At 36.8% G+C, this 72089-nt stretch overlaps 2 protein-coding genes, 1 long non-coding RNA gene, 1 other non-coding gene and 1 pseudogene across 7 annotated transcripts; 1 reads left to right on the top strand and 4 right to left on the bottom strand.

Moving 5' to 3' along the window:
* The first annotated feature begins 11907 nt into the window (after positions 1–11907).
* Positions 11908–24771, top strand: LOC132063099 (uncharacterized). Of its 3 annotated transcripts, none has more exons than XM_059455525.1 (11): positions 11908–12871; positions 13937–14213; positions 14403–14588; positions 16247–16399; positions 16486–16944; positions 17104–19590; positions 20167–20360; positions 20446–20601; positions 21724–21958; positions 23411–23721; positions 24102–24771. In XM_059455525.1, exons 1-11 carry the CDS (start codon positions 12087–12089, stop codon positions 24403–24405), a joined length of 5547 nt encoding a protein of 1848 aa, XP_059311508.1. In that variant the 5' UTR covers positions 11908–12086; the 3' UTR covers positions 24406–24771. The 3 variants fall into 3 exon arrangements, with proteins under 3 accessions (XP_059311508.1, XP_059311509.1, XP_059311510.1); XM_059455526.1 differs by having other exon boundaries at positions 12733–12871; positions 13975–14213; XM_059455527.1 differs by lacking the exon at positions 11908–12871 and having other exon boundaries at positions 14073–14213; positions 14393–14588.
* Positions 24772–34674: 9903 nt separating this feature from the next.
* LOC132063072 (uncharacterized) lies at positions 34675–36817 on the bottom strand. The gene is made up of 7 exons (XM_059455503.1): positions 36716–36817; positions 36119–36490; positions 35951–36022; positions 35731–35856; positions 35508–35648; positions 34989–35057; positions 34675–34836 (listed from the first exon to the last, which is right to left on the bottom strand). The coding sequence occupies exons 1-7, from the start codon at positions 36815–36817 to the stop codon at positions 34675–34677; spliced, it is 1044 nt and encodes a 347-aa protein (XP_059311486.1).
* A 977-nt stretch (positions 36818–37794) lies between these two features.
* On the bottom strand, positions 37795–39863 carry LOC132062460 (uncharacterized). 2 transcript variants are annotated; one of them, XR_009416182.1, is made up of 4 exons: positions 39760–39863; positions 39299–39412; positions 38286–38333; positions 37795–38216 (listed from the first exon to the last, which is right to left on the bottom strand). It is a non-coding gene; the product is annotated as an uncharacterized LOC132062460 (long non-coding RNA). The 2 variants fall into 2 exon arrangements; XR_009416181.1 differs by having other exon boundaries at positions 39299–39856.
* Positions 39864–43459: 3596 nt separating this feature from the next.
* LOC132065861 (small nucleolar RNA R71) lies at positions 43460–43564 on the bottom strand. The gene has a single exon (XR_009416830.1). It is a non-coding gene; the product is annotated as a small nucleolar RNA R71 (small nucleolar RNA).
* A 9311-nt stretch (positions 43565–52875) lies between these two features.
* LOC132062461 (BI1-like protein) lies at positions 52876–54987 on the bottom strand (annotated as a pseudogene).
* Positions 54988–72089: the final 17102 nt, after the last annotated feature.

Below are 72089 nucleotides of genomic sequence, written 5' to 3' on the forward strand. Positions count from 1 at the left end.
ACTTAATGTTGATTCAGTGGTAGTGTGATAAAGTCGTTTAGCGGCATGCGATGAGCCGAATGATGCCCCGTTGTCTTCGGAGACTTAATGATGATCCCTCTTCGGGTTGTCTTCGGAGACTTAATGTTGATTCCTGCAAAATTCAAGGTAAAGTGGTTAAAGTAGGTAAAGTGAATGATAAAGTAGAGAGTAAAGTTATAGTGTAGCCGTCTGGCTTATGCATGTGAGGCTGTGTAGCCGAATGATGCCCCCGGTTGTCTTCGGAGACTTGATGATGATCCCTCCGGTTGTCTTCGGAGACTTCATGTTGATTCCTGCAAAATTCAAGGTAAAAGTGGTTAAAGTAGGTAAAGTGAATGATAAGAATGTAGATTCTGTAAAAGAGGGGGAAAGTGATAATATAGCCGTTTGGCTGATGATGTTGACGGTATCGTGATAAGCCAAACAGCGACACGTAATCCTGATTTAATTCATCTTCAATCTCGGTAACCTACAAAACAGGTATAATTGTTAATAAAGTCATGAAGTCATTGTAATAAAGAATGAAAGTAGAGATGAAGTTGGAAGTAAAGCCGTTTGGCTTTTAAGGCGAGGCCTCTCGGCCATGTTTGATGGACTTGACTGTTGATCTCGCGATTTTAGGTTCCTGCACTCAAAGAAAAATTCTTAGTTTGGGAGGGGGAAGTTGATTCGTGTTGACTCGAAGCTTGACGTTGTTGGCACTCCATTCGTCTTGTTTGTTTGGATCTTGTGATCTCCGTTCAAGCCTCGGTAGATGAACAATAGTGAAACAATTGAAAGAAAGTATTTCATTTGAAAGGTAGGTATGTAAGTATATGTATAAGGAAATGTAACTATATGTATATAAGTTGTAAAATACATATATGCAAATGGATGTATGTAAGGAAGATATATATGTAAATATATGTATATAAGTTGTAAAATATTTCTGCCAACCTCGGATCGTGACACAATTAATAAGTCATTTGTCTATACTATTTCCGTCTCGGGTAGCCTTAATCTTGTCGATGTCTAACTCTCGTTCTTGTCTAATCTTTCAAAATATGCCCCGCTTTTGGCTCGGAAAAGGGTGTACTAAACTTATGTTGTGGTGTGACCGAACCTTATATAGGTTGCCTACGTATCCCGCCAAAGGAATCGAGTCGAACGTAGTTCGTAGGACACGTGGAAATGGTTTGAAATTTTCTAATAAAGGGACCGAACCCGATGTGGATTGCCTACGTATCCCACCAAGGGAATCAGGTCGGCGTAGTTCTGTTACGTAAATGGCTAAAGGTTTGTTGGATTTTATCTAAATGTGACTGACTCGTCTATTGATAGTCTACGAATCCCACCGAGGGAATCGGGCCATGTATAGTTATTCTTAGGTAATAAGGATTTTTGGATCTTTTGTTGTAATGCAACCGAACCCTATGTGGGCTGCCTACGTATCCCACCACGGGAATCAGGTCAGCGTAGTTCGTACAGTGTATTAAGGAAAGGTTGCAAACTAGGTTGTCTAACCTAATGTCGTATTTTGATTTCTTCTAGAATTGCTAGCTTTGAGGTTTATGACATCACCTATCGGCTATTTCATTTTTTTTTTCAAATGGAATCTTGTCTTGTCCTCTAATTTCTTTGTTACTCTCTCGGGGTGTATGTTGTCTATTTGTTTATGTCACAATCATAGAGTTGGCAGATTTGATAAATAAAGTAGAAAATAATAATAGATGATTAAGGAAAATCGAAAATGCATTCATAGTTTTTGCAATTTAAGCTTCCAAAAGATGAGGCAAAACAACAAAAGTTTTAGGGCACAATTTAAGCCTCAATTTTAAAATTGTGCTATCTCAAAAGTTCACTACATGTTCAAATCTACCAAGACTCCCGGCGAACCAAGGACGGAGTACAAGTCCACTTCTTCAGAGTCTCTCTGGTTCGACACCGGATGGTCGGTGTCTCGGTGTTGTGAGTAGTTGTAGCAACAATCTTCACCGGTGCAACAAAGTTGGAGACATGCCCCTCTCCATCTTTCCAATTGGCGCATGGCCTCTTTCAAATTCTTGACTTCTTCGATAGTTATCATGTTCACGTTGGCGTTTTCGTGAGTAGGCGAAGGGATTGTTGTTCACATTGGGCCGAGCTCCGGTGAGCCGGATTGCTCCTTCCTTAATCAAGGCTTCAATCTTGTTTTTGAGCCCATAGCAATCTTCGGTGTCGTGTCCACGACTCCAGAGTGGTAAGCACAGCGTTTGGAACCATCAAACCATTTTGGAATAGGATCGGGAATCTTCCCTCCAATAGGTTGTACCACGCCTGCCGCTTTCAGTCTTTCAAATAATTGAGCCAAAGGTTCAGCGAATCGAGTGTAATTTCGGGTATTTTTGATGTCCGGGTTTGGACGGGCTTTATGTGTGGTATGTGGTCGATTTTGGTAAATGGGAGCTTGAACAGGTTGGTATGGACGTGGGTTTTGATAGTGAGGTGCTCGGGATTGGTAGTAATTTGCTTGGGTATTGTAGACAGGGTAAGGAGTTAGTGGAGCTTGGTAGAGTTCAGTGTAGTGGTAAGGGTAGAAGGGTTGTTGTGGATAGTTATAGTATGTAATGGCTCGGTTTGGTGGGTTTAGAGGAGTAGTTGTAGGTGGTGGATTAGTGTTGGTGGGTAAAGGAATGTAAGGAGTATGAACTTGTGATTGATTTGGTGGGTTGACAAGTGGTGGATTTGCAAGGGTGATTGAAGGAAAGTTGTTGTTGGCAGATGCGTTATTTCGGGGAGGAGAATATTCTGGAACTGGAAAATGATGCGGGTTTGGTGCGACGCTCATAGGTTCAGGAGGTGGACTTTGGAGTGTAACGGATAAGTTGGTCATGTTTTTAACTCGATTTAGTTCTCCACGTAGATCCTCGATCTCTTGAGTCAGGCGGGCGATATGTTCATCTGTTGAATGGTAGTGCTATGTTCGGAAGTCCCAAGGGGATCACTAGAGACCACGATGTTTTCGAATCGGTTGAAATAGACGCGGCCGGATCGGACATAGTAATTTCCTTTCTTGAACCATCCAACCATCTGCGTTGAGGTAACGAAGACGTCTTTGACCTTGTGCGGTAGGGATGGTCGGCCAGCTCGAGTGTCAACACGAATCAACTTTTGGGAATAAAAATAAGGAAACATAAACAATGCAAATGATATTAGTTTTGTGATCACATAAAATCAAGCAAGTTATGTAGCAAATAAGTCTTCAAATAAAGTCAAACAAGTTGTCGCACAAATATATCAAACAATAACGCGTCCTAATTATGCATGTGACCTCTTTGTGCCGCAGGTAGGCCTAACGTTTGTTTGAAGGGTAAAGTGTGCCATAATACGTCATTCCATTGCTTTTGATTAATTAAACAAATTCTATTTCCCAAAATAAAGTACAAAATATAATATTTATTACATATTAAATGAATACAACATAAAGTTTTCCTAATCTAAGTAAATGTAATTTCCTATTATCTAAACGTAAAGCTCAATTTGTGATGTCTTCGATCTTCGTGATTTGTTGCGCTCCAATGCGGATCCATACCCGCCATAGAAATGTTAGTTGTTCCCTCCTCCTAAAGTTTAATTAATTAAAGCAAATAGTCAATATTTAGGCACAATTACCCTTCAAACATGCACATAAAGTATGATTTAGTGTCACTTGGGGTCGTGGACCCACTTGGACGTTTGGGTAAAGTCATCTAATGGATTTAATACGCCAAGGGTATTAAACCTCCTAGGTCATGAGATGTATGCTCTTAATAAAGGGTGTTGGTTTAGCTCTATCCTAGGTTGACTAAGAGTTGGCTGCCTACGACACAAGGTTCCCCCAAGCGGACAACTTGGGAGTGGAAAGTCTACGCGGTCACCGATTCGCACACCCGATCGACTAAATCCACAAGATCAATCCGACTAAAAAGGTTTTTTAGTAGTGCAATTTGCGGGTGCGCAAAACACACCCGCGTGTGTGTGAAAATGTGTGAATTTTCCGGGAGTGGAGAAAATGATACGGAATGACAATTTATATCAAAACGGTAACAATTAAACGATATCAAAGCGGTAACACGTTTATATCAAACAAGCAGTTAATAGCACGTAAAAACAGTCAATCAACAAATAAAGCAACAAGCAAACACACAAAGCCTAATTAAAACTAAGTCTGTTATGGTTAGAACCTAAGTAAATCCCCAGTGGAGTCGCCAAGTTGTCATACCCTATTTTAACCAGGGTCAAAATAGTTTACAACATCCGGATAATTCCGGGGTTATTTAAAGTTAAGGAGTCGCCACCTAATTAATTATGGTGAATTAGGGCACCTAAAATTATTAAAGTGATTATCTAAAGTTAATTTGTTTTAAAGTCTACGAAAACAAAAGATTCTAGGTAAGGGTTCAACTAACCTAGAGGGAAGGTATTAGGCATCCTCTAAGTTCCATTAACGATGGTTAATCCGACCGGACTTAGGGTTAATTAGGCTAAGTGTAAATATAGTATTTTTAATATTTAAGAAAATATCTGGAAAATATTGCTAAAGTCATATATAGAAGTAGAATGCTATTTTAATTAAAACTTGTAGGAAAGTAGTGATTGCATAAAAGAGTTTATATGTATTTGGAAAATGAGTCATACCTACCAACGTTTTTAAAAGAGTTATCGCGGGATTAATATGGATGTTTTAACAAAATGTATTTCAAGTATTCTAAGATAGTAAGAGTAAATCCGATTCTCTTATCTCAAAATTTAAATTTACGTCGTTGAAAATCAATTGTTCTAAAAGTAGATATTATAGGTATTATAAATGACTTCAATGTGAGAAGAAAAATAAAACTTGTAGAGTTGATTATTGATTTAACTATCCATTACTAAAACTCTTTATGTCACTAAGGTTTATCTAAACTAGCAAGCAAACACTAAAAATGTTAGTCATATAATACACATTAAATGCACGCAAACATAAAAATAGCGAAGTGGATAAGTTAAATGGGCTCGGTCAAACTTTCTTGAACTTCTTTATGATCTCTTTCTTAATCACAAATGGGCTTCGGCCCCGATTTTCCCTTTGTATTGACATATGAAACGGATTTGGACGGAGGGAGGAGTCATGTTTCGTTGGGCCTTAGCCCAACGTTGAATGAGGAAGAGGACGAGTCCCGAATTGGGATTCCATTTTCTCCGATGTGTACATGTAAATAAAAAAAAGATAAAGATTAGAAAAGGAAAATATATGCAGTCAACTAACAAGATTGGACTCGTGTGTAAATTAAAATGAACATAGAACTGAGAAGAAAAGGGATCAATTTCATGCTCTACACATATAGCATGAAAAAGGAGGCTAGACAATGTGAAGTCAAATAGTCTACAACTACTCGCATGAACAAAGCCGAGACAAATCTCGGCAAAGAACAAAGAAGGAGAACGAAATAATGAATACTCAAACATCACTAAGACTAAGCCCATCTTCATGATATTGGAAATATAACGAAAAGGAAAAAAAAAAAATCCAAACTTGGTAAAAAAAAAAGCTTTGAAACAAGCCGCCTTCGACTTCTCATCTACACGATTCGATGTAACAAAATTTAATAAACACTAACGGGATCAAAACACGAACATATACCCAAACCAAAACACGGAATCAGTTTATTTTTAAAGGAACGAACTCCCTCGACAACAAACAACGGTTAGTCTCTTATTATTCAAAACCAGAAACAATGGCTTTTTAGCAGGGAACCAATTAACTTGTTTATAGCTGGAAGAAACTTGACCTCTAGCACTAGCATCTACTTCCGTTTTAAAAGAAGTGAAACTCAGTTATGTAACAAGAATACATCCACTTTTAAACTAAAATGGTTCCAAACCTGGTTCACACAGTCCCGAATTAATTCTAACCGAGGCAGATTTCAGACCAAACGATAGATTGAAGACGTCCTAAAACAGTAGCTATAGACAGGCCAAAGCTCTAATCTTAAAACAAATTCAAACTAAACGAGAGGGCCTTTACTTTGTCACACGGCTCAGAAAATAGAAACCATGTGTTTCTAAGTTAAATTCTCGAACTACGACGACGACATGTGTAAGGAAGAGAGACAATGCCCAAACAGTTTAGGACGAAGAGAGTAATATACGAAACAGGTTCAGATACACATAGCATACAACCTTGATTAATCAAATACAACAGAATTGCTTAAGGAAAAGACCTCTGTAAATGAAGTATGCTAAACTTCACGATTCGCGAAAGAGAAAGAAAAAAAGAATTTGGGCGAACCGGCGCTTGACTATATATTACGAACTGATTTATTCAAAACCAACATATAATCACAGAACCAAACAAAGACTGAAGCAAGAAGAGTGAATAAAGGGAAAGGATTGGAATCGACACAGGGTAACACATAACATTCGTTAAAGTCGACTATCTTGCGGACAAATCGCATATTCACATTAATAACTGAACTATCAAACTGAACATGAAAAACCAAACTAAACAAGACATAAGTCTTTGCGCTAAACAAATGATAGAATTAAGCCATACTAAGCATGATCACCAAACAAAACGAAAAATAACTATCACCCTAAACATGACAACTAAGTCAAACAGGCCATAAAAACAGACGTAGCAAAACCAGGTTAAACAGATAAAAACCCCAAAATACACATGGGAGTGTAAAAAAAATGCGATAAGATAAAATAGAATGGAGGATTGCTGACCTGTTTTGTGTACAGTGAAATGGGGCGTCGGTGGTCTCGAATCTACTCTCGTATTGACAGATTTGAAACCCGAGTCGAAATTAAAGTATTTCTGTCGCAACTAAAGTATTTGTGCCGAACAGCGACGAAAAATTGATTGAATCACGAAAGCTTAATTTCCGCCACAAATTTTATAACAGAGAGTATTCTCTAATTTGAAACAAAGTTCAAGACCCGATTTTTGAAAATGAAAGAAAAACTCCAGATTTTTAGAAAATATCTGTATATCCCCCCAAAAATCTCAATCCGTCTTCTCCCCCTCGGCTGAATGTTTAGCTATGTATTTATAGGCGAAGTCTAGGGTTTTGTTTTGCTCGGATTTTGGGCGGGGTTTTGAAAGTTGAAAAGATTCGAAAAAGGAGTCAACTTTTCAAATCCGAACGTTAGTGCAAACTTGTATGAGAATGGTAAGGCAAAATCTGCCATGACCGAAAACAAGAATGGCTGCGTGTTTGGAAGAGGAAAGAGGACAGGATTACACTAAAATGAAAGGGTAAAGACCTGCCAAGGTGAAAGTGGGTTAAAGTTTTGCTAAAAATGGAGGAGAGAGAGGAGGAGAAACGAGAGAGATGAGAGAAAGCAAGAGAGAGGCGGCTGAAGCTTGTTAGGTTTTTTTTTTTTTTTTTTTTGTTCCAAAGAGGCTGATGAAGATGTGGATGTTGGGCCGGGTCGGTTGATGTATTGTTGGGCTAGTCGGGTAGGAGTGGTAATGGGCCAAATGGACAAGGTAAGAAAATGAAAATTTGGGCCGATGGTTTGGTCCGAAAACATGGATCCTTTCTCCTCCATTTTAAATCACTTTTGGGCTTCTATTTAATAACCAGTACAATATATACTAGGTGGATAGTAAAGGATTTAATAAAGTAAAAAAATTATTTTAACGAGTACGAAATCCGAAAAGAAAACGATGACGAATCGTTTAAAATTTGCGATAAAGTAATGAAAGTAATGTTGATATAAAATAGTGAAGATGAAAGTAATGATATTAATAGCAGTAAAAATAGTAGCGAAAATATTTAGATTTAATTAATTTAAAATCCCAAGGAAATAAAATGTGAATAAAGGAGGGACGAAATTGGGTGTCAACACACCCTTGAAGACAACTCCAGAGCCCATGCTTAAAACGACCAACACTTTTAAATTTCAACGTATAGAACTACCGGGTGTAACAGATACCATGTTAACAAGATAAATCCATGGTGGAAATCAGAAAATATAGTCAGTGTTTATTCAACATTGAGATAGAGAGAGGATTGAGAAGAGAGAGAATTTTATTATTTTAGAATCAGAGAAAAAATGAATAACTGTCTTTTACAAATGAATGGGCCTTTTACTTATATTGACCCAACTCCTTCTCAGAACAATAATACAAAAATGGGCCTAGCCCAATACAAATAAATCAGTACAAAGTAAAAATGAAATGGCCTATAGCTAACTCAAGTAATTCCACATAGTTTTTGGAAGAAATTCAAGTTTTATTAGACAAGGATTTCATTTGACTTTGTAATATCCTGGAGAAATTCTACCACAAACTCATGTAATAAAATATTGAAGGCTTAAATTCCTTAAAGAAAGAGACTACTCTATCAAAGAGGCAAAACCTTCCCTTTTCAGATATCGCGATAGTGGACGACGTTCCCCCCACCATCTCTGAACGTATTGAAGCGTGTGGTTCGTCTACACCACCAGTACTGATGGCTAGAGTAAAACGCGATTCACAATTTGGTGAAGACATGGTAGAGATGGTGAAGATAATATAAAAAAGAAAAAGGTTTTCCATAACTGGCGAAGGCTGGAAAGGAAATAAGAAGATGAAGAGAGGAAACTAGAACGATGATGAGCAAATAATGAATTGACGAATACCGAAGGGTTATTTATAGGTGGAAAGAGTCATCATTGCATTGAAAAAAGATTGACGTCCCTCCAGCACGAAATCCCCCTGCGTCTCTAATACAATCTTGAAAAGGCGCCATTGGTTTAAAACTCAGATTGCGCTGATAGCTATCCGCTCAGTATGAAGTGAGACAGATGATCTTTTCTCACCTGGACGCTTCTACATCCTGGGCTTGCTCGAAGCTCGTCCGAAAAGTGTGGGGATTATATATATTGGTGAAAATATCCCAATAGAAAAGATTAGACACATGGAGAGGAGATGAATAATGCTTTAATATTCACAATGTCTGTTGATCATGGTTCCGTAAATGTTATGATCTTGCCACCTGATACGACTTTCGCGATTACATACGTCAAGGTGGTTTATCCAGGAGGGTATGGTGAAAAAAAGGTGTGCATAACGATGAAACTCTAAGGCTTAAGGATTCCGCTCTATCATATCAGGAGCCACGATCTCCACGCTAGTAACGGCTAAGTCTTGCGCAGAGTTAGGAAAAGTAGTTCGTAGAGTCAGTCCTTTATTTACCCCATGATCCCTTAATTGTACCCTATCTAATTTTTTTTGCCTGAATACGATATTACGCTCTACTGTTTTCTACAAACACATGATTGTTCAAGCATTTATTCATCAATCAAGCAATTTTCATTAGTATTTCAGGAGATCGATTAAGGATTTTCTTTTCTTTTATTATTCAGTTCGTTAATTATTATCAAATGTTTCGTCTAGTAATTCGATTGTTATTTTCTGCTTCAATCACTGAATCAAAGGTTTTCTAATATTTTGATTACGTTGCTAAAGACCTCTTCCAAACAAATTTAACAGGTTTTTCTAATAAATGAATTTTAGGTTAAACAGTTCTTATGAAAGACGTTAGATTAAAAGAAAGGCTCAATACATATATAGTTTACCACTCATCTTATAGTCAAATCCGTATTACACACCTCTCGTTCACGGCATTCATTTTACACACCAAATATTTCCCCAAACGTATTGTTACACACCAAAAATAAGCGTGTAATCTACGAAAAATACTCCTTGCCCTTTAAATCCATCGTCCTCGCCTCTAGGTCCCCCCCCCCCCCCCCCCCCCAAAAAAAAAAAAAAAAACCATTTGATGAGAAGTAGGAAACCAAAATAAAAAATAAAAAATCAAAGGTAAACTAAAAAATGTTTTGCAGAGTCACCCAATCAACTAGGATTTAATTGGTTCAACAATTGTGTTAATTTATATCCCTATGCATATGTTCACTAGTTGGGTTATTTTCAAGGAATAGTTACTTCGCGTAGCTACCTCTAAGAGGTAATTATTGATAATAACTACCTTGTAATTTATTTATATTTAGTAGTTACAGTGAAATCACCATTCATAGCTATATCAAAATACATCAAGTGGTTGTGGCTGGAGTGGTTATTGGGTGTGAGCTCTGTCCCTGCCTGCCCAGGTTCGAATCCAGCCAGCCATATTATTTTTTTTTTTTGCATATTTTTCCTAGCTTCTTCTCCTTGTACTTTGAGTGTATTTGGCTCATATTGTATCTCATATATTTTTATTTTTCCTAGCTTCTTATCCTTGTACTTTGAGTGTATTTCGTGTATTTGGCTCATATTATATCTCATATGTATTTGGCCTGAATGTATTTGGCTTATATTGTATCTCACATGTATTTGGCTTCTTGTCTTGTATCTGAATGTATATGAAGCCAAATACATTCAGATACAAGATAAGAAGCAAAAATACATTCAGATACAAGACAAGAAGCAAAAATACATTCAGATACAAGACAAGAAGCTCAAATATATATGAGATACAAGACATATGAGCCAAATACATATGCGATACATTCAAATACAGTGAATAGTCAAATACATGTGACATCAGATAAGGTTGGATACGACTAAACAGTGTATTCAAATACACTGAAATACATCAAATACAACGAAAATACCTAATGTAGCTACAAATTGTAAATATGAAAATTGTTATGGATGATTAATTGCTCCTAAAAGGTATTTATGTAAGTTGCCCTATTTTCAATTGTTGGCGTCTTCTCTTTCTCTTTTTGTGATGTGCTTCTCTATTTTGATTCGCTATGTTGAGCTTGTTATGGAGGAATCACTGCAAAATGAAATTTGTGTGAAGGTTAAGAGGCGGTGGTTAACATGAGTCGCGATCTTATTGGTATGTTAGGTAACAGACACATACTTAAGATCTGGTCAAGCACAAAAATGGTGTGCTGTGTGCTTTAAATTCATTAGAAAAATGTTTGGTGTGCAAAGTAATTCCAGTAAAAGATGGGTGTGTAATAGAATTAAGATCTGGTCAAGCACAAAAATGGTGTGCTGTGTGCTTTAAATTCATTAGAAAAATGTTTGGTGTGCAAAGTAATTCCAGTAAAAGATGGGTGTGTAATAGAAATTTGACTACAAGCTGAGAAACAAAATTTTAATACTACTAGTTTTAATCATGTATCCAAAGAAAGAAGGCAAGTTGGAAACAATGGATGAATTATTTTATTGAAAAAGAAAGAGGAGGTGGAAGGATAAAAACATTATTTTTCTTGCATAAACTTAAAAAGGCTTATTTTTTAAAAATATTGTGAGACGGAAATATTAATGAACGGTCCCATAAGAGGACAACCCACCCAATATTCTGGAAAAGGGCATACGAATTTTCCGACACGGAGTCCCACATTACGACGGAATATAGAAAGCTCAGTTGAAAGTGCACAACCTAGCAACGGCATGCTTTTCCGCCACGTAAGGATCCTTCGCGCTCACTTTTGTGAAAATAGGACCCACCAACTCCGTTTTCAACCATAATCAAACTCTCAAATCTCGCCCCACGAGTCCTCTTAAAATTACGCTCTATGTCTGTGGAAGGGAAATATTTACGCTATATAGCTCATATTTTGTGTTTATTATCTGGTTTAACTCATATTATGTATAAATATTTTATGTGTATTATTATTCATATTTATATAAGGTAAATAAATTATGTATAATGCTTTTTTCCAGATATGATGTTACATACTCCTCTCATTTTAATTTATGTAACACTACTTAATTTGTTACAGTGTTTATAAGAAAGGAATATTTTCAAAATTTATAATTCAAAATAAGTATTTATGTGTACATAAATATTTCATAAAATTAAATTATTTTTAAATATACACGTAAAAACATAAAATAATATTGTATATTTGGCTACTTCCGGAATATTTATGGTCTGCATATTTTTGAAAATTTCCCGTTTCACTTTCCATTCTGTTGTTCTCCACCGTTAGATTTCTCCTTCTCGAAAGAACTTTTATTAGCCTTTCTACTTCTCCATCCATCACTATAATTCCACCATCAACACCATCAATCTCAATTTCAATTCAATAGGTCCTTTTTTTTTTTTTCGTGTATATGCTACTTTAATTCAATGAGTTTTTCCTGTAATAATATCAGTTATTTTCAGTTTCCTTCAACATTTCAAACAAATCTCAGTATTCGCAGTAGAAGAGCACTTCATCGCCGATGGAAGTATCGGCGATTAAAATATCATCATCATCATCATCATCATCATCATACAGTTTTAGCAATTCATAATTTAAATTTAAATCCTATACCATTAGAAAATCTATTTCAAAACATATTTTCTCAATTTCCTTCTGTAAATTCACTCGAGTTAATTGCTCCAGCCCTAGGTTTTATATCCGGTTTCGCTCTCCACGTGTCTCAATCACAAACATCAACAAAACTTCTAGAAACTTCTGGAAAATTCGGAGAATGGATCTTATTCACTAGTCCAACGCCTTTTAATAGATTCGTGGTGCTACGTTGTCCATCAATTTCGTTTCAGGATAATAGTGAACTTATCGGTGATGTCAATGAGAAGCTTGTGAAGGAAGACAGGCATTTTGTGAGGTTAAATAGTGGGAAAATCAGGGATTATAGTGAGAGTAACTGTGATGATGAGAAGTTGGTGTATCAGAGAGTATGTTTGAGTACGGAGGATGGTGGAGTGGTGTCGTTAGATTGGCCGGTGAATTTGGATATGGAAGAAGAGTATGGATTGGATTCGACGTTGGTGATTGTTCCCGGAACAACTGAGGGAAGTAATGATAAGGATATTCGAGCGTTTGTTGTTGAGAGTTTGAGGAGAGGGTGTTTTCCTGTTGTTATGAATCCTAGAGGTTGTGCTGGTTCACCATTGACAACTGCCCGGTGAGAAATGCAATAGTATCATTTTACTGCTCCATCCTCCGTTTTAATTTGTTTGTCTGGTTTTGACTTGGCACAGAGTTTAAGAAAGTAAAGAAGACTTTTGAATCTTAAAATATGTCACGTGGAAAGTTGAATTTAAAGAGTTTCCAAAAAAGGAAAGAGGCATACTTTTTTCAAATGGACTAAAGTAAGACAAACAAATTGAATCAGAGGGAGTATCATTCTACTACTAATCATGTGTTGTACTTGTATTGTTCCGCATTTGTTTCATTTAAATGCAACATGGTATTCATGCCGTCCCAATTTAAATGTTTTAGCTTGATTGGGCACGGAGTTTAAGGAATAAAAAGAGACTTTTGAATCTTGTGGTCTTAAATTAAAGATGTGTGGAATGTCCTAAATTGTCCTTTGAATCTTGTGGTTTTTAAACTTGTCATGTAGGATGTTTGAATTGTTAAATTAACTAAATATAGAACGAGGCACTCAATTTGGGACAAAGCAAAAAGGAAAGTAAGACTTAAATTGAGATGGAGGGAGTATAGATTTTGCATTACCATCCTGTTATGAACTGAAGGCAACACTACTACTGTTTGTTCTTGATAATCCTAAGAAATAAGCCTTGATGCAGATATAATAATTTAGGTTTTAGTTTCTTTTCCCAGTGACTAGTTAGTCATTATTTAGTTTTAGTGCTTCAATCTGGTGATTGCAGCATCCTATTTTGTTTTCTGGCATCCGAACTAACTAGGTGCTGTCACAGATAATTTACGTTTTAAGAATTATTTGTTATCAAAATAAGAAAGGAGTATTGTCGGTTTTACTTAGCACTCTTCATAGCCTTTTCCTACTTAATTTTATGTGCAAAACTTATTAGTTTAGGAAGGAGATTATTTTCTGCTTCTTCTTTTTTTTTTTTTTTTTTTTCATGGAACAGATCACTTTTTTAAATGAAAATCATGTGGTTTGGCTTCTGGATAGTTTAAAAATTGTTGCTTCCTGTTGTGGACATTCACCATGTCTCTTGTAATAAGAATGGAAGAACAGATGACTGCTTTATTATTGTAGGTTATTTACAGCTGCTGACAGCGATGATATCTCCACAGTTGTCAAATTTATCAACAAGAAAAGGCCGCGGACAACAATAATGAGTGTGGGCTGGGGTTATGGCGCCAACATGTTGACAAAGTATCTGGCTGAAGTTGGAGAAAAAACACCTCTTACAGCTGCTACTTGCATAAACAATCCTTTTGACCTAGAGGAGGCAACAAGAGCCACTCCTTATCACATTGCTTTGGACCAAAAGCTCACAGGTGGCTTAGTAGACATATTGCAATCTAACAAGGTAAAGAACTATGCCTTTACATAAAGCTACCAGTGTACGATTAACGCTTGGAGTTTTCGTTTGACGCATGCTTCATGGCCTTTCGATTTTCAGTTTGTTGTATGAGGCGGTGGTCTAAATGTTGTTGCCCTATGTTTAAGAATTCCATAAAATCTTGACACCTCTTTAACATCTCGAAGATGTATGCAGGTACTATTTCAAGGTCGTGGAAAAGGCTTTGATGTTGAAAATGCTCTTTTGGCGACATCTGTTAGGGACTTTGAGAAAGCAATATCAATGGTGTCTTGTGGATTTAATTCTATTGAAGATTTCTATGCAAAATCCAGCACAAGGGATGTAGTTGGCAAAGTAAAGATTCCTCTTCTTTTTATACAGGTAACGTTTTGAAAACCATGTTGCTTATTAGAGGAAATGACCAAAAGTGTTCCTTTTTCTTTTTGGTGGAATTGTCCCACTGTCCCTTCAGTATATGGTGAGTTTAAATTTGTCCCTCTAATATTAACATTGAACATAAAAAATCCTCTAACTTTGTAAAATAGGGACACTTTTTGTATCCAAACTGATTTTGTCGAGGTTTAACAGAATACCCTTCCCTTCCCTTCCCGCCACCTTTTGCTTCTTTAGTTGTTCGCAGAGACGACCACTATTTTCGTTCTTACCAAGACCTTCTCTCTGCAGCACCGTCAACATTTGTCAGTAATTGAGCGAACTTCCGTAGATTCAGTGCACAGCATGAAAAATAATAAGCAGGAAATAGTTCCAAATTCTGCTATGCCTAGTTATTCGTCCCAATCCGATTTCTTGTCCTGAGCCTGTAATCTAAAAAAAAAAAAAACTAACTGTTTTCTTTGGAGAGAAATACAAGGAGAAGAGCTGTAGAGTCTTCTCCTTTTCAGCTCAATTAGCTAACGATATGATATACCTGGATGGCATGAGGAGTTTCAGTCTCCTGTGAGCAAGAATTTGAATTCCAAAGCTCAGAAGCTATTCATGTTTAAAGCACCTCCTTGTTATTTTTATTTTATTTGGTCAGTGTCAAAGCACCTCTTGTTCCCTTGATGTTAAAGAGACACTGGTAGTGACTCTGAAGGTCATAAGGCATAATGTGAGTTGCAGAAAGTGAAAGAACAACCAAGGATTTTGAGGGGCAGCAGCAAGGCAAAAAAATCTTATGGAGAACAGCACCATGACAGACACTAATAGTGCAAACTTCTAAGGCAACCATGAGAGTTCGCCAAATAACACTAAACCAATAACCAGATAAAATACTTTAGAAAGATTTTGACAGAAGAAAACTCCTTAGGGTTAAACAGAAAGCACTGTAAAAATTTGGAAGATACACAGTAAGATGGAGAAGAATTCTATTGGAAAAAAAGGTGATGGGTGGGAAAGGGTCAGTTCATCCTGTTAACACTTGACAGAATCAGGTTGGATGGCCTAAAAGTGTCCCTGTTTTGTGAACTAAGAGGACTTTTTATGTTCAGAATAATATTAGAAGGACAAGGTTGAACCGAGCCCATATATGTAAGGGATGAATATGGTCATTTTTCGCTCGTTTTTTAATTTCATCCAGGCAAGAGATGTCGGATGCTGTTCAAAAATAATATAATTGGACATCTGTCTAAAATATAGGACATAAGGTATGACTTGCCACAGGGATTTGTTACCCCAATATTCTTTTGACTTGGCCCTATAGTTTATAAAAGCTATGAAGCATGGAAATGGAAATAATTTTCCTTGGAGGCTGCAAACTTTTGTGGTCCTTTCAGGATAATTTAGAGCCTTCATTATCTGGTGTCAATTAAAAAAAAAAAAAAAGAAGAAGAAGACGTTGTTACTTCACTTTGTCTAGAGAGCACCTGCAGGCTTGAAATTTGTTAACGACTGCAATCAGGAAGAGTACAATTAAATTTCTGTGTCCAGAACTTATATGCAAGTTTCAACACGGTTGATTCTATGTGCAATGTCCTGAAAATTGATTATAAGGTGGGACAAATAGTGTATTGAACTTCGTGGTTTCCTTGATTTTTCAGAGCGATGAAGGGTCAGTCCCCTTGTTCTCTGTTCCGCGCAGTTCAATAGCAGAAAACCCGTACACAAGCCTACTCTTGTGCTCTTATTCTCCACATAATGAAACGACAAATAGCAGATCAACTCTATCTTGGTGCCAGCATCTTACAATTGAGGTGATCATTGTTTATCAACCGTCATGGTTCAATTTTGCTCCTCCATTCTCCCTATTTATTTTGATTCCCAAAATTCTTGTCTGCAGTGGCTCACAGCTGTGGAGCTTGGACTTTTGAAAGGTCGTCATCCTCTTCTGGAAGATGTTGATGTTACCATCAATCCGTCCAAGGGTCTTCCTCTAGTGGGTGGACCATCTGATAGAAGTCTTAGATCAAACAAGCTCTTGAATTATCCTACCTCAGGTGCTTTATATGGTCGCTCCCAAGATCCTTCACTGGAAATATTTGAAGGAGGAGATAGTGCAGCAACAATTCATTCAAGATTTGAAAGAGATCCAGGAAAAGATCTTCGAAGCACTGGACAGCTACAAGAAACCTATAGCACCTTACAAAATGGTAGCGCTGATGATGCAGAATCAGGAGAAGAGCAGACTGGAAGTCCTGTTGATGGTGAAAGAGGCCAAATGCTACAAACTGCAGAATTAGTTATGAATATGCTTGATGTGACAATGCCTGACACACTAACAGAAGAACAGAAGAAGAAGGTACCTATTATCTGTTACCTTATGACTTATTGTAATTTGTTGAAAACAATTTGTTTTTGCTTTGGAGGTAAACTGAGCCGACTCTACTCATTGGATAGGCTAGATAACTTTGGTAATACTATTATTTGTTCAAGACTTTACCTGTTTAAACCGTGGCAGGTCCTGACGGCTGTCGGCCAAGGAGAGACAATAATGAAAGCTTTGCAAGATGCTGTTCCTGATGATGTTCGCGGAAAGCTTACAACTGCTGTATCTGGAATTTTGCACAATCAGGGTTCAAATCTCAAAATTGATGGACTATTAAGTCTTGGACGTATTCCAAACGTGACGTCTAGCCTTATGCCAAAGATGGAAAAGGATGGAGGAGTTTCAAGTGCAGAAGGTGGAAGTGAAACTTCTCAGTTATCAGATGCGAAGAGGAGGACTAATGATATTTCAGATGAACTTAATACTAATGGCTCAAGCACAGACAAGCATTCTCAAGACCTTGTTTCAGAACCTAAGGCGGTGGAGAACGTGCAAAAATCTGTAGATACAGGTCAGTCTCAGGCAATGAGTAGCCATGATATTGAAGTTCCTGCTTTAGACAAGAAGGAGACAAATGATGTGGAGAATAATAATCAAAGTGCAGATCTTGCTCTAGAAAAAACTGCCCTAACTTCTGATTACAGGGAAAACGAGTCAAAAGTTGGAGATAAACTTGAGAGTTCAAGTCCACCTGAAGCGGATGGTGGCACTGACAAAGTGATTGCTGAGCAATCCAAAGAACAGCATGATGGTGGCACTGACAGAGTGATTGCTGAGCAATCCAAAGAACAGCATGATGGTGGCAGTGACAGAGTGATTGCTGAGCAATCCAAAGAACAGCATGATGGTGGCACTGACAGAGTGATTGCTGAGCAATCCAAAGAACAGCGTGATGGTGGGAAATATCAGACGGACTTGAAAGAAGAGATCTCTACCCAACAAAAGGAAGAAAAAACTCCTGATATTAGTAGTGATCAGAACAAGTCAACATCTTCGCCCCCAACAGAGGATAAAACATCACTTGTGACATCCCCTTCTGAGACCAACGTAATAAAAAATGAAGGTTCTGATAATGTCAAAAGAGAAGAAAGAAGTAAGCAGACCAGTTCAAATCAAATTATTCCTAATGCACCAAGCTTTGATGTTTCTCAAGCATTTGATGCCCTGACTGGAATTGATGATACAACTCAGGTAGCAGTTAATAGTGTATTTCATGTACTTGAAGATATGATTAATCAGTTGGATGGGGTAAAAGACACAGAAAGTGAAATCAAGAATGGAGACGATAAAGATGGACTTAAGAAAAGTGGAATCAAGAATGGGGACAATGAAGATGGACTTAAGGACAAAGACAAGGTTCTTGATCAAAATACTAGCTCCGTCTCAAACAATCACCGTACGGTTGATAACCACGATTTAGATGATGTTGAGAAGAGCGAGAGCAAAGTTTGCTCACATTCCCAAGAAAAATCCGAAACAGATGCCACTTCACTTGGTGAAGTTGAAATTGATACCGTCAATTTTCAGGAAAGTGATGGAGAAAGCCACGCAGAAAGTGATCAGAAGAGACAAAACATTGTCAATGGAGAGCCTTCTGCAGGGGATTCACTTAAGTCTTTGAATTACATTCAAAAAGCTGGTCCTGTCTACATGAATACCAATTTCTCTGGAGACCCACTTTACAAAGAATACGTTAGAAGCTATTTAAGTTCAAAGGCTGTCATAACGAAACCGCTAGATTTAGATACCACAACAGCTTTGTTTCTCGACTACTTCCCAGAAGAAGGACAATGGAAACTTTTGGAGCAGACTGGAAATAACAGTGATATATCTGATGATGTTGCAGCAGATGGAAAGGTTCATGTGGAGATGCAGCATAATTCTCCTCTGAAAACAGATAATATGGATAATGTTATTGAACCATCTTATGTAATATTTGACCATGAAAACCAGAATCCTGATGAAGGTATGACTTCATATAACTCTAATGAGAATGATGAAGTTGATAATGAAACCGCACATGGGTCTGCTTTATTTTTAAGAGAGATTATAGTTGACGCTTTAAAGGTCGAAGTTGGCAGAAAAGTAAGTACTGAAGACTTGGAGGAAATGCAGTCCAAACTCTCCAATGAACTGGAACATGTTGCAAATGCTATCTCTCAGGCTGTTGGGCATGAAGAGGAGCTTGGTTCATTTATCAAGAGTAAGGACCGTACTTCAGAGAAAGTGGGTACACTTCATGCAGAACATGTTGTGCATGCTATTTCATCAGCAGTTCAGGGAACTAATTATTTGAGAAGGGTATTGCCTGTTGGAGTTATTGTAGGATGCAGCTTGGCTGCTTTGAGAAATTTTTTTGATGTATATGCAATAGAAGGTAATGGCCAAAGCAAAGAGTTGATCCTTGATGAAATAAGTGACCTAGAGAAAATAAATTCTATCCCGACAGCTAATAAGAAGATTGATGAAATGCATCCTAATGGAAAAGTGTATGGACTGAAGAGTTCAGTTCGCCAAGTTGAGGGAGCAGCTGATTCAGAAAATGCAGGCAGAAAATCTATTATGGTTGGAGCTGTTACGGCAGCCCTCGGAGCATCAGCACTCCTTGTCCATCAACAGGTAAAAATCAACATAAAGGATGTCTGGTTGAGTAATATTGAGCGGGTTGCAACAGCTGGACAACCTTCCTTATTATTCAGCAACATGAGTTGATCACCTTCCTTGCATTATCCATCTAGGGTAGTTCTTGGCATGTTCTAATCTCTCATGCATTTTTGAAATCTAAAAAGTATTTTTCCTCCATTTTGCTGTAGAGATTGACTAGAGCTCTCAATTGAATTTCTTTGACAAAGAAGATAAGTGTTTCTTCATGTTTCACATTCTTTACCCCGGGAATGGAGTGGGAGGGCATTAACCATAGCCTCTATATAGTGGAGTGAACTCGTAAATTGGGGTCATATTTCATATTTTTGACCTTTAAAAACTGCTTTTTCATATTTGTTAATGGCCTAAAGAGACCAGAGTCTATCTTCTCCTTGAGCAGAATGCATTGGATAGTTTGGGCAAAATTTCATTGGAATTTTATGTTGTACTGGCTTCTTAGCTGCCTTTTTGGGGGTAAACCATTGGTTGTAAAGCTAAGATTTTATACTGCCTATTTCTTAGTTGATCTGTGCCATATGTATGTGCTTAAAGGATGCTCAAAATTTTGAGACTTCGTCCAAGCCCTTTCAAGATGAGAAAAATCAAAGCAAAGAAGATAGCAACCTTGATGAGGAAACAGTTGATAAAACTCACAATAACATAGTCACAAGCCTTGCTGAGAAAGCCATGTCTGTAGCTGGTCCTGTGGTGCCTATGAAAGAAGATGGTGGAGTGGATCACGAAAGGTCTTATAATCTCAACAGCATGCTTTTCTTTTTTAACTTCAAATTATACCCAAAATCCAATTGATATCCTCTTTTTCTATAATAGGCTGGTGTCAATGTTGGCGGACTTGGGACAGAAGGGTGGCATTCTGAAATTGGTTGCAAAAGTTGCGTTGCTTTGGGGTGGTATACGAGGTGCTATTAGTCTAACTGACAAACTCATCTCATTTCTTCGCATTGCTGAACGTCCTTTGTTCCAGAGGTAAGATATTGCATCATTTTACTATAAAAAGAAGTATTGAGTCATTTATCTATGTTCTAGGTGCGGGATGAAAGAATTAACTACAAATGTTCACAGAGTCTTCTTTTTTAAAGTAAAATTCATCTCTCAACGATTTTGTTTCGCAGTGTATTAGTTTTGTGATTAGAAGAAACAATTTTAATCTATCGAGTGAGAGGAAATAATTTGAATCTTTTACTGCATTAACTAAAGGAAAGTTTCAGGATTAAGCGACATCTTTTCCAAGAAATAATATGTCCACTGTTTGTTTCTTCTTCTTACTCTTCTACATGGTTAGATGCTGAGACTGATGCGATAATAGGCAAGCCCGTAAGTATTGGCGTTAGTGGGTGAATTTAATCTGCATTGAATAGATACCTCTATTTGCATTAATGACTGAATTACTTTGGGGATTACCATTCATGGCTTCTGTCATACTTCTACCTCTTTCTTTGGTCTGGTGAAAATATAAGTGAAGAAACTCCCAGCATTCACCTTCAGAGTGATTTTTTTTTTTTTTTTTTTTTAACAAACAGCCATCTGCATCAAATTGGTTCTTCTTCATGACTGCACCTTTGTCTTAGGAATGCGAGGATCTCGGGACTGGTTGTTAAGTACTTTACCTTCTGGACATCCGTCTGTTATATGTTCATTTGACCTCCCTAATGAGCAGCAGCTCTCTGATGATCTTTTTCATTGTTTCTTTTTCGTTATTGTTACTAATAGCTTATACATTTAAAAACCACTACTCTTAAAATGTAAAACAAAGCAGCACCAATGCATTTAAAACAAGGTGAGAGGTCACCTAAAGTCATCTAAAGAGATGCTGTTTACTTCACGCCCTCTTTCAAGCACGCATTTGCTATTAGGCAAGCTTCATATCCTCTTTAGATGCCCCTAGAATTTAAAATTACAAGGTCTCAGTTTCTTTTCAACAGTGTGAGGTCACTGACATGTTACTCTCATGAGTAGGGTCAGTGGTAAAGTCATTCATTAAGCAGATTTGCTATGTGTCAACAAGTTTATAGACTTAGCACTCTGTTATTTTCAGTCTAGTTGACATTTTATTTTACTGATGTTGCTTGACTCTGGAACTTGCACCAGGATTCTTGCATTTGTTGGTATGGTGCTTGTTTTATGGTCACCCGTGATCATTCCGCTGCTGCCCACACTTGTGCAAAGTTGGACAACACAGAAGCCATCCACGACTGCTGAGCTCATTTGCATTATTGGCCTCTACGTGTCTATTTTCTTACTAGTTACTCTATGGGGCAAAAGGATACGTGGCTATGAGAACCCGCTTGACCAGTATGGGCTAGATATAACTTCAATGCTGAAGGTAAAAGTTCTCTTTTTTCAAAAGTTAACTAATGCTTTAAAGTTTGCAAATTAGCAACTTCTTGAGGAAGCACCTTACTGGACAATCAGTAGCCGGGTCTGTCTTTGTTTCGAGAATGTCTGATATTACCAATACAGTAACACTTTAATGGACCTGCGCTATACCCATTTAGTTTATACGTCATTTTCTTCAAGTTGTTAAGTAAACCAGCATGTTTCCTGGACAGAAGGGTTGGGATGGACATAGTGGTGACAAATGGGTGGGTTGAGCTGAATTTCAGCTGGTCAAATTGGTTGAATCAATAAATGGGTGAGTCATTAACCTGTCTAAAGGTCACTTTGGCTGAGATGAGTTGGGTCAAGATGAGCTAAACAAAGAGTCATAGCCCAACCCATCCAACTCTAATTAAGTTTTAGTTTCTTCTAATTTGTTTAAATACCAAAAAAAAAACTAATAAAAGTTTTTTTCTTTATTATGTCAACATATCAAACAAAAATATCAGTAAAAATTATTTTGACGAGTTTCTTATGGGTCAGTTTGGGCTAACTATTAGACAGGCTAGGTTGTGCCCACATTGGCCTGCCATGGAAATATGCCTCGCCCAAGTCTGGCAAGTTGTGCGGAGCATATTTTCATGGGATAATTTTGCAACCTCTAGATGGCCGCAAGATCCAATTCCTCTTTCCTTTTTTTTTTTTTTTTTTTTTTTTTTTGAGGGGGCGGGGGGTGGGGGGCGGTGGGGGATGCAATTAAGTAAATCAATCTAGGAAAGTATTTGGAACAGATATTAGCTGTCATGTGATAAGATATTATACTTTCATGGTTTTTGTTACAAATGGAGATGAGAGACTAAGTTCATGCTGTCGCAGTTTAACCATTTCAGTTTTAGCACTTATTTTCATTTTAACCCATGTAATTAGGTGTGGATGCTAGCTGTAGACCTTTATATGTTGTTGGAGTAAGCAGTGTCAGACATGTTGAATGAAAACCTAATTCTCCGTATCATTTCCTTCTTTAGTTTCTGCCATTTTCTTCTTTCCAAGCTTTCTTTCTTTCTTCTTTGTCACGAAAATGCATTGTTGATTGAGCACAATCCAGCTCATTTGCAACAGTTCTCATCATATTCGGTGAAGAAATCATCTCTTTAGCAATAACTTTTCTATAAAGACATTTCTTTTTCTTAACTTTTCTATAAAGACATTTCTTTTTCTTTCTTTTCCCTTTTGTGTCAATGGTAACGGGGATTGAATGAGGGAGAGTTTCTCCTTGTCCCTCAGTTTCTGTCGCTAGCTTTAACCTTGGGACTACAATATGAGCTATACTGACATTCTTCAAGTATCAGTTCATGATTTTGGCCTTGAATATTTATATTTCTCTGAGTTACATTTCGAAGCTTTGAAGGAAAATCTGTTGTAACTTGCATTACTCAGATGCTGCCTGCCTTTCTTGCAGGTCCGGAGTTTTCTGAAAGGTTTATTTGGGGGAACCATCCTTGTTTTGCTATTACATTCAGTGAACTCCTTAATTGGCTGTGTCGATTTCTGTTTGCCCATGGCTCCTCCAACCTCATCAGCAGCTTTAACCTGGCTAAAGGTGTATGGTCGGATGTTTTTTCTAATTGTTCGAGGACTTGCAACTGCAACAGGCATTGCCACTGTGGAGGAGTTTCTTTTCAGGTCATGGTTGCCTGATGAAATTGCTGCTGACCTGGGATATTATCGTGGAATCATAATTTCTGGACTTGCGTTTGCTTTGTTTCAAAGGTATGCCCTCATTCTTGATTTTGCAGTGTGTTCAGGCTTTTGAGATGGATCTATGTAGCCTGAGTTTTTAGGTTACTTGTCCTTCAAGCCGCCAATTTCTCTATCTTTTTGAAACTTATGAAATAATTGAAAGATTGAATTAGGGTTTCCTGAGAATCATTCCCCTGTATTTGCTTAGTTCTACTTTGTGCTCTTTTGTCTTGCATACATGCACCTCCTGTCAAGCTTGCCTCTTTGGATGTAGCCTTCTTCGCCCACTCCAAAAACATTTGTTCTGCATGATTGATTGCTTTTCTTAATGCTACTAGCCTTTTTCTTCCGCTATATGCAAATGAAATTCCAGCGAAGTGATTTTGTTTCATACTCTAATTTCTTTTCAGGTCACCTTGGGCAGTGCCCAGTTTGTGGCTATTGTCACTGGCTCTCGCGGGTGTTCGACAAAGAACCCAAAGTCTCTACCTTCCAATTGGCCTGCGTTCAGGGATACTGGCTACTAGCTACATCTTACACACTGGGGGTTTTTTGACTTATCGACAAAAATTCCCTCCATGGTTCGCGGGGTCTAATTCAGCTCAACCATTTAGTGGAGTAGTTGGCCTTGTCTTCGCTTTGTCATTGGCAGTACTTCTGTACCCCGGGGAGCCTCGTCATAGGAAGAAAATAGTGAGGAAAATCAAGGAATAAAACATGCATGTAACCTTGTATGGGCAAGAGTTGGTTAACATGTGGCCAAAATACAACCTGCATCTTTAAGGAAGCTGAAATTGCTGGTTGTTTTTGCCACTTGTTTGGTACATGCTCTAGCTTGCTTATATTGGTAAGCAACTGAGATCATTGTACTTGAAGCAAAAACTGTGGCAGTGGATATTACCAGGAAGGAAGATCTCCCTTAAGTAAAGTTGTTTATAAGTGTACAAATGAGGCAAATTTTGTAGCTAAGTGAAGGTGTAAATGGGAATTTCAAGGAACATCTTTATTCTACCTTATACCTGTATATGTAAGTTGTCCGTTCGACTGCAAGGAAATAAGCAGAAATCATTTACCACTGAAGTTCTATAATCTGGAAGAGCACGATGTGCGCTCTCTGTAAGTATCTTCCATCTCCTGCAAACGCTTTCTTTTAACTTATTGATTCAGGGTGTGTTTGTTATCCTGAAAAATATTTTTTATGGAACATAAATGATTTTTTTTTACTTATTTTTGTGTTTGGTCAGCAAGCGAAAAAAATATTGTACAAAGAGCATATATGTGTAATTAGGAAAACACTGTGGAGGTGAGGGTGGGGTGAGGTAGTCAAGGGGTGGCAGGGGATGGCGGGGAGGAGACTGAGTTTGAAATGCCAATTATGAAACCTATTTTCTCTACTCCTACTTGAGAAGTCATTTTTCTGATTTTTAAAGAACTTGTTTTCTTGGAGAAATATTTGGGGCATTGACACATATACTAGCTAGTGCTAATAGGCTAGGCAAAGATTAGGCTTAACAACTATAGGCGATAAAATGGTAGCAAATTGCCAAATTCTAATTCTTAGCAGTATTGCTCGATGTATTCACGCACCACCACCCTTCATCCACTACCACCTGGACTTATTCCTTTACTAGATGTTGTGTGCCCGTGCAAGGCATGGGCTCGTGGCTGATATTATTTTTTGTTTGTGTCGTTTACTTTTGATGGAACATAAAGATGCGAGAAACAAACTGTATTAAAATTAGTACTCCATTTTTGCAGAAGTACAACGGTTATGTGGGCTATAAAGGAAGTAAGAATCGTCTTTTGCCAATACAGCTTCAAAGAATGTCTTATGATGCTTACTTAGGAGATCGACTCTCCTATCCAAAGTCTAAGCTAAATTTGGAAGCTAAGAGCTACTTAACTCTTCTCTCATAAAGAAATCACAGAATTCATCTCAAAGTTAGTCTAACACTAATCAACCTATTAGTCTATAAAAATATACCAAGAAACTAAGGAAGTATCCGGAGCAACCAATTTCACTAATTTGAGCACACCTTGCAGCTGCCATTTTACAGTGTACGTCTTGAATATATCGAGTAGCTAATGACACCACGTGGTTTTACATCCAGGCATTCTCTTACCAACATCAACTAATTTTGGGCTCATCTAAAGCTTGTTCAAGCACTTTGCATCCTTTCTTGTTCTCTGTTCCACATTTGCTTCATGTCTTATACAGAATTAGCTACTTTTCAAGCAAAAGTCAAATCTAAAAGGAGCCTTTAGTCGGCTCTAAAAGATAGTAAAAGCTACTGACACTATTCTTTTAATAAATATATAAAGCACCAATTAAAAAAGGATGAAAATATTTCTCTTGGTAACATAAATTAGCAAAGGATCACACTTTAATTTCAAAGCGATAATCACAGTTAATCTACAAATCTTCGTTTCATGAATTTGTCTAAATTGAAAGAAACGTCCCCTTGAAGAGTTTCAAGATTCATGGATTATAAATGAAACAGATGGTTTTTTATTTCTAGGCATAGATTTAGTTATTTTTTTTCTACTCTTTGCAAAGGGGAAGGTTTAGAGAAGTATCAGTCGATATATATCTATATAGTGTTTTGAATGGGATGATAGGTCTAGAAAATGATCCAAGAAAGCAACAGTTGCTAGCCTATGAAACATAATACTCAGTAACTCAGCTTATAAATGAGTAATAGAAAATGAAGTTTAGTGGACACATAGATTAGTTGTAAATATTGTTATCCAGTCGGTGTAACCATTCATTCTGTTGGAAAGATAATATGTCAGATTGTTCATGTAGTTTACAAGTTTACCAAAACCTTTTGGCAGTAGATAAAAAGCTAAGTTTTGTGAAACACTTTAAGAGTGAAATAATGCATGATTAGCAAGGAATTATATGCTTATGAATCCAGCTCCAGACAAAGAGTTGAATTAGGTTTTTCCCCTTCTAGTATCTGCTACCAAACTAGCAATGGAATAATGAGCTCAATTAAAGCAGTGTGTTCACCTTCTTTCACAAAAGAGCACTCTGTTATAGAAGAATCATTATGATGTTCTTCTAAATTTTCTTCTCTAGCACTTAAACCATTACTAATGCTCAAAAGAATCATTTTGATCTTACCTCTAAATTTTCTTCTCTGTAGCACTTAAACCATTAAGAAGGCTCAAAGGAACGAATGTTCTATTTGTTAAGCTCAAAAGCTCTAAATTACAGAAAGCTGGCTTTAAAAGGTCCCCTTGTAATTCTTACCTATTTTGACTTCAAAATTATAACATAGTAGTTACTGTAGTGATACAAAGAAAATATAACTATAGAATACAAAATAGAGGATACATTTGCGGCTTAAACAATAATGGTCAAGCAATTGTTCATTTTTTCAGTTTGAGTGTGGGCATAATTAAATCCTTGCAGTTTCAAAGGGATTTCGCTCCATATGAACCATGTGTCACATCTCAAAACCCCAAAGCTATGCAAGTCTTTAACACATCAGAAAAAGAACTTGGCCGGAAAAAATGAAGGAAATTGAAGTTGGTAATATACATACTTGATTCCTGGCAGTGTCGTTATGTTCATCCCAAAATGTACTTGCCTTTGCGGTCTTGCATAAAGATGAAACGTCCAGCTTCTTGATTACTTTAGGCACAATCTTCAATTCTTCTGGAACTAATTTGACCAGTTAAAAGGATTTCAAGCTGCTTTCCTTATACCAGATCATTAGGATCAGTTGATGTCTTTAAAAGGACACTGTAAAGATTATCTGTGTCATAAGCTGAAGGAACTGAAGATAACTTTCAATTTTTCAGTCGCTAACCTCTTCCTGAAGGGATCCATCTCCATTTTCATGCATCATAAAGAGTACAAAATTCATATTTAGATCATATATTACTCATTGTCATTTTATCATGAAATTTCATCCCGTCAATATATCAAATACATTATTATGATTATATACTGGAATTTCAAGTACTACATTTTGAAATAGGCTACACTACATGAATGATAAAGACCAAAATTTCCTACTGCAAGTAATTTAAAAGTGGACATGCTAAAAGGTATGTCAAATTTTCGGCGCGCAAATACTATAGGAAAAGCAGAAGCATTCATCACATAATATGAAGTACCAGTAATAAGGTGTGCTCTTATGCATAGTATTGGTCGTATACTATTAGGCTTGCCTGGCCTTGTTTCCACGACCTGTGCTACCATAGTCAGGATCGCCTTCTGCAAGAAGTAAGAAAACAGTCGAGAATGGAGAAAGTCAGCTATGAAGCCGATCACAAGTTTATTCTAATAACAACTTCTTGGCCAACAGCAAGAAAAGAGAAGAGGTTGATTGAGTAATATGTTAAATGGGTGCTTATTTAGTTTATTCTACTCTTCCTACTTTATATTCCCACAATCTTCTAATTGTTCTCTTTTTTCCACGTATACATTAACAATTCATTATAGTAGCTTGTAACAAAACATCAATTGTCAGCGCGCACCTGTGCTCCCAAGTCCCAACACAGAAGAGGAAAGAACTGAAAATCACGCTGACTATTCCCATCACATTCTATCTAGAAAATTCATCATACGTATGTTGAAGGAAAATAAAATTTACCATTTTCACTGTCATCATCCTCGTAATCAGCATACTCGTGTCATACTGATCTCTTGAAGCTTTTGACTTCCCGGCTTGCGTCCATTATTAATAAACAAAGACGGAACCTAGTTAGTCAACAAAAGAGAAAAAATCAGAACTCGTTTTTCCTGGAGCAGAATTCTATTTCAAGCACAGTAACAGTAAAAGGCCCAAGGAAAAATTAGGTAGAAGAAAAAAGTAAAATTTTCACAAATAGCTACCTTTTAGCTCCTTCTAACAACCTATAACTATATGTTCTACATTTACAACTCGTAGCTGGAGGACCCTATATTTAGCTAGTAGACGCGTCGACTTAAATATAGGATAAATATATATAATACACACGCTAAGAAAACTAAAAGTGCTATATTTATGGAAACAAAATCTATTCCAATTTAAATTAAAATCGATTTTTAATGTTCCGATTATTCACGCAAATATCCTCCCATTCCATATACGATCTCATATCTCATTCAAATGTACTAACAAATTCAAAAAAAATTGAATTAAAAAAGTACATTCATATTTTTAACCAAAAAAAAAAAAAAAGTTCATCAAAAAACTTTGAAAAATAACAATATCAAACTAGTGAACAGAGCTCGTTTTAAACGACGAATATATATTTGAATTCATCTGTTGAAATATCGAATTCAAGTTGAGTTCATAATTGAGGTAACAACGTTTTCACTGCAACTTTTTTTTTTTTTTTCTGAAATTTTGAATATACGAAAACTCAGATTCATAGATTCAAAATATTATTGTTTCAGCTAAATTGAATATAACACATTGTTGTATTCGAAAACAATAGGATAATGACAAGCTTAACTGCATTGATCTGACATTTTCGTTTTTGGAACGATCAGAACTGTTTTGTGAATTACAAAATTGATGCTGTTGTATTCACTGATAATTGCAATTACGATGAGTTAGTTTGAGTTAGTTTCTACGATTACAAGTCAATTAGGCGTGATACCGTCGAAAAAACTATTTCAATAAAATATCTTGTTGAAGCGATTTTCAACCAATGGAAATACACAACGATATGGGAGTTCGTGTGTACATTGAGCTTAAGAGAGAAAACAGAGTTTTTGGGATGTATCCAATGTGCGTTAGTATTCATGATATTGATATTGAGGATGATGCAACTGGTAATCGCATTGTTAGAGATGATGTGCTGCAACTTGGATATAGCGAGAATCAGGATGGTATGGATGTTTGTGATTCTACAGGAAAGGCTATTGTTTTGTTTGAGAATGATAACAATTTGGTAATTTCGAACACGGAACGACGAAAAGGAGTTTTTCGATCAAATTTATCGATAAGGAAACTTTGAAAATTGTGATGACGAAATACGCAATTCGTGAAAGATTCAATTTCAAAACAGAGAGATCGAATGCTATAAGGTATGATTTACTAAATGTATTCTGGTAACTATATTGCAGATGTATTTTTGTTATATTTGTACTATATTAAGATGATTTTTTAACTTGCTTAGCACACTGTTTATTAAAAAAATATTTCATGCACTATATTTCTTATATATTTTTTGTATATTTTGACTGTATTTAATTGATTCAATATGTACTATTTGCATTGTATTATGTAGCTATACTCTGGTATGTTGGTCGCCGGAATGTAAATGAAAGTTCGGAAAGCGTCGAGAATTGGGGATTACGAAATGTTCGGGGTTAGATCTTTCGATGACGAACATACGTATCATTGAAGGACAAGGTGTATTCACAAAGACAAGCAACAAGTTGGTTTATTGGAGAAGCAGTTGTCAAGGCGAAAATAACTAACCATAAAAGGAAGGTCACCCCTGGGGATATAATAGACGATGTCAAAAATGAATTCGGCGTAGATGTTTCTTATATGATGGCATGGAGAGCTAGAGAGAAGGCTATAAAAGATTTGAGAGGTGATCCAGCTGATTCATTCAAGAAGTTGCCTGCATATATATACATCCTTGGTAAAATGTATCCTGGATCGCTTGTTAAAATGCATAAATCACCAGAAAATGAGTTTATGTATTTGTTTGTAGCACTCAAAGCATTCATAAAGGGGTTCGAGTGTTGTAGATCAATAGTTGTAATGGATGGTGCACACCTTAAATCAACGTATAATGATGCATTTGTGTCGGCAAGTACTTTGGATGGAGCAGGTATGTGTAATTCTATTCTATGAATGTTTTTTTTTTTATAAATACAACAATATGCTATTGATTTGCAAATAAAGCTGCTAAAAACATACTCTGGATATATTGCTGGTGTTAACTTGTGAATAACATATGTTGAAATACACTGTAAATATGTGGTGGATATATTATAAATATATACTGTTGTTTTATAAATAATGTTGCTAAAAACACAGTGTGAGATCAAATTCGGTTAAAATATATGTTGAATATATTATAAATATATATTTTTTTGTAGGTAATATCCTACCACTAGCGTATGGTGTAATAGATTACGAGAATAATAAGTCCGGACGTGGTTCTTTGAACTATTCAAGCAAGCTTATGGTGTTAGACAAAATATGTGTGTCGTGTCCGAACGGACATGAAAGCATAATACACGCGGTTTCTAAGGTGTATCCCTCTTTGTTCCTCATTTGGCTTGTATATGGCATTTGTGGGAAAATGTGACAAAGCAATACACATCGAACAGTGAGGTGTTGAGTCCTATTTTTTATTCAATGGCGAAGGCATACACCTAGGATGAGTTCGATAAATTGATGGAGAAGATTGGGAATGTTGATATTCGGGTAAAACGATACCTAGAAGATGCTGGAAGGGATAAATGGTCTAGGCTTTATTCACCTATTAACGAGAGGATGGACAATGACTTCGAATATAGCCGAATGTATTAATGGAAAAGCGGATTCTTTATTAAAGAGTTACATATTTTTATTTCCTTGAAGAAGTGAGGAAGATGTTTGGTAGATGGAATTGCACAAATAGAAAAAATGGTACCTACACATTCACAACACTGATGAGGCGATATCAAGAGATGTTGTCGATCAACGAGTACAAATCAATATGAATGAGGGTATGTTTGTTTTGCAACACAAATTTTAATTTATATTTTACTATATCTAATCTATATTTATCTATATTCCCGAAATGGTAAAATTGCTCGGGTTAATGCTTGTTTATTGTTTAAATGGTTCTCAGGTTGAAGCGTCAACTGAATATGTTTACACAGTGAATGATGGACCGAGGCGTTTCATAATCGATTTGAAGATGAAAACTTGCAGTACCGTAGGATGTTCCAACTTTGGACGAGATACCGTGTTCTCATGCATAGGCGATATTGAAAAATAAAAATTTGGCTTTGCTATGCATATTGTTCGGAATTATTCAAGCCGAAACGGTTGTGAACACATATGATGTGTAGGTTGATCCTCTTCCCGATGAGACCCAGTGGAATGTTCCTAAAAGCATATCAGATGAAGTTGTTATGCCACCGATCTATAAGAGACCCCCTGGGAGGCCAAAAAAGAAGAGGGATAAGCCATTACAGGAGTTGATGATTGGTAAACGCAGGAATGCTTGCGGTAAATGTGGACGTCTTGGTCATAACAGGCGTTCGTGTGATAATCCGCCGCTCAATAAGAAGAATAAATAAGTCCATTTTGATTTTATTTGTTAAGACAATTCTACTTTCATTTTTTGTTAAAAATAAAAAATGAATTCATTTTGAATTCATATTATTCTAGTATGGTTGTATTTCACATGGTTGAACATCCGATGTTTTTCGATGTTATGTTATATTGGTGGTTTAATAAGATTTGAAAAGTCTACTTTATATAAACTGATATGACCTTTTGTTTTGGATTTATGTTTTAATAGTTGTATTTCGTATATATTTTGGCTATATTTTAGTTGCATTTTTAGTGATTCGTTAGATACTACTTATTAAGTTTCTTGTTAACTATATTTCATATATATTTTACATATATTTGGAGTGTATTTAGATGAAATTTTAACTTCTGTGACACAATGTACATTAAAAGTGGACTTATGGAATATATCTAAGTTATATTTGCTGTATATTTCGATTGTATTTAAAATGGTTAAATATATACATTTCATATATTTTAAATGGTTAAATACACTAATTTGTTTAAGGAATACATTTTACAGAAACTGAAAATGGAATTTATACATTGAAAAAATAACATACTTGAATGAGACAACCATATAAAAACCATAAGGTGGTGTTCAACATTAATGATCCTAAAAAACATTACTGCAGATGAAGCGATATGTCCAAAATGAAAAAACAGCAACAAAAGTCGCAACCAACTATGCTAATGTTCAACATGAAAATCAAAAACACAAAAGAGTTGGTGGCCTAATCAAGATCTACTTTATCAACTGCATCGTAATCAACTGCCGGCCTAATTGGTATTGGAGGCTGCTCGTTATCACTTGATGCATTGTTGTTTGACTTATCCCATGCATAGTCGCATAAAAGGGCACCGTATCTCATACGGAGTAACTTTGCATCAAATTCAGTTGGGATGACTTCACTTGAGCTCAAGTATTCAGTAAAGGTTGCCACATACACACCACAATCCCTGAAAAAATGATCAAAAAATTTACTGATCAAAACCCAAGAAAAAATAGATATATTTATTGTGTTTTTTGTTGGAAGAAATTCTTACATGCTAGCGGGAGCTTGTTGCGAAAGATTGTCTACATTCACAATGTCAAAGTTGTCGGTCTATTCTCTGTTTCTGTAAGAAAGATGTGTGTCAAAATCTATATCCGCCTTCTTCTCATAGAAATCAGTCATTTGTAAAAAAAAAAAAAAAAAAAAAAAAAAAAATCACAAGAGTAGCCAACATTTTCATTTCGGCTCTAACGATAGCATCATGCCACTGACTCGGTATGGGTTGTATACGTACAAGCACTGTTTGTAAAAAGAAAAAATACGATAACAACAAACATATAAATTTTGTAGAAAAATGAATGATTTTTTCAAAGGATGAGAGCACACACATCGGTGAATGATATCACAACCAAAATCCAGTGATTTTCCTCTTTTACATTGACAGGAATTAGTACGTTGTCAACAGTATACCATGGTACATTAGCCAACAGCCTATGCCCATTAATGTACTCACACAGTTCATCTTCCTTAATAGCGACACTTACGACGAATCTGGGTTTTCCCAAGATGTGTAAATTTCAGCAACTAAAGTGTGAAAAATATAGCTGACAGTGGTAAATCTATAATTATTGTTATTGTCATACTTCCCGTTCTTGCGTAGATAGTAGAAAATAACATCAATATGCTGTAAAAACATCAATTCAGTGACTATAATCAATACTATCTTCAATAAAAATATTGTTGTATATATATTAAATATAGTGAAATATACTGTTAAATATAGCAAAAATACAATTCTGTACTTAATCAGTACTATACTCAACTAATAAATTAATGTCTCTATATTAAATATAGTGCAAATATAATGATGAATATATTTAAAATACAATTCAGTAATAATGTAAGTACAGAATTGTGATCTATATACATGTCAAATATAGTAAAAATATACTCTAGATACATCACACTATAATGCTATTATAAAACATAAAAAACTTAGATAACAAGCAGAAAGACATCAAACCTCATCAGTCCAAATTTGCCCATCCATAGATAATAAGTAGAACCAGTTTTTGTCGGATACTGCTATAACGCCTAAATGTAACCAAAGTTCGGCATCAGCAGGATCGAGTTCTTCCTTGTTCTTTCTGTAATGATTTTCCTTGGGTTTCCTGTATATCAAAATGGAAAGAACATACGTTAAGTTTATTAAGAATTGATTTTTGAAAAACTAAAAAATAAGTTGTGAAAATAATTACTTTTTGTCATGCGATTTCAACAGATCCTTCTCAAGCCACTTTTGATATTCTTAAAGAAAATAACTATCTAACGGGGCATTGATAGGGTGCTCAACAAATGGGTGTTTTTTCTGATAAATACAAGGACTGATATTTTTGGCGAAAGAACCCATTGAAAATTGAAATTGACACGATGAGGGACAGGTTATATTTGCTTGGTTTCCTTTCTCGGGCAGCCCCTGGATGGACAATGATTTGTGTCTCAAGGTTTGAAAGTTGTGCAATTTCATCACTTGAGCTTTGACCCGCATTTGGTTGTACAGGAACTTGTTGTCCAGTTTCATCACTTGAACTGTGGCCAACGATCGGTTGTACTCCAACTTGTTGTTCAGTTTCATTAGTTGAACTTTGTCCAGTTGTTGGTTGTACTCCAAGTTGGGTTGGTATCTGAGAATCACAAATCATCCACTGAGAGATCGTTACCCGTTTATCGTCCGGATTCTAAGGGGTCCTTAAACTTGACAAATCAGCTTGATCATCGCGTGGTACTGGAGGAGCACTGAGAGGAATAACAGATGCTAAAGGACAGTTGACTAGCAATTCCGCTATCATTTCCTCTGATGCAGTAAATTCAGCATTAGCATTCTCCATATCACCAGATTGCTGAAATAAAAAACAAACAAAAAACGACTAGTGTTTGTCAATTATTGCTTATCAAAACGATATGTGATTGGCACTTAAAAGCCAAATTTCAGTACTTACATCAAAATTTAAAGGGATTGGTGTTATGGGCACTCCATCTGTTTGTGCATCACTTTTAACTCCCGTTTCTTTATCCACATCAACAACAGTGGATCATTAATTGGCAACCCAACTGCCTCAACCTAAAACAATAAAAACATGGTTCAAATAAATTTACAGGCATCAGTAAAACAAATACACATATATAGCACTGCTATAAAAGTTAAAAGTTTCATCTAAATATAGTCAAAATATATGAAAAATATATCTGAAATATAGTCAACAGAGACCAGAATAAGTACTATTGAACATAATAATCAAAATACAATTAAAATATAGCCAAAATATATATATATGAAAAACAATTATTAAAATATCAATCCAAAACAAATATAACACTACTATTATATATAAACACAATCATAACAAATATAGCACAAATAGATACAGACAAATGGGACACACTAAAAAATGACTAGGTGAAAATATATATGTAAATACACTATAGGTAATACTAAACACAAATAATTGCAAGATTTGTACTTTGAAAATATCTTTTGCAAATATAGCAAAGTGAAAGAAAAAATGAGTACCACCTTTGGATGACTCCTCTGCGGAAGTTGCACCACCACCTTGATTCTCTTCGGTTGAAACCTTTCTTTACCGCCACTTTGATTGCCTCGAGAAATCCCACCATCAGTATGTAAGTCATCTTGCAACATTGTGTCTCCGACCTTTACAATTTTCCAAAAAAATATAAAGTCTTCTAATACATATATCAAAATAACTTAATAAGTTAATAATTTCCATTTTTACCATATTGTCATCGACTACGTCGTTGACAGTTCGAGTCCCTTTATCAAAACGATGACGTTGGCTTTTCTCATGTGAGTGTTGTATGCCAACATCATGTTGATGTGACGGGGCTTTACTAACAGCGACCTTCAAAAAATATATCTTATTAATAAAAAAGGAAACCGGCTTGTTAATGCCTATAATGTATTTATTGAACATAACTTTTAGTTTTGAATTTTACCTTATCTGGTGTTTGATTGCCCTTTAATGCATCTAACAACTTTTTGAAGTTGTTATCCATGTACTCAAACACCTACAGTTTTGAAACACAAAAATAGAATTAGAATTGTTAATTACTTGACACAAGCAATATGAAGTAACAAAAGCATATTGAAAACAAAATGCCTACTTCTTTCTTGAAAATCTGAATCTCTTCCCTTATCAGTTTAAACTCATTTGTTTCGGGTCCTGTAGGTGTATCTGGTTTCCTTGTCCCTTTTATCTGATATTCCTTCCATGATGGTTGTTTCCTAGAAGGAGAAACAGAAACGGGAATCTGTGTCCGTTTCTTGCATCGCGGGGAATCAGAATTGGCATTCCTTTGTTGCTGTTTGCCACTGGACAGATGCGGTGTTGTGGTACTAAAATCATCGTAATCAGTGTCCACCAAATCAGTACCATGTACACCATCAACTCCATATTTGACGTCTGGTATATCATGTGCAACAGGAGGCAAATTAAGAGCCTCCAACTCATCGGGTGTTGGCACAACTTCCCAAATCTACAAGACTGTGAACAACAAAATATAGAAACTACATTACTATATATATATCTACATTGGGAGCATACTAATATGAGGAAAATATAGTCAAAATATATTGATCACAAATGCATTACTTAATAAATATAGTCAAAATATACTATGAAAAACAAACATATGAAAACAGTTAAATACTAAAGGACTCAAACAAATATAACTGTTCAGTTTGTTAAAAATTTGGTTTACCGGGTTTTTGTCGTCTCTGAACATGCCATCCATCAATTTCTTGAATTCTAGTTTTTCTTCCGTAGTCCGCCAGTTCAAAATTCTAGTAACTAAATTCCCCATCTTAACTGCAATGGTGGACGGGACTTTTGATCAACATTCATACAACTAGACTTACATAGCAAGTGGCAACCCATGAATCCTATAATATCTCTTAAAATTAGCATATTTCTGCCCGATGCTTACAACCAACTCTCTAAATGACTCTTTACCCCAAGGATACTCATTATATCTCCCATCCTGTACAACATCAAAATGGATCCTTGGTATGTTTGTTGAGTTTGGCTCACCACAATGTACCCACGTATTTATGAAATACAATTTTGCCATCTTGGCCGCGTCCTCTCCTTTATCATCCCAAGCTTGTCTTGTTGAAACACTCAATAAGCTCATGTCTTTTAACTGGCAGTTGGTTCTCATTATTTCTACCAAAATATTCAACCATAAGCCTATTCGATTGTGAGTTATCATATACAAAATCGTTTTCATCAAAGACACAATCTAACCAGTGATTAGTGCAAATTCTCTAAGGCCGAACCGCAGAACTTTACCATTTATTTCAATTGTAAAGCACCTATATGTGCTGCCCCTAAGTTCTTTGACCATAAAGCACCGAAAAATACGTGCTTATACATCCAATTGCCGCATTACGAGATATTTACCAAAACAAGTATTCCCGAACATATCCATACGTAATCGTTAGTTTGCCTCTAATATCTTGCATTACATCACCATTCGTGTATCTACACATAGATGGTGCCATAGCGAGTGCTTGTAACCAAAAATTTAGATACACGAAACAACATGCCAAAAAACACATATGATTGACAAAAAAGCAAGAACACAATCGGTAAAAAATGGGTCAACCAAAAATATATACAAATATACAACAAAGCAGTTGATTGACAATGAAAAAATATAATGTAATTCAACAATATATATATATATATATATGAATATACTGAAAATCTAATGACATATATTGACTAAATGTGTAAATTACAGATCTGTAATAACTGTCAACAAAATATACACAAATATACTTAAAAAAATTAAAAATTACAGTTATGGTGAAGAACAATAAACACGAACTAACTGAAGAAACATGTGAAAAAAATAACAATACAAAATATACTTAAAATGCACATAAAATACAGATCTGGTTAAGTCACTGATATGTAATAACTGAACTAAAAAATACAAACGAACTAAATATACTGAAAATACAACACAAATATACCTCTCCATCATCATCCTCATCGGCATTATGTTTGGTTTTAGCAATTTTTTTGCCCTTAACATTAGCAACATTGTTACAGTTGAAACCTTCTCTTCTTTTGTTTCTCCATTTGAGAAACCTTTTTCACTTTTTCTTGTAGTTTACTCTTGGAATCAACATAATCAGCAGAACGCCTAGGATCGTTAATTTTTTTTTTTTTTGAACGATTCTAAGCATAAGAGCCTGCAATGGCAGTTTCATGTTGAGAAATTCCCAAAGAAAAATTAGGAATTGAAAATTCGGGTTCTATACCTCTAGTCCTCATCGGAGTAGAAGCTTTCTTAGCCATATCACTTGAATCTAACAAAAAACAACCAAGAACAAACAGTCATAATTAATTATTTAGAGTTGCATTGTTGATTCAAACGAAAAAAAAAAAAAACCCGAAAATATAGGTTAATACACGGTGAAACGTAAAAATCAATATAGAATCTTACCTTTTTTGGGAATTAGATTTGAATTATGAGTGAAATTAATGAGTAGTTAATTAGAGATAAACAAGGAAGTTGAACTATTGTAAAACTGATTTGAAATTGGAGGAAATTAAGGGATATTGGGCATAATGGTGTGTATTTAGGGGGATAGGAGAGAGGGACCTTTTTTTTGGCTTAAATTTAGGGGTGCGGGAAGTTATCAGATGAGTGGTAAAAAAGTGATAGCTATAGGAAGAAAATATGTTATATTTTAGCTCCTAAATATAATTATTGTAAAGTTTAGTTATGTTCCATAAATAGGTAATAATGTTAAGTTATGCAAGTAAATTTTACAAGAAAAAAATCATCTGTGACAGCTTAATGGCCATCTCAACTCTAATACCATGATTGTTTTACTTACCAGTAACAACATCCACTTGGACTAACAAGTAGAATACAAAATTCTGATATTACTTCATTTTTTTTTGCATGTAACATGTAATTCTAATATTGCTCTATTCTATCAATAAGTATTTCTGGATCTGTATAGAATCTTATGAAAATTCCGCCCTAGTACAAAGGAATGTACAACTTTAGGCAGTCCTAATTTTTAACCATTTTGTTTGGTGTGAGTTCTCTGTTTATAGAGTTGTTTTATGTAATCTTTCTTTGTTATTGCACTTTCTTTATTTGTCATCGTGTGAATATGTTCGTTCCCTGTTCTTCTTGAATAATTCAAAATCTAGGTCAAAATCAAAATTCTTGATCCAAATTCGTCAAAAATTACACCAAAGTTAAAAAAAAAAAATGCATAAAAAAAAAAAAAAACTCAGTTATTTAGGATGAGATTACCTTGAATTAACAAAATTTGAAATAGTGGGTTGGCCCAAAGTTACAACAGAGAAGGAAGAGGCTTCTGCATGACTGTTTTTTCTTCATTTTCCAGCGCCACTGGTTGTGATCGATCTGCAAATGAAGAAATTCTGAGTTTGTACTCATCAGACCAAATAATTGATATGCATGTAAAAATCTAAGAAGAAACTACCCAAGTCCTAACAGAGCAGGAAAATTGTACAGATAACCAAGAAAACAACAGGAAACTAGTAATACCCAGCAAATTTTAGCTCAAAATACCAACACCCATATTCATTGCTCAACAACAATGATTAGCATGAAAGACCCATTAATCAGATTTGACCAAAAACTCAAATTTTAAAATACATATATGAAACAGAACAAGAAAATAACGAAGAATCAAAAAGCAAAAGGTGCAAGGGAAAAGAAGAGAGAAAAACTAATAAAAGCTATGGAACCTTCAAGAAGATGATGAATAAATAGGAAGAAGGGGAGATGAGAGGGTATAAAGCTAAATTGTAAATCTATTTTAGAAGGAAAGACCAGACAATTGGTAGTGACTGCTCAGTTTCACTGTCGAGGGATACGTTAAATTTCACATAAATTTGAAATATCGGAAGTACCCCTGGACGACGCAAGACCCATACTTATTATATAGTAAGTAAGTATATATACTAGATGGCGTTTCCCCGTGCGCCCAACACTGATTATATAGTGTATCTATGTGTATGTAATTGTGTACAATTGTAAAGATTTATATATTGGGTAGTGATAGTATATATATTTTATATTGCTAATAAACATACCTAAATTTACACTGTTGATGCATATATATAGATGAACATTAATACATATACACAAATGTTATTTGTCTATTAAGTGGAATTATGTGAGCATGATAAAATAGTGAAAAGTAAAAGGAGTGTAAAAGTGACACGTGGCCAAAAACATAATTAATACCTGCCACTTGAAATGACATCATCTGTTGTGATGCAATTTTTATGAGCAGGGGAAAAAAAGGAAAGGTACGAATATATTTAATACTAAGCTACAGTAAGATTCTACTTTTAACTAATGAATTATTCAATGGCAAGTGCTTTGAACAAATTGCCCTTGGTCGACGATCCACTTCTTCAACTCATGCTTTTATATAGTTTAGTTTTAAAAAAGGGAATTTGTCTATTACAAATTAAAAACTAAAAAAATGGAAGAAATTGCATGAATTGTCCTTCAAATGGGCTGATATTTAATTTTTGCCTTTAGCAATTAATTTTAGGAATAATTTCAATAATATACAATCCAGCATAAAATATTATATCCACGTAGTTACATTTTTAATTTACATCTGTATAGCCAACTTTTTTTACAATAGTGTTTATACACACGATATACAACATTATACACTTACTGTAAATAATGTGTTGATCTTATATAAAAGTGTATAATAATGTATAAAAGGGTCATTTTGGGTAAATATTTTTCCAACTAGACATAGGCTGTTATTTTTCCTAAATTTTATGCCTAGTGGCCATAAGTTTTTAATGGTGCGGAACATAACTTGTGAGATATTATGATACAGAAATATAAATTTATACCCCACAATTTTTTTTTAGGGACAAAAATTAAACAGCAACACAAAATAAGGGCATAAGTGACAATGAGCCTAAAAAATGTGGAGAAAGTTTTGGTAGGACCCACAACACAAGGTCGATCAAACCACTTGAAAACTCGTGCTTCTATAATAGTTAAAATAAGAAAAAAAAATTCAATTATCTCATCATCAATGAAATCATTGAATGTCACCACTAATAGCAAAAAGATTGAGCTTTTTACCTAGATATATGAAAATAATTCATATTTACCAAAACCAGTAATGCTATTTCACTTTCAAAATATAGCAACATAGTCTTTACAAAATATATATAACCTCTAACAAATCTCACAAAATTAGAGTTTTGGAGATTTTCTCTTTCTTCTTATCTATTCTTTTGCACACCCTAGCCATCATTATTTCCATCCCACCCCTACCTCGCTTTCTTCGTCCGTCCCCCCTAATATTTGGCACAAATATCTAGATTTAGTGTCATTTGCACTTTACTTCTTAGCACTTTAATCGCAGTTTTTAATGTAAATTGTTGTATATGAGCTTATGTTGGTATGCTTGTATGAATAGGTACAACAAGGACCAATGAAGGGCATTTCAAGCATTTGTTGATTGATTACGAGGCTGTGCACGTTGGTCGAACGTGGGGAAGGAAGTTCCCGCACTTGAAGGCAATATCTGATCACTGAAGGGTCTCATGCGCTGGCCATGCGTTGCACAGCCAGCGCACAAAAACCCATCTCTGAATCTCAGATAAGCCACGCGCTAGTTGTGCGTCACGTGAGCAAAACACAATGAAGACCATGCGCCGTACAGCCAGCGCACAAGAGGCGTTAGTTGTCCTAATTTGATCGGGATTGAGCCAACTTATCTCATATTTGCCCTAGCTTATAAATAGTCATTTTAAACATTAGAAAGCGGCGGAGATGATTTTTGAGACTTGTGAAAGTCTTTCTAGGTTTTATTCCTCTTCTCTTATTTTTCTTTACATTGAAACCCTATGTTATTCATGAATTCTAGCTTTCATTCTCGAATCATGTGTAGCTAAACACCTTAATTCTGGGGTTGTGATTTAGCCATGAATATTGACGTTTGACAAGTGTTTTCATCTTAGTAGCTTGTTCGTATGCAATTGTTTCTTTACTTCTGTGCTTAATTGCTTGATTGTCCGTGCAATAGTTAAGTTCTATTTACTAATCGATATACGTGCTTGGGAAAGACGTTATTAGTTTAGAGAAGTAGTAAAGAGATTGTGATCTGATTATCCCTATAGTTGTGCTAGGATTTGTGACTAGGATAGGAATATACTTAGTTACCGCAATCAATTACATACCGTGCTTTTATTGCGTTCTTGATAAGTCAATACCATAGGAATATAAGAGGCGAATTATCTTGGATTGGCGAGTAGTGGTTTGGAAGAATACTACTAGATTAGTAATCTGGTTAATTAGCAGTTGTGAACAAAGTTACTAAGGTAGGATGCTTGAATGACTCAATAGGATTGGTGAACCAACCACAGCCCTGGAATATTTCTAAAATCTTGATAAAAGCAACTCTCAAAGACATTCGTAGTACAATTCTAGTTGACATTGTTAGTTATTTAGTTTTCAGCATTAAGTTACAAAACAAACAAAGCTTTTAGTCATTACTTGCATAATTAGTAGCAATAGTTTATTTTCGTGAAAGTATTGGTCATAAGTCTCTGTGGGTTCGACAGCTGATTTCATAGAATCACTACGTTACTTGTACGACCACGTACACACAACAAGTTTTTGGCCCCATTGCCAAGGACTTAAAAATCAATTATTTTTACCAGAGTAAATTGTATTGTTTTATTTATCCAAGTATTAACGTCTTGATCTTAGCTGCTACTTGATTGCAGGTACTTTAATCGAATGTGAAGGACTGCGCCTAAACGTATTTTCAACAATCAATTATTTTTACCAGAGTAAATTGTATTGCTTTATTTATCCAAGTATTAACGTCTTGATCTTAGCTGCTACTTGATTGCAGGTACTTTAATCGAATGTGAAGGACTGCGCCTCAAAACAATCTTGAGGAATTCGATCCACGAGCACGAACGTATTTTCAACCGGCGCGAGAGACTTGAACTTATTGCAGAATCCGCAGGCTCTAGCCGAATTACCTGTGGTCATGGCTAATAATCCATCAACAAAAGTGTGAGAGGTTGCAGTGCCTCGTGTGGCAGATGTAACTTCAAGCATTGTCAAGCCCACCATCGAAGGACACTTTGACCTAAAGCATCCTATGATTCAGCTACTTCACTCTAGTGGGCAATTCACGGGAATGTCACACGAGGATCCTCAGCAGAACATCCATACTTTTTTGCATATTGTACATACTTTTTTGCAGATTGTTGATACTTTTGCTACTGGAAGGGGCACTAAAGAATTTGTGCAGCTGACACTATTCCCCTTTCTCTGTTGGGGAATGCAAGTAACTGGTTATTAGCAGAGCCCTCAAATTCTATCACTGCATAGGATGATTTGGCGACGAAATTCTTGACAAAGTTCTTTCCACCAGCAAAGACAGCTAGACTCCAAAGAGAGATCATGTCATTGAGGTAGAAAAATGGGGAAAATTTGTATCAAACGTGGGAGAGTTTCAAAGGTCTTCTCAGAGATTGTCCTCACCACCATCAGACGAATGAAGTTCTGGCACACACATTTATTGAGAGTTTAGATGCCCAACATAAGTCATCACTAGATACTGCCGCGGGAGGGCAGGCTCTTGATTTGAGCTATGAAGAATTATTCACATTATTGAACAGGTTTACTCAGAGCACTCCAGACTGGTAGGATGACACAACTAGCAGTTCAGTTAGGAAGGCACTGGGTGTTTCTGAAGTGGATAATTTTACAACACTATCAACACAGATTGATGCCATGCGCACTGAAATTAAGAAGTTAACTGCTGTGCAAGCTCAACCACAGGTGTATGTAGTGCAACAAGCCATCATCTTTTGTGAAGTTTGTGGAGAAGGTCACACCAGTGATGTATGCCCTGCAAATCCCGCATCCATATACTTTGTGGGTAATGCAGGCAAGGGGCAAGGAAACAACAATCAATATGGGAATTCTTACAACCCAAATTGGAGGAATCACCCGAATTTCAGGTGGAGCGACAATCAAGGAAATCAGAAACAGAACTATCAGCAAGCACCTGTTCCTCAAGCCCCCGTGAATAATATTGAGGAGATGATGAACAAGATGATGAGTGATATGCAAAAGATGATGAAAGACCAGCAAAAGTTGATAGCAGGTAATCAGAATTGCGATTTGGCAGTGCGAAATTTAGAAAGGCAGATGGGTTAGATAGCTGGTGTACAAAACACTAGACCACCCGGAGGATTTCCAAGTGATATGGATGTGAATCCCAAGGCTTGTAATGCTGTGACTCTTCGGAATGAGAGAGAACTAGAGGAATTGGCTCCAAAGAAAATCAGTCGAGTAGAAGCTGAAAAAGGGAATATTGCCGAGGAGAGGATTGAAAGAGAGAGGGTACCATTCCCTCAACGTTTGGCAAGACAGAAAGAAGAGGCTACTTACAAGAAGTTTCTTGATTTGCCCAAGCAGGTACACGTGAATGTCTCGTTGGTTGATATGCTGCAAGGTATTCCAAAGTATGCTAAGTACATCAAAGATATTGTTGCAAACAAGAGCCAATTCACAGAGTATGCCACGGTTGCACTTATTGAGGAGTGCAATTCTCGTATTCAAAATAGGTTACCCACAAAATTGAAGGTCCAGGAAGTTTCACGATTGAGATTTCTATTAGGAAGCAGGTTGTTGCTCGAGCACTATGTGATCTGGGTGTAAGCATAAATTTTCAAGAAGCACGGTTTGGAGTGCCCAGACCAACCACTATAGTTCTTCAGCTGGCAGATAGATCCTTGGTGAGACCCCAAGGCATTATTGAAGATGTATTGGTAGAAGTAGGGTCGTTGATAATTCTTGCAAACTTCGTGATTTTGGACTTCGAGCCAGATTCGAAAGTCCCATTTATTTTGGGGTGTCCATTCTTGGCCACTAGAAGAACACCTATCGATGTAGCTGCTGGGCAACTCACCATGAGAGTACATGATAAAGTTGAAGTCTTCAATGTGTACAAGGCTCTGAAGATGCCTGCAGTCTATGAGAAGTTGTCAGCCATTACTGTGCTAAATGATGTTACCCGAAGGCCACTCATCACTTTTCATGATCCATTGGAGAGAGCCCTAGTGGGTGATGATATTTTTGGTGATTCAGAGGCATTTGAGATGGTGCAGATTCTGGATATGGCGAGCATTTATATTCGTGAAGGCGAGTTTGAGCCCTTAGACAGAAAAATGGGAGTAACTCCGAAGTTGTCAATTGAAGAGCCTCCGAAGTTTGAGTTGAAGCCCCTGCCTGCACATCTTAAAATATGCATTCTTAGGCGAGGGTAATACCTTGCCAGTGATATTAGCAGCAGAGTTGACCGACGAAGAGGTTAGTGTTTGTCTGGAAGTGTTGAAGTCTCACAAAAGGACATTGGGGTGGCAGATATCTGATATTCAGGGAATTAGCCTCACGCTATGCATGCACAAGATACTCATGGATGGTGATCATAAGCCTAGCGCACAGCATCAACAGAGACTGAATCCTGTGATGAAGGAGGTTGTCAAGAAAGAGCTAATCAAGTCGTTAGATTCCGGCATTATTTTTCCTATTTCGGATAGCAAGTGGGTGAGTCTGGTGCAATGTGTCCCGAAGAAAGGAGGGATGACAGTTGTGACAAATGACAAAAACAAGCTTATTCCTACTAGAATATTTGATCCCTGTTTACTCCTTAGGCACTTTTAATTGCTAATTAATGGAATCGGAGTTGGGATGTGAAATTAAGGGAGGGTTAGTTGAATGAAGTTGAAATGACGTCAATTGGTGTACTTGAATGTTTTTGAGTGCTAGTTAGTGGGAAATATAATTATAAAATGCCAAAAAAAAAAAAAATGTAAAACAGAAAATAGAAACTTTCTAGTTAGTCGTTTGCTTTCTTAGTATTGTTTCCCACTAGCTTGTTGAAAATAAGATGGTGCTTAAAGCTAAGAAAACAAATGGTGTTGATGGGATAGAATGGGTAGCTTGTGGTTGAAAGTTATGGTTGACGAAGGATTGTTCAAAATGAACTATGTTTTAAGGTTTTAAAAGTGCATAGGGAGGTTAGTCACTATTTCCAAAATATATCTTACCCGTCCCTTAGCCTACGTTGCAACCATACAAGTCCTAAGTGATCCTAAATTCATCTCATTCTAATTTGCGGAATGGTTACACTAAGGGCAAGCCTATGGTTCGTTATGTTTGAGCATTGGATATTCTTTGTGAGAGTGAGCGATATTGTTTGCATCTTATGTCCGTTGAAATAACGTCATTGACTTTGTGTGAAATATGGACAACTCTCTTTTGGGTGAGGGCACATAATCAATAGGAGATGGGTGAAGTATTAATACTCGGTAAAGTAGCATACTCATTGTTTTTTGAATGGTGTCTGGAGTCATATGCTTATTTTTAAATGGATCGTTTCTTGAGAGGTCTAGTTGCTAACATTTTGAAATGTGAGAAAATGGTTGTTTTGAAGCAGTTGGCATGACTTTTGAGAGAATTGGCTCAATGTGTGTGTTTTAATGCTATTTCAAAACTTTCAAATCCGCCGAATCCTGATGTAGACCTGTTTGAGTGGCATGACTGTGTAAAGTACTAGGGAATGTTTGATAAGTAAATGAAGAATATATGGCCATCTCCCTTGGATCGTAGCTGCTCTCAAGAGTCCCAGACTGTTATGAAAATGATTGTTTTCTTGATTTCTTCTCCCTGATTTACCCATTGATAGACACAGTATATATCACCTGTGTGTCATGCTATATCGTATGTATGTCACGATATGTACAGTAATACACATGACATACAATTATGATACACACCAGATACCAGTAATATACACATAACATACAATGATATATCACTTTGTATGTCGATGTACGTCACTTGTATCTCATGTGTATGTTATGTACAATTATACGTGACATGCACCCGACATACCATCATTCCACCACCATACCACTATCAGCAACCACCACCAGAAAATCGCCATAACCACCATCATTCCGCCACCATAAGTCAAAAATCATTTCAATACAAGAAGAAGAAGAAGATAATTTCACCGGAGAAAAAATTGTCCACAATCTGATACAAATACTGAATTTCAGCGAAAGAAGAAGCTAACTAAGACTAAGCTAAAGCTAAGAAGAGAAGAAACTAGGGAAAATAAGATAAAGGTTTTGACATTCATCGCCTCTGAAATTGGCAAACTTGATACACATAGGGGAAATAAGACCTAGGGGTCAAAGTATAATAAAAGAAACTTAGGGCAAATAAATTAACTATTTATTGGACTCAAATGGAAAACTAGTAACTGATAGGCAAATAACCAACTCAACTCCCATGTACACTTCCGGAAACATAGAGTACTACTTTCCACAGTCGCAATATTTCTAACTCGTATCAGTACGCCCCCAGTAAACAACACCCTTGTCCTCAAGGGTGAGGAACTTAATCCGTCCAGGATCAAACGGAATTAGTAGAAGCAGCATTTCAGACCCTTCACCATCAGTGACCATACTTTCACATTCCCATGTGCTGAGTGAGGGAGGAGAATTAATAGCAAAGCACTGCATTTCATGATTTATCACTAAAATAAATAGTCTGGTGGAGTTATCCAAGAAATGAGACTTTATCTGCCAAACTAGTGACAGAGGATAACTCTGGCCCCTAGTTCTACACTTTGTATTCACTGACTCAAAATGCAAATAAGTCTCTCCTGTAGCTATGTTCTGATTCAGAATTTTAAATTGTCCAATTTGCTGCTCAATCTCCTTTTTGTTAATTCCATGTACCATCATTTGAACTTCTAATGCAAGGAAGTTGTAGATTAAAACACCAAGAACGTTAGAACATCCATGTTCTTCAAGTTTTTCCAATGAAGCTAATCACGAGGATATTCTCATTACTGCTCATACCACATTTCAGCATCCTGTGAATTTTGTTGTCAAGGTTGGTACTTGGTACGATCATCAGAGCTAATACCTGGATTGAGAAGGGTAGTCTCAAACTGCAAGAAAAACAGGTCCTTCACAGAGCTCAAATCAAAATCTGAGATCTTGATTCCCAATTCACTGCTGCTTAGGATAGCTTTGTACACTCTTCCTGAAGCTCCATTCCTTAAATCAAGATTATGGAATGATATCCATTTCGATATAGTGATTTCTCTCCTAATATTCTTGAATTTCTGGTGCTTCCAAATGAACATAGCACTCCCAAGACTTAATTTATCACTAGCATAAGTCTTTAGTTCAAGGCAATGAATAACGTTTTCTTCCTCAAGCACTGTCAGACATGTAAAAGCATAGAGCGCAGTACAAACAATGGAGTGCGTAGGCTCAATATGTTCTGTCCATGCTTCAAGAAACACCATACCTTCCTCGTAACTGGGAAGAGCTGAACTTAGATCAACACTAGAAGCCGAAAATATTGAGAAAATAAATTCTGAACTTGATGCTTCTGTTTCTTTCTTGACTCAGCATTAGTTTCAGCGGCAAGGAGAACAATTGCTTTAAATCCCTTGTATAACTTCCATATATTGTTAGCTTCTGCAACATGCAAACGAGCGATAATAAGGACGTGCTCATGGAGATTTCTTGCCATTGCAATCTGACGAACATGCATAGACTGTGTGGTCTTGCACATGAACAAAAGAGAAGTTTGCAAATCACTTCCACATCAAGCCACCCTTGTCCTCAAGGGTAATAAGTGGAAATGAAGAAATAAACATACATGTATAGAATGGGACCTCATAGAAGTCTCCAACTTTAAGATTCCTTCCTAATACTAGAAGAAGAATATTAGAAGTAATAGTAAGCAACTCTCCTTCTGAAGGAAATTGCTTCAAGTGTTGGTCAACAGAACCATATTGACAAAACTGTGCACCACTACCCTTCCACAGCATCTCAGTGTCAAATAAGGGACAAAGTTTCTCAAGGTATTGGCACGGTAATTTCAACAACCAGACAAGTAAGCACCACTCCTTAATTTTGGCATCACCTATAGATCCAAGAAAATGGGATTTCATATTTGGCCACTTCCAAACTACACTTTCTGCAATCTTCTTTGTCAATTCACTTTGTCTCATTATCTCCACATCCTCCATGGCGGCACCAATGTCACAACCCTCGCTGCTCATAGCACTGTCCCGCCCGCTGTTTACTCCCCTTTTTGCTGCTGTTTCAATGCTTCTTTTGGCAACATCTACAACCAATTGCACAATTTTCTCTAACCTTTCGAAAACCAAGTAAGTTGCATTCAAGTCCATACAACTAGAGTAGCTGGTGATTGTAGAATTAGTAATAGAATAATGGTTTCTTAAGCTTATTTTCATAGCTGGGGCACACATTTGAGAACCCACCCTACTACTACTGAAGAAAGTGCAATCCAAAAGTCTCAACCCTTTTAAACAATTGAGGAAATTAACAAGGTCAAATTTATAGTCACCATTCACCAATTCGCCTTTGTAACTGACACTACAGAGTCCATGACCCTTATACATGACACTAACACGAGCACTGCCATGATTATCACCACTTCTCTTTCGCTTTTTTCTTACTCTAGAAATGAAAGCATTAGTTAATAACTCATACATCAATTTGTAGGAAACATGCATCTCCTCATTGCACATGTGAGTCTCATCAAGCGCAAAGGCTGTTATGGTGTTTCCCTACGAACTCAGGAAAAGAATTTACCTCGACAAACTTGGAGGTTACTCCAGTTTTACGCAATACACCATTAACCATAAAAGGATATTGAGTGTCTTTGTGCATTTGATCAGGCCCAATTCTGAAGTTCTGACTATCAGCAAATTCATTCTTTAGAAGTTGGCAATGAGCTGGAACAGGGCTTGCATCTGCAAACTCGACAGCCTTTTCGATCAACTCATCATTCTTTTAATCCATGACATTTAACTCAACTTCACTACCCATGTCGTTCTCGAACATATACTTCTTCAAGGGACTGATAGGACCTTTTATGGCATAGTGATTCTTTTCAGCACTCGCAGCAGTCATGGTAGTTGTAGGAACATGAATGGTTCCACTGTCATTTTTGTTTACTACAACAACCATTTCCTCAAGCTTTTCCTCAATCAAGGGGCTGCAATTCTTTTTAGTATCCTTCTTCTCGGTGTCCTGAACATTGAGATAGGTGTCGTAGCCCATATAATTCTTAGTTTCGTTTGGAATCCTTAAAAGAGGAGACTGGTCACTTGGCTTCAACATGGGTGGCGTATCTTCATCAACAACAATCCGCTTTGTTGGCGACACAATAACTACAGTAACCTCAGGATAGTGTTGGTTGAATCACAAACAGTAGAAGCCTCGTCATTTACATTTGGCTTTCCAAGTACTGGTTCTGGCTTCTCACTCGCATACTCCCTTCCTCCGCCAATAGACTCATACTTTTCAGTGTCAGTTTCAGTATCCGCATTAACAGTCCCTTAACGCTCATTACTTCATCTTTCTTCTCTAGAAATGTACCCTTTGAATCACCAATTGTCGCAGCATGTTCCACTTCTTCACTCTTTCTTGCATCCATTTGCACAACCATAGCTTCAACAGTTGAAAAGTCCACAAAACACATGGCCTCATTTTCCAGTTGGTCATCAAATGGAGAAGTTAATTGTTTAAAAGGCATCACTACTTCACTAATTGGCATTTCATCAAACATCTGGTGCTCATGAGAGGATTGTTGTTCTTCTTTCGAAATTCTGCCAACATCGACGAGATTGCGTAGCCTTTCATCTGTGCGAATGGAAGTGTTGCTGTTGCAATCCATCGAAATCTCCACATCAATCGAAATTCCGGATTGAAGAGAGCTCTCCACGACGGTATCAAAACAAAAGTGTTGCTTGTAGTTTTGGTGGCAATGGGAAAGCGCAGGAACAGTTGTACAATTGAAGTTTGAATACTGGTGGGAATTACATGTCACGTAAGGCTTCACGTTGGTTTGACTGATGTAAGAGCTGCTTGTATACCCTCCCGTGGTCCAAACATTAGAGGGAACACCACCGAACTCCGATGGCTGATGGAGATAAGGGGCAGGTTGAGAGTTGGCGGCTTGCCAAGGTTGATGCGGACTGAAATTAGAAGTATTTAGAGGGTAGGTTTGCTGTAATTGTTGTTCATATCTAGTATAGTGAGCCCCATATCCTGGTGCAGTAGCTGTAGTGTTCAATACAGCGTTCAGCCATAGCCATGGTTGTGTAGCTCGTGGGTCATTATAATAACCATATGGTGAGAAAAATCTTTTGATGTCCATTACAAACGAGGTCAGAGGATTGATGCTCTGATACCACTTATACAAATGCTTTCATATTCAGATAATCTAATTTATTGTGAAAATTTATGGTACCTAAAAGTCAGGCCGGACCCACCTTGAAGGGCGGGGGATACGTGCCCTTCGTAACTTTGGAACAAATCTTAATATACATATATTTATATATCTTAAAAAAATATCGTATATTTTAAAAGGACCCCTCAAACATAATTGCTAAAGTAGTTCAGTTGGTAGGAATGTCCTTGAGCAAATGCTCATCGGTTGCGACCCGAGTTCGAATCTCAGCTCCTACAATTTTTATTTTTTTAAAAAATTATGCAGTAAACTACTGTACAAACCTGCGTTTAATGCAATTTTTTTTAATTTTTTTTTCATCTTTTTAATGTTTAGTGCCCCTCCCATTTTACTTTTTCATTAAATCCCTCCCCGCAAAAGTCCTAAATTTCAAAAGATTTTTTCCCACTTCCACTCATCTTTTCCCAACGTAATAAGAAAAAAGAAACTCCGTTGGCTCTCTCCATTCTCAAACCCTTCTTCCATTCTTCCATTATCAAGTTTCTCACAAATCTCTAAGTTAGGAACGTCACCCATAGTCGAATCAATTATCGATATTAATTAATTTCTACGCAATCGGAATACGAATTATAGATTTCATTTAATTAAATTGGACTTCTCTTACGGTAAAGTTTTCCCTTCTTTTTAGTGATTAATATAGATTACTTATTATATAATAGTATTTAATTACTAGGGATTGAGGAATACATAACTTTATAGATTTCATTTAATTAAAAATTGTCTTATCTTATATACTTTATCACCTAAAATCTTATCATATTCTTAAATTTGGGATTTTTGTACAATCAACTTAAGGCCTTGAAAAGTCAGGTTTGTTTTTATTTTTCAAATGGATTTGGGAGAAGTTTATTGGTTATTTATCCTCTTTTTAATAATAATATAATGATGATAATGAGCCTAAGATGAATTATGCAGTATTATTAGTGATTTTTTTTTAAAAAAAAATTGTTTAGTTTCTTACTTTGCGAAGGAAGCATTTGCAACTATAAGCAATGATGTTATTATCGACCATTTAAAAAAAAAAAAATGAAAACGCGTCGAGTTCAAGTATGAGTTGATGATATACTTTTTTTTTGTTAAATTAGTACCAAATTAATTATCATTGATAATATTGAAGTTTGTACTTTGCTATTGTAATCAATAATTTTTTTAAGAGTCGAACGCCTAACTTTATCGCTAATAATTGGTGCATTAAAGATAATGCTTTCTTATAACGTAGTATTGGTTAATTTAAGTTATATGACTCAAATCCAAGGTCAAATTTCTTAGCTAAAAGAGTATAGTAATGATAATAATTGAGGAGAGATGTACGCAGGTTAGTATTTGCTTGAAGGGTTAAAAAGTCATTCAACTATTGAAGGACAATTTGGTATTTTAACTTTTTTCACTTATAACTTGTAGGACTTTTAAGTTATATGACATATTTTAGTATAATACGATTACTGCTTTTTCAACCTAACACTGAAGCTGACAATGCATTTTCTCAGTCAATTACAGTAGCATTAATGAAATTTTATTCCACCTTACTTATCCTCGACAATGTCAAAACACGAATTTGCTTACAATATACTCTTATGTGAGTAGAGAGATGTACAATATCTACGTACATAACCAATTTGTCCTTCATAAAATTGTTTCAAATGTGCACTTCATAGACCTAGCTAGTTGTTTCTGGGCCTGAGCAACCGCAGAATGTCTAAGAAGAGGTTAAGAACGTCGAGGTAAAGATTGACAGATGCCCATATGTACTGATCATAGGTGAACCTCTTAATCAGGTTGCTCGTGTCATACACAATATACGCGCAGAAAGCTATAGCACTGATTGTACAGTTAATAGCAGTAGCTATAGATCCAAGAGGGAAGAACCACTGCAAATTAGATGGGCAAAGTCAGAACTACAAAAGAAATTAATAGGACATGTAAAAGTTCTATCTTGGTGACAGAGGCTATATATTTGCTTGTGTTATGATTTTTTGGGGAGAGATGCAAGCACTAAGGTAGAAAATATGAATGAAAAGCTCTCTATGAATTTTATTAATCATAAGTTGTTATATAGACACATAAACAAAGTAGTAGACTTTTACTAAAACTAAATATTCTAATAAAATTACTATTAGACTCATCCTACAACTAAACAACTAATTATTCTAGAAAATTTTATCTTTAACAGTATATATATATATATATATATATATATATCACACTTGGACTCTTCAAAAATGTTGTATTACAACATAGGCATAGCTACATAGATCAAAGGTGGACATTATAACTTACGTATCAATTTTCTTCAAGCTAAAATGAACTTTTAAGACCATAATTTAACTTGTGCAAACAGATCGAGAAAATTATAATGTCTATAGAAATAATAATGTGTATCCAGGTCAAAAAGTAGCTTTTAGAAATATATAATTTATTTTTGAACACCATTAGCAAAATTTCTAGCTTTGGCAATCTAGACGGAGCAGAGAAAGGTACAAACCTGCATAAATCCAGTCAAGACGAGTACAAAGAGGCTAGCAAACAGTATTGGGCCCAAAAACCTGAAGTCATGGCCTTTCCTAGAAGCCCAAAATGTGTAACCAGTAAGAGCTAAAACTACAGCAGACGTCAAGATCAACGCTTCAAGCACACTTTTCCCTGTAATTTAGTTTCCAAGCATTAGCAAATTATCTATATATCCAAACATATTAAAGGACAAACATATATAGAAAGGTTCAAACTACTCACCATCTGTATTAGCACAAATTACAGCAGTACCGATACTCAAGGTTATAGTGAAGAGGCCAAGGAAAACAAAATTCAGCGGATGCTTTTCTCCTTAGAAATATAAGGGCAACAACACTGCACAAAAACGAATTATCAGGATTGGCCTCCAAGCGTGTAGTATTATAACAAATTTTAAAAGTTGTTCGCTTTTTCTTAAACTTCATATCTAGTCAAAGTTAATCAGGACAAAAGAGAGAGTTGAAAAGTTTTTAAAATATAATATCTAACCATTGTCACACATAGTACTGGGTAGTAGCAAAGTCAGGAGTATTAAAGTTTTTTTTTTAAAACCTTTATATGAAATATTATTTTCTGTAGTTTAGTATACTTTTCTGACGAAGGACAACGTACGATTTCAGAAAACTGATGGCTGATAGCACAAATTAAAGGATGAGATAAATTTATAACGACGCGATGACTTACATAGGAGAGGTAGGAAAATGAGGATAATGAGAAGGATGGTATTAATGCCATGAAGGACGTTGTTAATGGGAGTGTAAAAGACGGCGATGGCAGAGACGACGGTGGTTAGGATGATCTGAGAGGCTAGGATATAGTAAACTTTGCGAATGAAACTCCAACGCAACTCATTTTCCTCATTTCCAATGCCTGGATACAGCAGGGACCTTGTTCCTTCTTCTACGTCACCTTTCGCTCCATCATTACTAGCGAACATTTTCCTTTAATTTCTTCTCTTTGTTTGTTTGTTTCCCTTCTACCCTTTCTCTCTCTGCCTGGAAGGTGATCTATTTAAGCATGTTTCATTGGTTGGAGGCGGCTTTTGGGCGGGTGTTTCTTGTCAACTTCTTTCTCTCAACTGCTATTTCAAATGGAAGTATTAAAATCTTTTATGCATTGGACCTCTAACACTCTGTTTGGATGGTTGTTACATAGTATTGTTTTATAATGTATCATATTATCTTGTATTGTGTTGTATTGTATCGTACTATATTATTATTTTGATGAATACAATGTTTGGATGGGTTATATCATTTACGTCATTACATAAAATGTCACACATCAATAATTTGAAAGATAAACCTTTAAAAAAAAAAAAAAGTAAGGCACGGGGTAGAGCTACTATAAAAATATTAAATATAGGGTAAAGAATAATATACAAGTATTAGATAATAAGTTTCACAAAATGAGAAAATAAAAAAAAAAAAAAGATAATGACATGATCACATCAAATAGATCGTTGCACAAAATGAAACTTTTCGTCATTGCATAACGATGGATAAACGAAACGATACAACAACTAAATTTGACGATACAATACAATAAAATTTGAATAACAATCAAAATAAATACTATTATATTTAATCTAACATACAATACAATACACTTGGTTAAAACAACCATCCAAACAAGGTATACCATTTATAGTCTCTGTTTTATTTTATTAACTATTCTTGACCCCTCTCTCTCTCTGTCTGGGCTGCTCTTATAGTCTCAAGTTGCGAATCAAATGAAACAAGTAGCCCCTTAATTAAAGCTAAGCTCACTCCGAATCTCGTCCCCGTACGTTGGCTTGAGGGAGAAATGATCTGTAAGCATACATACAAACGAAGAATAATAAAGTAATAACAAAAAGGATTTAGACAAACATGTTACTTTTCATTTTTATTTAATTTTCTTTGTTGAGTTACTAATTAGAGGGAAGGGGAAGGACACAAATGACCACTGGGCCATAAATAATCCCACACGCTAGCCCATTTATTCTAAAACCTAAAAATTAGCCCATAAACTATTTCCATCCGCTAGGCAAAATCTGTAGCAAGTCTTTCAAAAAATTTAAAAAGTCGCCACTAAAAGCCCAGGCGCTTTAAAAAAAAAAAAAGACTTTGTTGCTACAGAAAAATCAGACTTTTTAGTGGCAATTAAAAAAGTCTCTACTAAAGGTTAAACATCCCAAAACATGTATAATATGTGTATATTTAGTAAGAAATATCCCAAAAAACTCTGAGGCGATTTTTGTATATAATATGTATCATTTGTGTATAAAAATATATATCAGTACCTATTTGTAATGTATAGAAACTGTATAAAATATGAATCACTAAGGTACGTATCATTTTTGTATATAATATGTATCATTTGTGTATATAATGTGTATTATAGAATAGAAAATTGTATCGTTTTTGTACATAATATGTATAGAAAGTGTATATATAATTCCAATATGTGTATATAAACTGTATCAGTCTTGTATAGAAAGTGTATCATGCGTATAAAAAATGTATCATAGAAACCGTATCATTGTGATATATAATATGTATCACTATTGTATATGTAAAAAAAATATCATATCATTATTGTATAATATGTATATAATAAATGTATAATTAACGTATAATTTATGTATAATAAATGTATGATTAATTCCAGTAGATGTATATAAACTGTATCATTCTTGTATATAAAGTGTATAATTAATTCTAGCATATGTATATAAACTACATCATTTTTGTATATAAAGTGTATAATTAATTCCAGCATATGTATATAAACAAACTGTATCATTCTTGTATATACTTACTAAATATACATATATTATACATATTTTGGGATATTTCTTACTAAATATATACATATTATACATGTTTTGGGATATTTAACCTTTAGTGATGACTTTTTTAATTGCCACTAAAAAGCCTGATTTTTCTGTAGCAGCCCTTTAGTGGCGACATTTTTGGTGGCGACTTAGTCGCCACAAAAAGCCTTTTTTTTTAAGCTCCTGGGCTGTTGGGCCGGTCAGCCTTGGCATTATTTTGGGCCGGCCGGCCATTTTTTGGCATTAATTTGCGCCCCCCGGACAGCCTGTGGTATTAAGCCCAAATATTGATCAAATGTGGGATTAGTTTGGCTGACTGGACACTCAGTGTCCTTTTCCCTAGAGGGAAATAGTGGGTAGGGATTTAGTATCTCTCCATTGGTTGGCTACCTAAACTTTCACCTTATTATTGATGAGGGTTCGAATCTTTATGTTGTAATCTCCTCCCCCACTTTCCTTTCCCCTACCCCCTATATAATTACAAATAAAAAAACTAACAAAGAGGGAAATAGTTGTTGTTTTAAATTTTTTATTGTCTGGTTAAACGTAAAGTTTTTTTTCATTTTCTCCTATAATTTTGTGTCATACATGGTGGCAAACATAAGTAATTGACATAGACTTAAATTAAAAGAATAAATACAAATAACTTATATCATTGTTAAATACATTAAAAATTGTATCAAAAATGTAAATTATATCGTTGCATCTCAATCAAAAATAAATTCCGAAGTACGGTAGTTAATTGATCAAAATTTTACGTGCACACACTTTTAACATAAAATTTATCTAATAAAATATTATTTTATATATATTTTGAAAATGTTTGAAAGTTAAAGAAAATACAAAATTTGATCTCCAAACAAAGAATAATACTAGACAATTGTAAAAGTATTTTTTCCTACTTTTTAAAATATTTTAAATATGGGTGAAAATCATTTTTACCCCTTAACTTTACTTTAAAAATCAAGCTCCTCCCTCAAACTTTGAACAATAGACATTCTCTCCCTTTCTTTTATGCAATGTCTATTTTACCCTTGACATTTTCAATCCTCCATCTATGTATACCTTTTTATATTATATAATTTTTTTTAACCTAGGTATTTATAAATTTATTTAAGTTCATATTAAAAATAGAATAATCCTTTCATGAATTTACCACATAATATAATGCTACTTTATGATTGATATTTTAATATTGCATGCATTAGATATATATTATGTATGTACCTACCTGCATGTATACACACACACACACATATATGTGTGTGTGTGTGTGTACACACACACACACACACACACACACACACACATATATATATATATATATATATATATATATTTAAATTTCACTTCTCTCTATTATCTATTGTCAATATATAAATGAGTTTGGTTGTCATTAATGGAATATTTTTTAAATAATAATTTAAAACTTATTTATAATATAAATAGATAATCTTTTAGGAGTTTGTTATAGAATATACCTCTATTTTTATTCATTATTTTGTATTACATGCATTGAAATATATTTATAAAGTTATTATTACCTATTTTTATTTGGAGTTGCTTTTCTTGAGCCGAGGGTCTATCAGAAACAACCTCTCTACCTCTCAAGGTACGTAGAGGTAAGGTCTACGTACACTCTACCCTCCCAGACCCCACTTCTGGGACTATACCGGGTATGTTGTTGTATTTTTACTTGTATAAATACAAATATTGAGTTTTGATAATTATTGGGAAAAAAAAAGTTCTTATTCTTCGCATTTATTTCATTATAGAACAATATTAAGTTATATACTCAATTAATATTTCTTTTACCGCCTCAAAAAATATTTATTTTCTTATAGGAAATTTTATACATAGATTAAGGAGATAAAAAATATCATGATTTTAAAGAAATAAAAGAAAAAAAGACAAGTTTATAATGTAAGGGTAAAATAGGAATTTTAAAAAATTAATTAAGATAAAGGGGGGAGAATGACTATTGTTCGAAGTTGAGGGGTGAAAATGATTTTCACCCTCTAAAATATTTGCAAAATACCGGATAATCAATATTTAATACAATTTAGGACAAAATAGTTAAGTTCAACATGAAAAAATTATTACAATGTAGATTTCATAAAATGGTTCATTAAATTAAGAAAAAAGAATTTTTTTTACTTTTTAACATGCATCTTTTGGAAGGAAAAAGAAAGCTCAAAGTAAGAACAGTTTAATTTTATTGACTTTTCAGTTTTTTTTTTTTTTTTTTTTTGTGTGTGTGTGTGACTTAATTTAAAAGAACATCTACAAAGGTATCTTGAAATATCAAGACTTTTAACTATTTATATTTATCTAAAAGTATACTTTATTGATTTCATCACGCAACAATGTTTTTGCATTAAATATTTTTGACATTAATTGAATAATGTAATATCTTTTGGTAAAATATAAGTTAGTCAATATAGGTTCAATTCAAACAAACAAATGAAATTAATTTAACATATGAAAAACTCAATTTGGATCACAGAGATTTTAATCTCAAAACATTTTAGCAAAATAGAAATTAGAAGAGCTTTCAATTGTTTGATTTTTTTTAAATCTAATATATACACTAAGAAAAATACTTTTCTTTAACTTTTAGATATGTTTTTGTACGTTAATATTTCCAAAGAGTCAAACTGATGTTACAAAAATAAAGAAGCAAGAGCAGAAAAAATATCTACAAATTGAACTTTTTAATGACACTAGTTGTATATCTATCTACATATATTAAACGCACGAATAATTTTCGCTAACTATTGAACGATAAAAATATCCTCTAAATGTTGATCGACTCTTATGCCCTTAAAAATTTAAGTCAAGTCAGGATAAAATTGTAATCACCCATGGTTTGTTATCTAAACTGTGAGAGTTTGAACCCAACTCAAATAGACAATCTCTAAATAATACGTTACCATTTTTAGTAGACTTTGAATTTAACTAAAGGTTTTACGTAAATATCATTTTTCTACATGTAATTTAGTGTCCTTTATTATTACAATTCAGAATTATCTCTCAAAGGTTAATTTCAGCATGCCGTATTGCTTAATTAATTGTATCATTCTTGCTTTTTTTTTTTTTTCTTGTTCGTATAGATGTCAATAATGGTTGGCAATTTGGGGTAATAAGGGCTAGGGCTTACTTAGGATTTTGATTATAGTGCTTGTATTGGGTAGAAAACCGGCCAGGGGTCACATGCAAGACCGGGTGCTCGGGGTGATAAGAGGGATCCTCACAGCTGTAACCCACTCCCACCAACTTCAGTCACATACGTTGTTCTAGATGAGAGAGCCCCTGATTATGCTAACGTTGGGGGTAACCGCACGTCACATCATCCATATGTTAGGGTGGAAAAGTCTTGTTTTGGTTTCTCATATAGATAGTTTATCATGTAAGCTAAGACATCTTCACTTCCTCTCTTGTAACCTATATCTTATTTCTCTCTCAAAAGCAATATACATCTGGGCGCATCATTATCTTGAAAGATCTATCTGTCTTACATTATTTTGTTATTTCTTAGGTTCGGTTCTTTTGATATAACTCTTACAATCGCAAACATTAACCCCAAAGGAGAGTTTTCGGAATTGGATATGACCTACTTGTCTTAGACCCTTTAAATACAAATCTCTAACTAATTATCCGTTTTCACCAAAAAATAGTTTGGCACCGTCTGTGGAGATAGACAGCTGCGGAGTTGTCCTAATTCGCAGCAGAAATTCTCCTTCTAGAAACTCTAAATAAAGTCATTATACGCAGGAAGACATGTCTAGCGGTAGCTCGGGCAATATACAGGGACTCGAGGATGCATAGATATTGGTGAGAGGTATGAAGGACATGGTGGAGGTGCAAGTGCCCGAGCGCGGAGAGGAATCCATTGAAGATCATAGGAGCAAAGAGGGATGGGACACCGCATAGGCGTCCTAGTGAGGAGCGAAGCAGAGGTGTGCCAAACAACGATGAAGCAGAGCAACCATGCAAACGCGGGTTCAGAAGAACGGGTCGAGCATGATCTCAACCTCACGGGCAAAAACCTACTCGAAAGACAGGTTCCTCGACAAGCGAAATATTGATGGCCACGCTCAACGCGTAGGATGAGAGGATGCAACGCATGGAAAGGGCTATGACTACCATGGCTAACCATTCTAGGGCAGGGACACCAACATTGAATCATAATACGGACAAGATCCTTATGACCCCGCAAACTAAAAAGGACGAGGTGGTGAAAAAATGATTGGGTGCATTTACCGAGGAGTTACTCGGGGTCGAAAAGGAAATAAATGAGAGAATTAGCAAAATCCTAGGAGCCCCATCCGTGATGAAGGGCGCGGGAGCTAGAAAGTATGGTATACTGCCGTTCCTAGAAAGCGTAGCCCCCGCGCCGATACCCAGGAGATTCAAAATGTCGTACATGCCCAAATACGATGGTATCACCGATCCGGAAAAGCATATAATGATGTTTAAAGAAGCCATCACAGGGCATAATCTCAAACAGCATGAGATGGAATCGGTCATGCTGAAGAAATTTAATCAAACACTCATAAAGGGAGCGCTCTCTTGGTATACTCATTTACACGAAAATTCTATTGACTCTTTTGTCGGCCATGTAGATGCTTTCATCAAAGCCCACGGGGGTGCGCGAAGGGTCGAAAGCACAAGCAGGACGTGTTCGCCATAAAGCAGCGGGAGGATGAGTTTCTCCGAGGGTTCGTGGAAAGGTTTCAAAGGGAGAGAATATTGTTGCCGGCTATCCCGGAAGATTTGGCCTCGGCTGCATTCGCAGATGGTTTGAACTTAAGAAGCCGAAAGCTTCCAGGAAGTTGAAAGAAAGTTTGAGGGAATTCCTGGCTAAGATATCGAGCGAGATAAACCTTAGATATATGGCTAAAATGTTAATTGAGGAGGATCAGAGGGTGATGGTTCCGATAGAAGTAGGCAACCGCTTCGAAAAAAGACCGGACTCAGGTTTCGAAGCAAATGTCGTAAGTCATTGGAGATGGTTTGAGCCATATGAGGCCCGCAGGCCTTTAGGCTAGAATTCCAACAGGGGAAACAACGGGAGTGTCCAAGGCCTCCTCAATGGAAGTGCCCCGCATCTTTCGGGATCGACATCAGCGGGCCGGACTTCGAAGTTCTCGGATCACAACTTCAGTATAAATGCTGCAGAAATTGTCGTGGTAATGAGGATGATGAAAGAGGCCAGATTCCCAGAGGAGATCCAGACCAAACAGGACAGGAGAAACACCGATTTTTGGTGTTATTTCCATGGCACTCAAGGGCATGCTACAGAGGATTGGGAGAACCTGAGGGTCGAGGGGCCCCAGCTCAAGCGAGTCGGTCATTTCATGAAATATATTAGTGACCGGGCCAAGCTCAACCTATGCTAGAATCATGGGCAGAAGCCAGGCGAGGCACCTCAGCCTATCCACACAATCAACATGATCTTCGGATGGGGGGGGGGGGGGAATAGTAAACAAGATAGCTTATACTACTCTCCGAAAATCCAAAGTGTCGTTTACAACAAAGAGTCACAGTTGGGACCCCGCCGAGAGCATGAGCATATTCTTTACCGGCAGCGACCACGTGGGACTTGTCCTTTTTCACAACAATGCCCTGGTAATATCTATTCAAATTAAGAGTTCTTTCATTAAGCATGTGTTGATTGAACCAAGAAGTTCAGCAAACATTATCCAGCAACGCATCCTGAAGGAAATGAGGGTAGTGATGCAATCATCCCCGCAACTAAAATGCTGGCTGGGTTTAATATGGCAAGTGAGCTGACCCAGGGAGAGATTGAGCTGTCGGTTCACGCCGATGGAATGAGACAAGACACGACCTTTGACGTCATAAGAGGTGGCATGTCTTATAATGTCATATTAGGGGGACCATGGATTCACTCTATGTGGGCGGTCCCTTCCACTTTTCATCAAAAGGAAAAGTGCCCTACTCCCTGGGGGATAGGCGAAATTAGAGGAGACCAAGAGGCAGCCCGTGAAATAGAAACCATGGCGATGATGACAGCTAAAAAGGACAGGATCCCCAAATAGCAATTACAGATGCCGAGATTGGATGATAGAGCCAGAGAAAGGAAGAGGCAAGGTACTAGAGGATATCAAGATTAGCCCACCCCTGAAGGATTCAAAGATCTCGAAGGATAAAAATCCTCGATTCTCTGCGGTGAAAGAACTAGAATGCACGACACTTTTCGAAGATAATCCCGAAAAGCAGGTGCACCTGGGTTCCAAGCTTCCGCTCGAATGCAGGAATAAATTTGGAACTTATTTAAATCAACAAATTCAGGATGTGTGTGGATTTCAAGGATCTGAACGAGGCCTGTCCAAATGAGTCCTTCCACTACCGCATATTTATCAAACTATTGAGGCACGAATTGCTCAATTTTTTAGATGCGTATTCTGTTTACAATCAGATCCGCTTGCATCCACAAGATCAAGAGAAAATGTCTTTCATAACCAATCACGGTAATTTTTTTCATAACGTCATGCCTTTTGGTCTTAAGAATGCAGGGACAACGTATCAAAGGCTGGTAAACAAAATGTTCGAGGAACAGATTGGCATGACTATGGAGGTTTACATCAACGACATGCTGGTCAAGTCCGAAACAGCGGATGCTTATCTATCGGCTTTACAGGAGACCTTTGATAGACTCCGTAGATCCGGCATGAAGCTAAATCCAGAGAAAAGCGCCTTCGGGGTTCCATCGGGGAAATTCCTGGGCTATTTGGTTTCCGAGGTATTGAGATGAACCCAGACAAGGTCAAGGCCATTCAGAAATGCCGAAGGAACTGGGTAAGTTAGAGCTGTACAGGGACTGACTGGGAGAGTCACAGCATTAGGGAGATTCATCTCCTGATCTTCAGACCGATGTCATAAGTTTTTCAACCTACTAAAGAAGGGAAATGGGTTCAATTGGACTTTTGAGTGCAAATAAAGCCGGAAAGATATTAAAGAATATCTGTTTGGATCTCACATAATGGCTAAGCCATAAAAGGGGGAGCGTTTGTTTGTATATTTGACTGTTTCATCAGTCTCAGTTAGCATGTATTTGGTATGGAAAGATGGATAAAATCAACTCCCGGTCTACTATGCTAGCAAAAATTTGGAGGGGGCGGAGTCTCGATATTCGGCCTCAGAGAAGTTGATTTTGGAGCTTGTTATGGCTACCCGAAAGTTGGGTCCATACTTTCAATGTCCCTCGATGACAGTAATTATCACTACCCCGCTGCAATCAACCTTGTAAAGCGAAAACCTCACAAATATATTATCAAAATGGTCGATGAAAATGAGGGAATATGATTTAGCATATCAATACCGCTCGACCATGATCATGCAGAGCTTATCTAAATTTGAGAACGATTTCATCACGGACGTGCTGCCCAGATGACCTCAGGTATGAACCCCTGATCTACACTTTCTTTATTTCTTGTCTTTTTAGTCTTATTTTTGCAGGACCAGGACTGGGACTAACCTAAAGAGAGACCGGCCCTGCCAGAGCTAGTGAACATTAGAAAATACATGTTGCACTCTTTTACTTGGCCGAGTTTTCCCAGAAGGGTTTTTTACCGACAAGGTTTTTAACAAGGAAATGATCGAAAAATGTATTACTCTTGAAGACGTGCTAGAAGTTCCTTCCGCCCCATTCGAAGTCGAGAACTGTGGTCAGTGGACGGCACGCCTCGACCTCTATCACAATTAAGATTTTGCTCCTTGACAAGATCAGAGTCCGGTCTGCATGGCGCAGAGCTTGTAGTTATTTTCTTTGTCCAGCAATGTAAATACAAACTGGCTACGTGCCTCATTGTTCATGAATGAAAGAAGTTTAAACTAGCACGGTTGCACTTTAAATTTGTTGGTACGAACGGATCCCTCCGAATCCGAACACATCCCCCACTAACAGACGACACGGCCTGTGGAGCTCCGAGCGTGAAAGAACTATAAACCTTATGCCAAAAAGATGAGGTCGAGACGTCCTTCTCATCGGCATCAAAAAATAATTGAGGCCCCTCCTTTTATTATGAATCAGATGAATAATACCTGATCATAACATACGCGGCCGGAAGTAGCATTCCCGGATTGGGAGAAGCGATTTTACGCAATACCAAACGCATAAAATAAAGCAATCAAAACTCCTAAACACTTGCGTCTGAAATAAAAATAGAGCATGCTTCCAATAGAAGGATCTCAGGGCGGATGGATCCTTACAATGGAGATGCTCCCCTTTAAAGGGATAGATAAACGTGACATCAAGGCCATAATCATTACCAACAAAAATGAACTCAAGCAAATTTATGTGTACTAACGACCAAGTCTGACAGAAATAAATTAGCAATTGGAACACAAGCAAGGATAGATGACATAAGGTAGAAAAGGAACGAATTAAATACGTTCATCGTCAAACATCGATAAGTCTTTACAAAACAAGATCAAAAGAAAACACGTCAAATATGGCCTAGCAGGAGGTAATGCACCGGATCAGAGTTTGGTTGCATCAAACGAAGGGTCGTCCTTGATAGGATCCTTAAGAGCAAGTGTTGCGGGATCGAAAGAAATAACGTTAAGAGCGTGAGGGCCTTCGGCGATAGAAGCATCCTTTGGCCTCTCCGGGATAGCTTCTGCAAGAACTCACGGGGTCTGTTCTCCGACTTCTTTCTGGGCTTCCTTATCATCCCAATCATTCGCAAACCCTCATCACCGGATGCTTGATCTACATTATCAGCTGCCGACTGAGTAGGAAATGCCCTGGCTACAGTCTCTTCGACAAACAATGCGGTAGTAATTTTTTCCACAATATTGTCTGGGCCATCCCGAGCCTCCTCAAGCGTAAGCCTGCGAGTAAGATATGTAGCATGGGCTTTCTCCAGAATAAATTACTTCCTCAGATCCTGCATTTGGGCATATTTCTCGGTGAGGAGCAGCTATTGTCCTTCAGTGGGGCCCAACAGACTGGCGTTGGACTGAGAAAGACCTTGTCCTCAAGCTGCGCCTTGTTCCGAGCCCTTTGAGCCTCTAACCGCCTATCCAGATCAGCTACAGTCCTCTCAGCCATGACTTTTTCTTGGGTCTTATTTTCTAGCTCTGCTTACAGGGTCTAAATTTTCTCCATTAGCCCAGACTCCCTCTGCACAAGGCTCGTGAAATGATCCTGGTGATCAGCCCATTTTTTTTTGCAGGTTGGTCAGATATGAGTGAAACTTGGCAGCCTTCTCGCTATGAATTTTTCTCTCTTACTTCGACTGAGCTAGTCTGGTCTCTAACTCCTCGACCGACACTCATTTGACTTCTAGGTCGAGAATACGCTCCTGCAGCCTCTGAATCTCCTCTAACCGTCCCTTCTCCTTGATTAGTTTGCGCTGGTCATCAAAAGGCTGGCTTGTAAAGAAAGATGGCACACTCAAAGCCATGAGGTGACTTTATAAGCTGAATAAAGTCTAAAAAATGGAAGAGAGAAGTCACTGCATACCTGGGCGGCCGCATGGGCGCCAACATTCAGAAGGCAGTCAGCTGACACGACGTCCATCTTCCTCCTATCCTTCTCCGTAACCAAAGGCCTCATATAACTTTCAGCTCCCACAGGTAGGGAAAGCAAGTTGTAACTTGATGAACGGACATGGTGAATTAGAAAAAGGCTGAGGGATTACGCACCGAGGCCGCGAAGGTATTCACCAAACCTCCTTCTGGGGCTTTTCGAGCATCGCCGGAGCTCCTCTTATAGGATGAGCCCCAGGGTTGAAGATTCTGGCTACGAAGGACCAATGGAGGAGGCCCCTGGAAAGATGAGGAAATGGATGAGACAGGTGTCTCCGCTTCTAACATTGAAGGGAACAAAGGGGAGGGAGGGGGGGTGGGAGCGGACAGAGTCCATCATCGAAGCTAACTCCATCTCATCGAAAAGAACCTCGGTAGTAACTTCTTGAGAGGCCCTTCTTTTACAGATAAGTTTCGTGTTGGCATCTAAGTCTATTGTAACTTGGGGGTGGTGGCTGGGGTCTTTAAAGATGAACTCGGACTGTCATGACCAGTGTTGGCTTATTTGCTTCTCTTCGTGAGAGAAGCGGGACCCGAAGACGCTGTTACACCTCAAATTTTTTTTCGTTGATGCACAGTGAATAGACTAACGAAGAGCACGAAGTATATGGTATTTCAATAAGTAAGGAATGACATTTGATGACCCTAATTAATATTTCAAAGACATTCGAGGTAAGAGGAGAAAGTTTGCCAAGAGAAGGCAAGGCATACGATATGTATCGGAAAGGATTTACGAGTAACAAGTTAATGATGATTTAATGATGCTTTGGAGAAGAGTTATAATGTCCCTTAGATTGTTAATGAGGTAATAAACAAGTGTCAAGAAGGTTCCATAAGGATTGGAGATCAAACGAGTCGACGAGAATGAGTTCGGAAGAACTGGGCATTATACGGCCCAACATACTGGTCGTATAAATTATACTGGCCGTATGTTTGGCCGTATAATCAGCCAAGATGTCCAGCCTCACCGGACCAAATCTATGGCCAGACATACGGTCAGTGAAATTTATACGGACCATATGTTGGTCCGTAGATTTGGAGCGGGACAGATTTGAGTATTATTAATAAGGGGTCCAAGTTATTTCATTTCATTTCCCCTTCACACCCCTTCTCTCTAGAACTCTCTAGAATATTTCTCCACACTTCTACCACAAGAATTCAAGGGATATTAGTGAACAACTTCATCAAATCAAGAGAATCAAGTGTAAGCAACCCATTAAAGTTCATCCAAGACAAGGAATCCGAGTGAAGGTGAAAACTAGGGTTTTGCTCAAGTGAAGTGTTTCCACCCAAGGGTTATTCCTACACCATCTAAGGTAAGTTTTATGGTATTTCCATATTGTTTAAGGTATTGATAAGTTGAAACACTTGGATTGTAGAAGAATATAGAAAATGGGTCATGAATGTGGGAATAGTGTCATTTTTGAGTAATAGCTTGGATTGAGTCATGATTCTTGATATGTTGTGATTATGGTTATGTTATAAATGAGGTTACGAACATGGGATGGACATTGTATATGAATGAATGTAATAGTGTGCTATGATCATGGATGTGGATGATTGGAAGTGAATTGAGAAGTAAGGATAATGTAGGTGAATAAAGACTATTGTTATGATGTTGTGAATGTTATTATTGATGTTTGGGAGTTGATATATGACATGGAGGAAGTCATATAAATAAAGAAAATGTTGTCCAATTTTCTCTAGCTTTAGTTATGTATGCTAAGCTATCGATTTTCTAATGATAGTATAACTCTAATGAAGGTAGAAACGTGAGCATTGAAGGAGAACGTGCAAGTGGTAGAATAGTTGAACGGAAAGGTATGTAAGGCTAACCCTTCTTTCATAAGGCATGATTCCTTGGCCAAATATCTATTCTTCCATGAGCCTATGATGTCCTCCAAATGATTCTATCTTTAAAAGCTTCTAAGCTCATGATTCTCGATATGTTACGATTGTACTAAATTCCTTATATGATGAGTAATCCTCTAGGGATTGATGTAATGAACGACGATAGTAATGACGTCAAAGATGCTTATGAGATCCTACGTATATGTGTCTCTGTATGATTATTATGTAACACCGAGCTTATATAGCCGGGTACGTTATGTATCACGCGCCCACCACTGCAGTTGGATACGGATAACCCTGAGCCTTGGAAGGGTCAGGTATGTATAATCACCGAGCCTCGTCATGGCCGGGTATGTGAAACACCGATCCTTCATGGTCGGGTATGCTATGAATATGAATAGGTAAACGAATTATGAATATAAATACGAATATGCTATGAACACGAAAATGGATACGAAATGTAAATGAGTACGGAAATGGATACGGATGTATGTACACAACCACGCATTAGAAATGGAAAGTCACTATGAAAAGCAAGTAAGTGTTTATAACGATGATACTACTATCTCCCATTCTATGCTATTTCTTATATTGTCTATTATGCTTTTATAATGATGTTGATCATGCTTTATATATTCAGTACATTCTTTGTACTGACGTCCTTTTATTTGTGGACGCTGCGTCATGCCCGCAGGTGGCCAGGGAGACAGACTTGATCCATAGCTTTATTACTCAGGGGCTACATAGCGGAGCTCCATTTCATTCGGAGTTACAGCTTTTGGTATTTATTCTTTTGTGTACATATTTATGGGCATGGCGGGGTCCTGTCCCGCCTATATGATATGACATACTCTCCTTAGAGGCTCGTAGACATGTGTATATGGTTAGATGTGTTTGGTCTTGTCGGCCTATATTTTGGATATCATTTTGTTAGCCTCGTCGGCTTATGTACATCTATATGGGCATTGTTATTGATGATGATATATATGTATTGTTGCCCAATGGAATTAGTATGAATAATGGATGAAAAGTATGATTTAGCTATGTGGCTCACCTAGATGTAAATGTGAAAGTATGATAAGAGGTGCCCGGGTGGGTTAGCACCGGGTGCCCGTCGCGGCCCTCCGGTTGGGTCGTGAGAGACGTCCTCTTTGCTCTGGCCACGGGAGTATTCCTTCATCCCTGGGAGGATGCTGAGGAAGCTTGTAGCACTTGTGGATGGCTATGGCTAGGTCCTTGGACACATCGGCCAGAGGACACACGACAACCCTCTTGGGCAGCTCGTGGTTCTTTCCCCCTACTAGAATTATTTCCATAACTTTGGAAATTTCTTTCCACAACCTGATGTCAGAAGATCCGATATCAGTTTCAGTGTCCACAGGGCGGCTGTAAGGATAGAAAAGAACAAAATCAATAATCGAGCATTAAAACATAGCTTAAAAAGGATAAAAGGATAGAAAGCATTTACGTTTGTAGTTCCATTGTTCTAGTATAGGGGCCTCTGGGGGCTTGACTAAATCCGCGGTCGCAATGATAACATATCTCTCTATCCATCCCCAATCAAAATCATCATTGATGCTCGTAATTATCACATTCTGACCACGTCGGGCTAATAGAAAGACACCGGCCCTGAAGATCTTCGAAGAGTAGAGATGGATCAAGTAGGATAGATTAAAATCCTCTTGGACTTGAGTAGAGAGGTACCTAATACACGCTACCTTCCTCCAAACCACCTGGCCGGCCTGGGCCAAACATATCTGGTATTTTCGGCAAACCTCTAAAATCACGGGATCAATGTGGTCACTGATCCTCAAAGAGAAAGGATAGGTATATACGAAAGAGAAGCCGGGTCGATGGGAAGTAATGTTTTCCTCCTTGGTCGGGAAGAGCACCTCAATATCCTTCCATCCATAGTCCTTCTTGACCTGGCTAAGGTTATCTTTGCTAATCAATGTACGGTATACATATGCCGGCCAGTCTCTTTCACGAACAGGAGCAGTAGAAGTCTCGCCCAGGGCCATGTCTTTAGCGGTTGACCATTTTCTGGGAATAAACATTTTTGCTTATTGAGGGGCGGTGTTTGAGGCCGAAGCCTTTCTCTTCAATGATATGGATATTGGAGGACAGTCGATCAATACTTGTTGAATGGAGACCTCAGAATCGCTATTTTCAGCGGCTCGGAAGACATGGCAGGAGTTGGAAAAGACAATGGTTAAGATTTACGGAAAAATAATCATAGCCTTGAAGAACGATTATAAAAAGTCACTCAGAAAAAAATAAGCTCAAGAGAGAAATGACTCTTAGTAGGAGAGGCAAAGGTATTTATAAGGATAAAGGAGCAAGCGGCACAACCCTAAGTGGGAGGGATGCTTTTTTGGGGCGTGTCGAGTCAAACCTCGAAGGAAGGTCTTCGTTATCATTATGAAGGCGCGATCTCTCATGAAAAGACTAGGCTAAGAATGGAATACATGGCCAATAATGTCTAATAGGAGAAAAGCGCGTGTAAGGGGAAACCACGCCACCAAATGAATGAAGGGGCGCAATAAATTCGAAGTCCTGACAAGATAATCTCAACGATTCGAGGACTTCTCCACGGAAAGGTTAGAAGTGATGTGCTCTTCCACTTCCCAGGCTCACGATTAAGGTAACCCCCGAAAGTAGGGGCTATCTATATTGGGTAGAAAATCAGCCCTGGGTCGCATGTGAGACTGGGTGCTCGGGGGTGATCAGAGGGATCCTCACTGCTATAACCCACTCCCACCAACTCTAGTCACATATGTTGTTCTGGATTAGAGAGCCTTTGACTATGCTAACGTTGGGGGTAATCTCACGTCACATCATCCATACATAGGGTGAAAAGTCTTGTTTTGGTTTCTCGTATAGATAGCTTGTCATGTAAGCTAAGGTATCTTCACTTCCTCTCTTGTAATCTATATCTGATTCTCTCTCAAAAGCAATATACATCCGAGAGAGTCATTTATCTTGAAAGATCTATCCGTCTTACATTATTTTGTTATTTCTTTAGCTCGGTTCTTTCAATATAGCTCTTACAATCACAAACATTAACCCCCAAAAGGAGAGTTTCCGTAATTGGATATGACCTACTTGTCTTTAAACCCTTAAAATAACAATCTCTAACTGATTATCTCTTTTCATCGGAAAACAGTGTCTATTTTCATGTAATTATGTAGTGCTTTTTGTGCTTTGCATAATGAGCCTAATATGTTTGAGACGGATTTAGGATTTAAAGTTTGAGGGTTTTTATAACAATATCAAGTTAATATATAATGTTATCTAGGTTCATAATCAAGTATTTATAGATATTAAGTGAATTTCTTAACATATTGTAACGGCCCATTAGCTTATTTTGATTGTTTTCTTGTTTCTGCCTATTTTACCCTTATGGGCCTACCTTTTTTTTTTTCTGAATTGTTGTATAGTGGGGCGTGGTTGACACAATTCTCGAGGTGGTTGAATATCTTACGGTGGAAAATTTGCTAAGTTGAAGAATCTTTAAGTGTTAGGTTGATTTTAGGCATAATCAGGGTATTTATGTCATTTTGGAAATTTTATCGGTTCCATTAGCTCCCGAATGTCAAATATAGGTTGGTTGTGTATTTGGATCGGCTCCAGAGGGACTCGGGGGCATTTTGGTCATTTGATTGGAAAGTTGGTTCTTGTTTGTTCGGGGTTGACTTGGTCATGAGACCTCCTTTTAGAATTCTGTGTGCGCGAGTGTGTTCGTAGCGTATTTTTTACATATATCTGCATATTCGATTTGTATTCAGGAGGTTCCGGGAAAGGCTCGGGATTTTGGGATGTGACAAAACTAGTTTTTGCTGATTCTAGTATTTTCGCTTCGACGAATGGAATTCCACCCCTGCAGGACAGCTCCTGCGAGAGGAGGCCCGCAAGAGCGAGAATTGGGTGATTAGGTCTGTCCCCGCTTCTGTGAAGTTT

The sequence above is a fragment of the Lycium ferocissimum genome, chromosome 7 (genome assembly GCF_029784015.1).
Source record: "Lycium ferocissimum isolate CSIRO_LF1 chromosome 7, AGI_CSIRO_Lferr_CH_V1, whole genome shotgun sequence".
In the NCBI taxonomy this organism is placed as follows: domain Eukaryota; kingdom Viridiplantae; phylum Streptophyta; class Magnoliopsida; order Solanales; family Solanaceae; genus Lycium; species Lycium ferocissimum.

Excerpts from the sequence above, each read along its gene's own strand:
- LOC132063099 (XM_059455525.1), top strand. The coding sequence starts at position 12,087 with ATGAGTTTTTCCTGTAATAATATCAGTTATTTTCAGTTTCCTTCAACA. Across the intron at positions 20,361-20,445 it reads GGTGGAGTGGATCACGAAAG|GCTGGTGTCAATGTTGGCGG; the intron begins GTCTTATAATCT and ends TTTCTATAATAG. Across the intron at positions 21,959-23,410 it reads ATATAACTTCAATGCTGAAG|GTCCGGAGTTTTCTGAAAGG; the intron begins GTAAAAGTTCTC and ends CCTTTCTTGCAG.
- LOC132063072 (XM_059455503.1), bottom strand. The coding sequence starts at position 36,817 with ATGGGGAATTTAGTTACTAGAATTTTGAACTGGCGGACTACGGAAGAA. Across the intron at positions 35,857-35,950 it reads GCAATCAAACACCAGATAAG|GTCGCTGTTAGTAAAGCCCC; the intron begins GTAAAATTCAAA and ends TATTTTTTGAAG. Across the intron at positions 35,649-35,730 it reads ACGTAGTCGATGACAATATG|GTCGGAGACACAATGTTGCA; the intron begins GTAAAAATGGAA and ends AAAATTGTAAAG.